The sequence below is a fragment of the Rhipicephalus sanguineus genome, chromosome 3, assembly GCF_013339695.2.
Source record: "Rhipicephalus sanguineus isolate Rsan-2018 chromosome 3, BIME_Rsan_1.4, whole genome shotgun sequence".
Taxonomy (NCBI): Eukaryota; Metazoa; Arthropoda; class Arachnida; order Ixodida; family Ixodidae; genus Rhipicephalus; species Rhipicephalus sanguineus.
In genome coordinates, this window is record NC_051178.1 from 86,170,723 (window position 1) to 86,242,811 (window position 72,089).

At 47.4% G+C, this 72,089-nt stretch overlaps 1 long non-coding RNA gene across 2 annotated transcripts; it reads right to left on the bottom strand.

Annotated features, from left to right (window-relative positions):
- Positions 1–30,927: 30,927 nt before the first annotated feature.
- LOC119385000 (uncharacterized) lies at positions 30,928–39,266 on the bottom strand. Of its 2 annotated transcripts, XR_005182036.2 has the most exons (5): positions 39,184–39,266; positions 34,579–34,742; positions 33,337–33,430; positions 32,925–33,041; positions 30,928–31,078 (listed from the first exon to the last, which is right to left on the bottom strand). It is a non-coding gene; the product is annotated as an uncharacterized LOC119385000 (long non-coding RNA). The 2 variants fall into 2 exon arrangements; XR_005182035.2 differs by lacking the exon at positions 33,337–33,430.
- Between the last annotated feature and the right edge of the window lie 32,823 nt (positions 39,267–72,089).

Sequence of the window (72,089 nt, forward strand, 5' to 3'; positions counted from 1 at the left end):
TCATGTTACCGCAGGGTATTTATGTTAGTCATACAGTAACGTCACGCAATACCGATTTTGGTGCATATCAAGCAAGTGAACCGGCCGCGAGAGCATCAGCCATTATTTTCATGCTACCACCTGTTATTTGTGTTCGTCATACAGTCACTTCAGGCAGTACCAATCTGTAGCAGTCAGTTTTCGTGGCGCGCTGATCATTATATGTGAACCCAAATGCGTCAATTTTACGCCAAACATAATAAAGAGCCGCCCGGCAATGTTATTGTGCATGAACCTCCTGCGACAACCACGCGAAACAAGCTGCACTAGTGCAGGGTAGGCGCAAACGTTCCCCGAAATTCCCCGCGAATAACATTCGCGAATTCTCAATGAAGCGCTTACCTCACAAAGGCGGGTATCAGTCATGGGAACAAAATTTTCCCGCCTTATTCTGTGCAGCCACACAGCCCGTCGCTTGGCATCCTTTTTCCCGCTGGGAATGGCAAAGAGGGCCTTGCCCGTCTCCCGCCGGTTGCTGCACCCAAAAGCGCAGCACCCGGGCATTCCTCGATGCCTCGATAGGCTTTCGATGAAGTTTCAAAACGATACGGGATGTCGAAATGTTCCTGCACGCTTTCCTGCGCCTATAAAAACAATCGCTCTCCAAAGCGCCGTGGGTCTGCGGCCGGGATACACAAGCGAGGCGAGCGAGCTGGACATTTATGTGGCGAAGCCGCCGAAAGGGCGCGGCGGTGAAGAGAAAAGGAACGCGGTACTTTCCCCGTTCCAGTGACTTTACGCCAGCCTCGCCAGCCCAGCGCCAGCCTAAAACCCCTACATGTTGAAAAGTAGCGGCGCTGTTTTATCCACGCCGCCGCACCCTCGGCGCGCCGTCAACCTCCTCTTTTTTCACCCTCTCTTTCGTGGAGCCGGCGCATCCGCAACGCTGAGTGGCTGCGACGCGCGATACCTCCCAGTCAGGTGACCCTGACGTCACGCAAAGCGCGCGCAAGGAAACTTCGCGCGCTTTTAGTTGCTCGCGCACTCCATGAACCCTCCAGGCGTGTGTGTGCAGGTGCATGGGTGTTTGTATGTGCGAATATGTGCGCTTGCGTGCGTAGGTGCGTGTGCGCACGTGTTTCTGCGTGTGTGCGAGTGCATATGCGCGCCTGCGTGTGCGTAAGTTTGTGTATGTGTGCGCCATGGTGTGTGTGCGCTTGTGTATGTCTCTTCACGCCTGTGCGTGCGTGCGCGCGCGTACGTGTGTGTGCATGTCTGTATTGGCGCATGCGTATGTGCGTGTGCGCGCACGTATGTATGTGTGCATGTCTGTATTGGCGCATGCGTATGTGCGTGTGCGCGCTATTTGTGCGCCTGTGCGTGCTTGCGCTTCTGTATATTCACGCGTGTGTATGTGCGTGCGTGTCTATCGCGACTGTACCCGCGTGTGGATGTATGTGGGTGCGTGTGTCGCGTGTGCATGCATTTACGGGCGTGCGTGCGTGCCTGTATCGCGAGCGTATGTATGTATGTGCGTGTCAGTATCGCGTGTGCATGTATATGCGTGCGTGTCTATCACTTGTATATGCGCGTGTGTATGTATGTGCGTCCGTGTATGTATAGCGCGTGTGTGTGAATGTGCGTTTGTTCATGTCTATATCGCGCGTGTATGCTCGTGTGTATATGCGTGCGTGTCTGTATCGCGTGTGCACGTGCGTGGATATATGTATTTGCGTGCGTGTCTGTATCGCGTGTGTGCGCGTGTGCATATGTGCATGTGTGTGTGTATCATGTGTGTATGCGCGTGCGTGCGTGCCTGTATTGCGTGTCTACGCGTATGTGTAGATATGTACGTGCGTACGTGTCTGACAGCGGCATTGGCACAAAAAATCACAGCATATCATAGCGTAGTTCAGCGCAAAAAACAGGTAACAGACGAGTGAGAGGACTACGCTACGACTGACTCGTTCCAACTCGCCCAACAAGCAACGTTGCTAAGTCACAGCATATCCACGGAGTGAATGATGATGAGTGGGCGAAGCTGCGGAGGTTCATCGGTAAACCGTGAATCTTCCGTGAATTCTGCCCAGTACATCATCACCGACGTGAGATCGGGCGCGTTTATACTAAAGGTTCAATGAGAGTTATGACGACTTGCAGCTCACTTTAATTTTACATGTACGCTGTGAATTTTCATTGTTTAGAAAACCATTGCTTTAGAAAACATCTGGCGTCTTTTCGTTTTGCTTTAGAAACATCTGGCCTCTTTTCGTTTTGCTTTTAGAAAACATCTGGCGTCTTTCGTTGGTTTATTTCATCAATCAACGGCGTTTTGAACAAAAGTTTTATTGTTTAACCACGCACAGGAGAAATCTCACCAGACACTACCTTGGAGGTAAACAATGGCTGCTAATGGGAATGAGAGACAGAAGAAGTCAGCTTTTAGCTAACACTTACACTTCTACTTCTACTAACGTTTCCTACTGGAACATGCCAATGGCTGCTAATGGGGAATGAGAGACAGAAGAATTCGGCTTTTAGTTAACGCGCACGCTGCGAATTTTTTATTGTTCAACAACGCACAGGAGAAATCTCCCACCGGCACCACCTTGGAGGTCAAGATCTGGTACTAGCGTTACGACTGGTTACGCACTACAAGGGACGAACGGGTGCCGCTTTAAGGAGCTTCGCCCCTAAAAGGCTTCCGGCCCACTCATTGCGACCAATTCAAGTAAACCACCACATTTCTTCTTGGCTACCTTCTTTAAGCTCATCAAGCTAGATAACAATTAGGAATGAAATTCCTAATTACAATACTTTATGCTGCATACATTACATGCGCTTAATACAACTCCGCGTTACGGACAGCCGAAGCGCACTGTGCGCCCAAGGTGGGCTCAGAAGTCGTGATTCCCATATGCAGCGTTTTTTTTTTTATACAGTTTTGAACAGATGGCTGTATTTTACGAAATGCACGAGCGTGCGCTGGCGGCATGCCAGCCCGTGCGGGGCTTGGCGCCGACAAGCGTTACGTCACGTTTCGACGCGATAGCGTTAAAGTGCTCGTCTCGCAGGAATTGCGGTGTCGGCGTCAGTGTCAACGTCTTGATTGTGAGCGAAATATCAGCGTTGTCCGCGAGAAAAAATTCGAGATTGATGGAAATAAATAAATAAAGTACTTCGGCTCGACTCCTACCACCGAGCCGCGCCATTGCATTTCGTTTTCTTCCAAGGGATTTATTACAAATGCGCGTAATGTACATACATTGTCAACAAAATGCTAAAGGCCGCCTCTACAAGCGTACAGCAAGCGTTGCACAGAAAGAAGTTTTAAATAACAGTGCGTTCTAAAAGGGTATTAGAGTAGTACACACGTGAACAGTAGATACCAGACAGGCTGAAACAGCACTTCTTGATAAAAGTCACGTTATTTCAATTAACTGCTTCAAACAAAAATCCTATACAAATGCCATGTAATTTGAGAGAAGGAAAGAAGATGACTCTTAAGGGCTCGTTTTCTTTGTTAGACACAATATTAATGAGAAATAACAGACAATAACGCCAAGGAAAGTATAGGGGGTGTTATCTGTAGTGTTTAGAATATAAAAGTGAAGAAAGTAAAGTGGACGAAAAGATAACTTGCCGCCGGCAGGGACCGAACCTGCGACCTTCGAATAACGCGTCCGATGCTCTACCACTGAGCTACGGCGGCGGTCATCCTCCCTTCCACTTTATGGGGTATATATGTGCATTTAAACCTTGGAGTGTTAGTCAGCGCCAATCGCAGCCATGGCGGCGAGTGTGGAACACTCTTTTTCTGCCTTTCTGGCGTCACGTAGCACGTGATCTTTTTACGAGCTAGCAGCTGACCAATAATCCCTCGCATACTACCTGAAGGCACCAAGTCTGCCAGAACGAGACCCTTGCTATGAATGAAGGAAAGAAGATGACTCTTAAGGGCTCGTTTTCTTTGTTAGACACAATATTAATGAGAAATAACAGACAATAACGCCAAGGATAGTATATGGGGTGTTATCTGTAGTGTTTACAATATAAATGTGAAGAAAATAAAGTGGACGAAAAGATAACTTGCCGCCGGCAGGGACCGAACCTGCGTGTGTCTTTAACGCATGTAAAGCTGCCTGGCAGAAGCGTAGGATCGCGCCAGGCGTCAAGACGTGTGAAGTGCACAACGAGTGAGTGCTTTATAGCCCCACCCATTACAATCACTCAGATATATTTAATCACCAGTGAAAGCGTCGAACATAATGAGCAGGTTCGCATGTTGAATTACGGATGAGTAGTGGGTACTTCGCCGCTTCGCAGAAGGAAGAATTATGGCACAGTGGGCCCTTCGCAGCTGTACCAGGGGGATCAAACCTCGCGGTTTTTCTGTCCCGTGACCGCAGCGATCCTAACGTTTGGGGGCTGTACTATACCTACGAGCATAAATGAACGTTCTTGGTCCATTTTATATTTATTACCAGTTTACTTATTACTCCGCTGTCTTTAATATGCAAGTGAACCTAAAGGCTGCAGTTCGGGATTGCGAAAATGCGAGCGCCATCCGGAGTGGAAAACGGGAACTGCGCCGTCCTATCTTTCAAGGCGAAAAAGGGGCGTTTCTCGTCACGCGCCCGTGTACGCTGCGGCCTACGGTGTCCCAAAGGCCGCTTTTACCACTGTAAAGTTTGTTTCAGCGAAATTGACAAAACCCTTGCAAGCTTCAGCGAAACAGACGCATGAATATATTCGCGCCGCTATCACAAACCGTGCTGTGCTGAGTGGTGTCGAAATTTTTCACGTCGCACCTGCATAAAATTCTTTCGGATCCGCGACGGACGAAAGGTACGATCTGCATGCTGCTTGTTTTCTTTTTCTACGCTTGCACGGCATATGATACGGTTGCAGCAGTAGCTGTGTAATTTACTTGAGCATACACGTGCATGATTTATTTATTACATTCTGATTGTCTGCTTTTGTTTTTGTGTTGTGTTTTTACTGTATGAATGGTACTCTTAGGCAATAAAAGATTCAAACAAGCTATGCTCTTTATTCTTGTCTAATTTATGTGTACACGTAAACAAAAACACAGTCTTGCTTAGAATAAGTGGTGCAAGAATAGGTGGCTGGGCAGACCTTCATGAATCAGAACGCAACGATTGTCGTTTTGACCATGTGGCGGGTTGCGCAACAGGAAGGCGGTCGCGCGCTCGCCATCTGAATACCTTCCACTCGCTCAATTTGGCTTCCTGGTGCATCCCAATTGAATTTGGCGCTAAATCGCTCCCCCCGCCACTCGGATCCTCAGTCCTCATCAAGATGGCGTCCCCCAGCGCGTGTCTGCAATGCGCCGCCATGTTTTAGTACCGCCCCCAAACACCAGGTGTTCGTCTGGCGCTGCGAGCAAATATCACGTTCCATGGACGGTATAGGAAGTTTCACTCCCCTGGCTGTACTTGCAGTATGCATTGTAGGTTATTGGCGGAGAGATCGAGCAGAGACGGCACCTAGCGGCGAGCGGACGAAACCCCGCGGTGTGGATGGCTCCTTGCGTCGTCTGCTAACCACACGTGTTCGCATGTGTGCGTACGCCATGCGCGTCCTCAGATTACAGCTTATTTCGTTGTGCTAGCACAGTATCAAATGCTTGTACGTATGCCCACACGATATGCATAAGCATTTCGCCTTACGAGACTTGTATGCACTCTAATAAGTGAGTACACGCCCGTGTCGGTATGGCGTTAGGTCTAACCATCGTACCGCCCATTCGCCAAAGTCATTTCAATGTGGCTACTGCTTTCTCGTTCAAGCACGTCACATAGTTCATTCTGTGTCGTCCTAAACGAAAAATAAAGTACTAAATGTCGAGCTGTGAATGCAGAATTTTAGCGACACCATCTCGTGATGTGTTGGCGATTTGTAAATCCTTGTGATACCACAAACCATGAACTAGCGTCTGCAGAGGATGGTAAGCGGTAAAAAAGACATGAAGCCACGCATGTCTACAGCAATACGCGTATTCATGCAAACAGAAAAGCAGAGTGCACAGAGTTCTACTTCATTTAATTACGCAGAATACACGTTCTCTTTCTTTGTAGCCGCTAGAGCAAGAAGCAAATACATCAATGGCTCAGTCGCGCAACACAGTTTATATTGTGGTATATGCAAACCACAATTTAAACACGTGCAAATAAAGCAAAAAAAACATCGAGCACAGGGCAAAAACGCCAGGCCTGCGCTGAAACCGCAGCACAGTCACAGCGAAAGCTGGAAGAGCGGCGTTTCTAGAGCCCGTTAAGCTCTCTTGGGGCTACAATACAAATACACTAGAAAGGTACCCACTACGCCATAAATCACAATTTTTGTGAAGTTAGGAAGCACCTACTAAGCCATTATTCGTCATTCTGCGGAGAAGCGAGGCACCAGCTACACGTCTGTGAGGCATTATGTGCACTTTGTTGACGCGACGACTGATGACGATAAAGAATAATGGCTCAGCACTTTGTAATGGGTTGGAATCTTTAAACGGCCCACCAGTTATGTTTTTTGCATTGGGTGACGCCCGATCGCTATTTCCCTCTCCCGTCATGCTGTATTACATACGCTGACGTGGGAGAGAGACGGGGGGGGGGCGGCGAAGAACTTTACTGAGACCCCGAGGAAATGGATCATGCGCTTATGGGCTTCCTTGGCAACCAATACAAGTGCACTTGCGTGGAAACCACTACGCTATAAATCATTGTAATTTTACTGAGACCCCGAGGAAGTGGATCATGCGCTTATGGGCTTCCTTGGCAACCAATACAAGTGCACTTGCGAGGAACCCACTACGCTATAAATCATTGTAGTTTTTGAGAAGTAGGGCAGCAGGCACTGTGCCATTTTAGGGGCGAAGCTCCTAAAGCCGTGGGTCTGTACATGCATGTCTTTCGTGGTACGTGACCACCTAGTTCTACGAAGTGCACTTGCGAGCAACCCACTACGCTATAAATCATCATAATTTTAGGGGCGAAGTGCACTTGCGAGGAACCCACTACGCTATAAATCATCATAATTTTAAGTGCACTTGCAGGAACCTACTGCGCTCTACTTACTAAAGCCGTGGGTCTGTACATGCATGTCTTTCGTGGTACGTGACCGCCTAGTTCTATGAAGTGCACTTGCGAGTCTTACGAGTTGCGAGTTCTATGATGTGAACTTGCGAGTCTTACGTCTTTCTTAATGATGTAATGGGGAACTTACACGCGAGAGTTACGGTTTTACCGATGATCTCCCCTCTCGAGCTTCGCCCCACTCATCATCATTCATTCCGTGAATATGGCGTGATTTTTTCATTCTACGGAGAGCGTTGGTACCTGCTAAACCCATGTGAGGCATTTTGCGCACTTTGTTGATGCTGTGCCTGATGACGATGAAGAATTATGGCAGAGTCCTTTGTAATGGGTTGGAAGCATTCAACAACCTACTCGTTGCGCAATTCGCATTGTGTGACGCCTGGTTACAGAATTCGCGTTGTGCGACGCTTGGTGCTTATTTTACTCTTCTACCACGCTATATTGCATATGCTAATGTGGTTCCTTCCCGACATGAAGCCTGTAAAACAGTTTCAAGCACCGGCATGGCTCAAAGGTTGAATGCTGGGCTCCCACGCAGAGGGCCCAGGTTCGAGCCTCGTTCCATCCTGGAATTTTTTTCTTATTTCGTTTTTTTTTCTTATTTCGAGCGACACTGGTTACGGACACCGGCGGCGGCGGCGGACAACTACGGCGCCAAAAACGGCCGGTGAAATGATCTCATAACAGCTTTCGCTGTAAAACACGAATGTGGGTGAAGGCCAGTACCTTATTGATTTGCAGATTGCACTTCTATCACAATTAATAGGTACGTTAGGACAGTTGCGTCCATTAATGTGGCAATGGAGGGCACATACATCACCATTAGGCTGCCGTCAGCGCACTTTACTCGCCAACAATCGACTCAAACCGCATACGGCAAAGCGCCACTGCGTACATTTGTATGCGCGCCGCCAACCGCCTATCCACATAATCGCGGCGACGGTGCTGCCACCTATAGCCCGATCTCGCGGCGAATAGCTTGAAACGGCCAATGCTACGTGCACACGCGTTCCTTTCCTTGCGGCGCGGTTGAGGTGTCGACCGAGAAGCGAAGCTAGGCTAGGCTATTGAGAAGGCGATGCGAACGGTGCTCGATTACGATATCGCGTCCTACTCTTGATGCGAAGCTCAAGCATCCTCCAACTTTTAAAGGCGATTGTCTTTCTTGGGATACTTAAACGCAGAAATTTTAGTCTGTGTGCCTGTCTGTCTGCCACACGATTCAGCCACCCGGCGAAAGTTTAAGCACTTGCTCAACGCCAAGCCCTCTAGAACTGGTAGCTGCGTTCATACTTGTGAACATTGTCGATCAAAAAGTAAGTGTCACGCATATCTGAGGCGCAACATCAATACGTAAGTATAAGGCGGTGTGTTCCTTTACTATAATATACATAGATACGTAATTCTAAAGACTCTAGTGTTTCTTAGGCTGCGCTGGAAATGCGACGCTATGAAGGAAAAAGCCCTCTGCCGAGGATATGGTGCTGCCACCTGGCAGTGGCCCTGGGTTCTGCACAAGCTCATGTTTCCCTACGCCACTGCCAGACGGCGCCTATATCTCACGCAGCGCCTGCTCTATTTTAACGCGATTGCGTTAAAGAGCTCGTATCGCAGAAATTCCGCCGTCGGCGTCGGTGTCGGCGCCGTTGGTTGTGAGCGAAAAATCATCATCGTGTCCGTGACCGAAAAATCGAAAAAGCTGCAAATAAAATAAATAATAAAAATGTTGGGTCCGAGTGAGAATCGATCCCAGGTCGTCTGCCTGGCAAGGAGGTACTCTACGACACACCCATGCCTCTGCTTGGAGTTGCATTGAAAGCAACTTTCATGCTTCCCAAAAATACGCGTCCTGTATACAGGTGTCACAGTACGAGATGTAATATCGCAGCAGTATTGCGTGGTACAAGCGTACATTGCCATCGGGCGTCACACCATGTCAATATCATAACGACTTGGTGGTTTAAAGACAGCCACCCATTACAAGAGGCACACACATTACTGCGCGTATTCCCTTCAGACCACGTAGTGGGTGCATCGCAACTTCGAAAAAGTTTCTCGCGCATAATTGCTCCTGCTTTAAAGCATGCTACCCATTACATAAGGCACACACCTTAATGCGCGCATTTTCTTAAACACTCGCAGTGTTCGAAGTGTGCACTAGGGGCAGGATATCGCTACCGCGTTTAACTCTTAAAGGCGAAGCTTAAGTGTCCCCCAATTTTTTTAAATGCGAAGCATTTCTTAGCGAAGCTCTGGCACTTTGAGCGTTTCTATCTACGTATCTATCTATCTATCTATCTAGCCACCTACGTCTGGGTGCTCTCATGATCGCCTTCTTAATTTGGTGTAGACCAAAATTTGCATGGGAGGGTAAGAGGATTTGACGAATATGACTGCCGGGTCATGACATAAATAACGTTAAAATCCTGTCGCGGACATCGTCAAACGCTTTCCACTAGACATGTGTGGCACATACCCGTTTACCACGGGCCGCGGTGTACGGGTATGCGCCACAGCTGATTGACAGTTTATGTCTACCCAGGAACGGCGAAAACAGACATTGCTAACTTAAATGCTAGAGAGTTAAGTAAAACCAACATCGGCAGCGTTGACTCAACGAATGGAAATAATGAACATTAGGATCCCAGCAGGAATCGAACCCAAGCATTCTGCATGGCAATCAGGTATTCTACCACTGAGCCACGCCAGGTCTATAAATTGGTTTGGAAAAACAGCCTACGCAGGCGTATAGTGGTGCAACGCCACTTGTGGTTGTGGTGCTGGCTATCTAATTTTACAAGAAAGCAATAAACACTACATGATACTCCTACGATATGTACTCCTACGATACGGGCATCATATCAGATTGACGTCTGTAGTTCCAGTGTTGGCTCCGCTTTTATAGCAGTCTAATAAACATTACGTTTGTATTCCTATGATTCAGCAAGCTATATTGAAGCATTGCTCGACCCCGGAGGAATACAATAACGAAAGTTACATATGATATCCACATCACCGCATCGTAAAGTGCACTTCGTCCACCAGAACGACAAAGTGTCCTCTTCATTTCTTAAGAGGCTGGGCGATGGCCTCATGCTGACCGAGGATGATGTCAGATTGATTGACAGCCATTTGTAGACTAGGCTACGTAGGCCACATAGGCCCAGGTAGTCTACGAATAGGACAAACACCATCCACTAATGTTGGTCTACGTAGCACTATCCAGGCCTACCAGCCTCGACGGCCTATGCCTCAACAACGCGAAAGGTGGCTTCAGGTTCCGACATGTCGCCGTCTCTGTCGACCGACAATTTGTCGACGAAATGACCTAGGCATCCACGAATTCCAACAGCTCTACTATACCACATACTTCAATACACATGGACCCCTCTTCACCACGATCACAACCGGATCCTTTAACAAGTCATGACCAGCTGCTGGTGCTCACTGATCACGGTGTTGATGCCCTTGTTCAAGAACTGTCAAGAACTTCTTGCACGCATGCACAGGGGTTCGTGAAACCCGCGTGCGTTCTCGGGACACGTATAAGCACTACATATCAGCTTACCGCCTCTGGTGTTGGTAATACCCACGTTGTCATTGGCAGCGTTACCCAACCGTAAACAACTGCTTATATAACACATATGCAGCTCTTCAACATATATATGTGTGCGTATAAAATATATACAAATCTTTAGCGTCATTTTGTAACGTGTCGCTCAGTAAAAAAAAGTTATGCCACAGTCACCTACCCGCCGCATGCTTCGCATAACATCGACTCCCACGGTACGTGGGATCTGCCGAATTTTTTTTTCCCTTCGGCTGCAAATACAGACGGACGGTACAGATGAGGGGACAGCCTCCCGAAGGCATAGTTATTTCGGGGACTGGCCCGGGCATTGCAGCAAGGAGGACTCGTCTAAGTTTTCCGAAAAGGCAAAGTAACAAATTCAAGGCACACTTTTGTCCGCGATGGTTTCACAACACCCACTTCCTCGCCCTACTGTGCCAAGCCCTTTATTTCCCGCAGCAATATCAGCCTTCAGCGTTGTGCCAGATGGTTGGAAAACACATTCCGAAGCCGCAGAACTTGTGTGGGTGCAAGGTGTGTGTATTGCCCTTCTGACCCGTAGTGGGTACCTCGTTACTTCGCAAAATAAATAATTATGTCGTAGTGCGTACTTCCCTACTTCGCGAAGTGATTATGATTGTGATATAGTGGTGCTTCGCAAATGTACTTGGGGTAGTCGCCCTGTAACAGTCTACAGCGGGCTCTATGAAGGCCACTCCTCCAGCTTATGCTGTAACTGTGCTGCGTCTTCCGCGCTGGCCTGGCATTTTTCAAACCAGTTTCTTAAGCGCAACTGCTTTTCATCGCGAATGTCTTGTCCATCCTTTCTTCTTCATGTATATACTATTTTACGGATGGCCCCGCCACAGTGGTCTAGTGGTTATGGCGCTCGACTGCTGACCCGAAGGTCGCGGGATCGAATCCCGGCCACGACAGCTGCATTTTCGATGGAGACGAAAATGTTTGAGGCCCGTGTACTTAGATTTACGTGCACGCTAAAGAGCCCCAGGTGGTCGAAATTTCCGGAGCCCTTCCACTACGGCGTCTCTCATAATCATATGGTGGTTTTGGGACGTTAAACCTCAGATATTATTATTATTTTACGGATGCATTAGGGTGCCGCCATATAGGGCTCTAGTGTAGCCGTTTTGGACTTTAGCAACTAAACCAACAGCGCTACAGCAGACGCATACGCATGAAAACGGTTGAGTTGGAAATAAGGAAAAATGAAAGAAGAATAAAATTCCTAAGATCAAATGGGATTCGAACCCGGGCCCTCTGCGTGGCAGTCGAGTATTCTTCTACCACCGAGCCACGCCTGTGCTTGAAACTCCTTCGCAAAAAAACCCGATACAGACGTCATGTCGGACAAGGAATCGCGTTAACATTTGAAATGTAGCGTAGTAGACGAGTAAAATAACAACCAGGCGTCCCACAATGCGAATCGCGCAACGATTGAGTTATTGAATGCTTCCAACCCGTTACAGAGGGCTCAGCCATAATTCTTCATCGTCATCAGAGACAGCACAAACAAAGTGCCCATAATGCCTTACAGATGTGAGCAGATACACGCTTCTCCGCAGAATGACATCTAATGACATATTGCGTGCTTCCATACTTCATCAAAATTACAATTATTTATGGCGTATTGGGTACCTTGCATGTGTACTTGTATTAGTTACCCCAACAGGCTCCAGAAAGGCTGCTTGCTCTCCCAGCTTTCACTGCGACTTTGCTGCGCGGTCCGCGCAAGCCTGGAAATTTTTGGAAACATTTCACGCAACTTCCTTTGTGAAACTGGTGACGCGGTGCTGTTCTATGTGTGGTGGTACCCAAAAACGAAAGAAAAATGATGACATTCTCGTAATATATGCCGTAAAACGGATTAGTACTTGTAATTATTAGCAAGCACTTGGGGTGGATTAAAATCTTACCGGCAGGATTTTTATTCACGTTCCGTTTAGACCACAACTCGGCACTTATACTCAATAAAGATGCTATTGGCAACAAATATTTTTCAATAATTCGTAGAAAAAGAACGCGATTTGTGCTTGAGGTTTGGCTGCGAACGTACACTACGTGTTATAAAAATTCGTGACCACGCCTAATGAATAATTTTGCGCTATCAGCCGAACAAAAAGTTAACTAAAGCTCATTTGCAGAATCTTCCATCATGCAACGGGAGTAAAATGGAGCAATCAATATTTATGACACTATACTGAGTCTTCAAGAACGCTGGCTCTGTCATTCTGAAAGATGCGCTAGTTTTCAACGCGTGACGAAAAAGAAGCGCCGAAGAATACAAAACGATATTGTTTTGTATTCTTGCAAACTAGAGCATCCGATTGTGGTGCAATGCGCCACAATTTGGAACTACACACCTATAAACGTATTTATAGGTGTGTAGTTCCACACTGTGGCGCAGTCACCACAATCAGACGCTCTGCGCATCGAGCACGACGAGTGAAAGGCGCGTGGTGGACAGAACACTGCGAATAACAATAGCAAAAACAAAATAGTTTTGGTGTCCTGACTTCTTTCTTGTGTCCGTGTTTGCACGCCCTGTCTTTTTAGAATGAATACTTACCAACTAGCTCAGCTCTCTGTTATTCAAAGATATCGTGTTGGACAACAAACCGCGTCACTAGGACCAACCTACTGCTGAACGAAGGTACCCACTTCGAAAAAAATGTTCTGATGCTGTAAAAGGCAATGCGGACAATTTTCTAGTTTCAGCGCACATCAGTGATAATTGTGCCCCGCACGTCTGTTCTAAGGGATTTCAAAAATAAGAAAGTCGGAAAACGTATTCGTTATGAACTGCACGCTTCCACATTAGAAGCTTACCTTGCTGCTTCTATTCCACCTAAAGGTCTCCATCTTTCTCTACGCCCTGCCACGTCTAAATTGTCTAAAAATGATGCAAAAAGGTGGCAAAAGACCTTACAGAAGGCTTCGCTAGAACTAGTACGTATTACTGTCCATCACTGCCGCTCTGGTTTGAAGTCCCTAATGAACGAGGAAAAAAGCAGCTGTGTAATCTATTCGTGCTTGCTGCCCCAGAGGTTAATTCGCTGTGCACATTCGAGGAAAAGAAAGGGAATGAAATATGCACTGTCAAATGTAGGAAGTTACTCCGGGACTGCGTGATGTCTGCACACTCGTGCAACTCCTGAAAAATTTTAGTTGGGCGCCCTTCCGTTTACAAAGCACGGCATGTTCCAGCGATGTCTCGAACGTTGATAACATATCGAGCTGCGTTCTGTCCAATGCTGAAGTGCCTGTATTATCGCGCGGTTTAAATTTTTGCCCTTCCACGGGCCATTGCGACGAGTGCCAGCTACTTACCGACTTAGATAATTTTGAGCGCAACCTGAGGTTGAGGGAGTTCTTTCATGATAGAGCTGCTACTGGCGATAGTTCCTTGGAACTGCCGTCATCTAAACGCTGGACACCACCCTCGCAACTTGACAAATATCTTGACATATATTGACGCTGTTCAGCGCAACGTCATTCAAGCATTCAAGCAGAAAACTTCGTTCCATCGAAATTTGCGCCAAGAAGAACTGAAGGTTGTCGAAACACTAAGGAAGCGTGGGGACATCCCTATCATGCCAGCTGATAAGGGTGTTGCCTTTGTGGTTATGAACACAGCAGACTATATTGGGGAGGCTCTTAGACAGCTTAATGATCGTTCATTTTGTTGGCACTTTATGCAGACCCCACAAAGCACTTTAAAATAATTTTCAAAGAAATGATAAATGTACTATTGAGACAGAGAAAAAAATATGTGATAATGCGGCCACAACACTAGTCCCTCTAAGTCCATCTGCAGGCCGATTTAATATGCTGCCAAAAATTCATAAGCCCAACAATCCCAGCCGCCCCATTGTTCCAGCTAACGGAAAGGTGACAGCAAACCTGTTTTGTTATGGGGACTCGCTAATTCGTACCATTCCAGTCACATTTCAGTCTTTCGTGAGGGACACAAACAACGTTTTGTCGGCAGTGAGTGATATTACCGTGTCTAATGGTTCCTTCCTTGTAACGCTGGACGTAGCGTCCCCTACAAAAATATGCCTTATTCGGATAGTATCATGGCGGTTTTTGAAGCGTATGACAAATTTTCCGGTGATAAGCAGTAGACAGCCTTACCACAGCGACACTACTTGAAATGATTCGCCATGTGAACAATTTCGTGTTTAACTAAGTCCACTACGTACAGGTTAGCGGCACCTCTATAAGATCTAAGATTGGCCCGACCTATGCAAACATATTTATAAGGACGCTTGAAGAACAATTTTTACGCAGTCGCCATTTAAAACCGCTATGCTACAAAAGATTCATTGAAGACATCTTCTTTATTTGGCCTAATGGTGAATCTCAACTTCTCGCGTTTATCTCAGATTTTAATAACGTTCACCCATCCATATCCTTCGCGCACCCCTACTCAGCGGAAACTATTAACTTCCTGGACGTCGCTATATGCCTAAGAAACGGTAACTTATTTGCCAAGCTTTATCAGAAGCCTCCTGACCGACAGCAATACCTTCATTTCAATAGTAGTCCCATTCAACATTGAAAATCAAGCATCTTATACCGTCAAGCCAGTCCATTTTAAACGCATTTGCTCAGAGCAAGCAGACTTCAGCGCCAGCTGCGATAAACTACGTATTTCCCGTCTAAAACAGAAGTACCCCGCTGAGATTGTCGGTAACGCAGTGGCAAGCGCAGACGAGCTTGACCGTAAAAGCCTTATCAACGCAGAGAAACGTCCCCGTAGCCCCAATAGCGCTAACCTTGTACTCACGCATAGCGCGTCAGGGCCTAATGTAGCAGCAATTCTGAAGAAACAATACAGCATGTTGACGCAAAGCGAGCACCTAAAGACAGTTATTTCAGTGCCACTCCGCGCCGCGTATCGGCGTTGTAGTAATTTGCGGGGTATTGTTACATCCTATATAGTTCCAACTAACTATATTCTAAACGCTGGTTGCCATCCGTGTCGCAAACCTCGGTGCAAAGTATGCACTCAGATGACGACCACCACTGCTGTTAAAAACACCGCCAATGACTTTAACTTGAAAATCCTTGGCAATTTTAAATGTGAGACAGATAATGCAGTTTATTTGCTTGAGTGCTCCATCTGCAATTTGCAGTATATCGGTAAAACCGAAAATGTATTTCTGTACCGTTTTAACAACCACAAGGCGCATGTGCACTCCATGCTTCATTTGCCAATATCTAGACATGTGGCCAGCACCGGGCACACCTTTGAATCATTTAGGGTGACTATATCGGCATTCGGATTCACGTCACATTATAGGCGCGAAATGCGCGAATCAGTTTTAATTCACATGTTCAAGACGGCTTCTAGTGGCTTACACGAAAACGCGGGTAAGCTGGCTAGCGTTCTTGCATGGTATGCAGTGCATGCTTTCATGCTGCTACAAACTTGTCTTTGTTTGTTTTGGACGTTCATTCTTTCGAAAAAGTTTCTTGTTTCTTTTTTGTTTTTGTTTGCCAGATTCTTTTCCCAGAGAGCGCCACTTTGCTATGTATGCCTTGCACGGCGCCAATGAATCTTTTATGACTTTGTTCGTGTCTCGGGGTATCTCATTGGCCAGTGACGCAGTTTTCTTGTCTAACGCGCTATCTTTATTTCTGCTATTGTTATTCGCGGTGTTATGTGCACCATGCGCCTATCACTTGTTTTCGATGCGCAGAGCGTCTGATTGTGGTGCACTGCGCCACAGTGTGAAACTACACACCAATAAATATTGCCTGCAACATGTACTGCATTCACTCTGACGACGGCTGGCCCATCAGCCGAAACGTTATTAAAACCACATTTCGTACATGAATCCTTCTCTTAAGTCATCTATCGTACCGGACCCATAAATCGTCATACCCAAAATACTATATATTATTTTCTTTTTTTTTAACGAGTTCCAGCTGTTCAAATAATTACTGTGACATTTTTGACAATACTTCCAGACGCACGCGCTTGTCTCGTACAGACGGAATCAGACGTGTCTAGAGCAGTCGAGCGGCCGGCTGCGGACTGCACAAGCGCCGCGTACCGGCAGTCGCTGGGTTCGAGATATGTTGGATACAAGCGCCAAAAGCCCGCATGTGGCATGTATAATTGCGGCCTAAATGCGATGTCAGCCTGTAACTTGTGACGTAAGAGATAGTCAGTTATCTGGGTTACTTTCTATTCCTTTTTTTTTTGCGTGCTGTCGCTTGTGGAACCAACGCTGTTCGTGATAAGCGTGGATGCGCACCGGAATGCCTGCGCTAGCTTTGACAACCGCGCGTGATTTAACATAAAAAATGGCAATGATTTATCGGCGTTGCGGTGAGCGGTGACGTCAACGCCTATTAGCCACATGAAGTGACAGACGCAAACGACGACTGACACGAAGTAAGACGCTTTTTTTTTGCGATGGCTGCACGGCTAACTAAGGAAGAGCGGCGAGCGATCGCCATAATGGGGCGCACAATGACCCATATTGCTATTTGTGATGCTTTGTGAGTTTTGTGTAATGTTAAGCATCTTGCTGCATCATTACACACATCTTTGTTTCGCAAAATGCGTATTTTAGAGCATCTCAAGAGGACAAATTTTACTGAAACAATGAATAGCCTATTTGAAATTGTTGCAGAGCTTAGTAGTATTATCCCAAAGTTATATTCTGAAATTAGTGTTGTAATTCAGATGTCCGTACGGTAAAATATCATTCTCTTTGTCTGTGCTCTAATTCTAAAAAAAAAAACTGCATGCTTTGTTGTTGACATCTGCTTCCTAACTTATGGATTTTACAATTTAATTCACAAAACCGCATGAACATCGGAACGGTAAACACCAGATAAACAGTTTCAGGCTTTTAATCTGCGTCCCCGAAAGTTATGCTTACCTTACTGATTCTGGCGTTTCATATTTTGGTCTATATGTTGCGTTAAGCGTCGTCAAGTTGATGTGCTGTTTTGGTATGCTAGAAAGCAAGAAAAAAGAAAAGAAATTACATGAACGCTACCGATTGTTCGACTTCAATCAGATAGGAATGCATGAGAGGAAGCGTGTTTCATTTATCAGCTGCGGCGACGGCTACACACACCGAAGCAGGCAAAGAATAAGCGCCGTTTCCGTCCACCTTCGCTCGTTAAAGATCGACAGGCCGATAACAGAAATGGTTCCGAGCACTGATGCTGCATGCGGGCTTTTGGCGCTTGTATCCAACATATATCGAACCCAGCGACTGCCGGTATGCGGCGCTTGTGCAGTCAGCAGCCGGCCGCTCGACTGCTCTAGACATTCCGTCTGTACTCCTTTTTCTCTTGAGTTGGGATACATGCCGCCTCGGTCGCATTTCGATGGAAGAAAATTGCTAGAGGCCTATGTGCTCTGACGTGTCGGTGCCCGTTGAAAAAACCTCGCGTAGCACAAATTCTCCGAAGCCTTCGGCTATGCGATGAATAATAACCATATCGTGGTTTTTGCGCGTAAAACCCCAGAAATTAAAAACTTGCACTGGCTTGAAACTGCTTCGCAAAAAGACCCTATACAGGTTTCATATCGGGAAGAAACCACATTAAGATTGGTCATGTGGTGTGGTACGAGAGTAAAATAACAACCAGGCGTCACACAACGCGAATTCTGTAACCAGGCGTCACACAATGCGAATTCCGCAACGAGTGGGTCGTTGAATGCTTCCAACCCATTACAAAAGCTCTGCCATAATTCTTCATCGTCATCAGCCACAGCATCAACAAAGTACACATAACTCCTTACAAGTGTTTAGCGTGTACCACGGTTCTCCGCAGAATGACGAAAAATTGCGTGGTGGCTGCTCCCCTACTTCACAAAAATTATGATGATTTATAGCGTAGTGGGTTCCTCCCAAATGCACTTCTATTTGGTTCCCAAGGAAGCCCATATGGCTCCCCATGATTCATTTCCTCAAGGTCTCAATAAATTTATTTCTATCTCTCTCTTTCTCGCGTTAACGTATGTTATTAAGCGTGGTGGGAGAGTTAAATAACCACCACGCGTCACACAATGCGAATTACGTAACCAGTGGGTCGTTTAAAGCTTCCAACCCATTACAAAGGGCTCAGCCATAATTCTTCATCGTCATCAACAGTTGCATCAACAAATACACATAATGCCTTACAAAGGGTACCTCGCTTCTCCGCAGAATGACGAATAATGTCGCGGTGGATGCTTCCCAACTTCACAAAAATTGTGATTTGTGGCTTAGTGGGTACGTTGCTAGTGCACGTGTATTAGCAGCCACAAGAGCGCCTATAGCAGGGTCTAGAAAGGTGCTGCGCTTTACGCGCAGGCCTGGCGTTTTTTTATTAACATTCTGTAAAGTGACAACTTCGATGTAGTCTATGGCGGACGCTTTCCCGTTTTCTTCTCTTTTATTCAGCGCTCACGCGAAATGTCTGATGGCAGCTTCTTCTTTGCACCGCGAAAAGGAAATAATCTCCATCCTCCGCGCACCGCAAAAGCGCACACTTTGAGTTCATTACAGCGAAGAAAGTTCCATCGGGTACAAAAGCTCGACGGGCCACCGTATTACAGAGCCATCTGGAACACAATGTACTTCTTGGATTCATCCTATCTTGAAAAGCTGACGTTTGGCCCTTTATTCATAAGAAAGCACGCTATCACTAGCTTTTAGATTGTTCGAAGCTTGAACATTTGCGCAGTGCACTGAGCGCAGGATAAGCAGGTACTCTCTCCTCCATCGTCTCTAAAAATGATCCAATAACTGTTGACGATGAAGCCACTCTCTCGTTACCGTAGATCTTGACCCTGAAGTGTCGACATCTCCGTTGTTGTAAGGGAGGCTTTTGAGCTCATCAAAAGTTGCGTGAGCTATTTTGATGAGTTTCATTAAAATAATGCTAAAATAGAACTTTTTTTTTCAGTCACTGGGCACAGCGGCAAGTGTTATTGGACTTGCGCAAAATGAACGCTTCACTATTTCCAACAGTAGTCGCACGGTACTACAGCATGATTCAAGGCCAAACCCCATATGCGCGAAAATGCACGCGACAGCGACGAGCGACGCGATCGCCTTCGCGCAAGCGGTCGCTTGATGGGCGAACCCCATTCACGCGACGGCTTCGGCTAGCGACCTACACTGTTGCTGGCATGAGGGCGTTTACTCGTACCAAAAGTGACCCGTTATCAGCGGTACAAACGTACAATACGATGTTTTGTTGCATAATAGTACATAAAATGTTTATCAATGCCTTTCAGTGTTTTTTTTTTATCCCATCACTGCTGCTACATGCCGCCAAGCCGTGTCACAGACATTGCGGGACTTGTAGATCCTGTCCCTTAGGTCCCATAACGCATGTTCGCGTTCAACGACGTCAACGTTGCGCTCGTCTCCGTTGGCCATGTTGATGAACGTTGTTGTTGGTGCATGTCGATAAGCAAGTGGCGACAACCAGCAGTACGCCACTGAAGTACATCCTGTTCTGGTGTTTTGCTATTGGCTGCTTGAGCACAGCACTTCCGGGCGACGGGCGACGGATTCCAAAACTGAAAAACCGAGCGATCGCGCGATATCGACCACGCGACACGTCGCGCGAACGGCCCGTTTCGTTGCTCATAGCGTCGCTTGTCGCTGTCGCGTGCATTTTCGCGCATATGGGGTTTGCCCTTTAGTCGACTAACTTGCAGTAGTTATGCAGTCACTTGACACTCCAGTGTATGCCATTTGACCCACTTAGCGGAGTCACCGGTAAGAGTCGTCTGACTTCCTCAGTAGGGGTAGTGTGATACTTCAGAGAAGAGTCCTTGCACTCTTCCTAAGAGACTCAAGGTACATCGCTAGAGCGCACACACTGTCAGCCAAAAAGAGAGTTCACGTATCTCTTCAAAGAGAGTCGTATGCGTGGCAAGTCGGGACTCACCGAAAAGAGTCACTCATACTTTTTTTTCTGATAGTACATGACGTGAGCCCTCCACGAAGCTGGCTAAGGTAATTTGGTAGAGAGTGTGTATATTGCGTTTATTTCACAGCATTATGTACATTACCTGATGTAGCTTAGTGGCTAAGGCGTTGAGCTGCAAAGCTAGCTTTGGTTGCATTCGCCGCCATGGTGGCTACATTTAGATAAGAATAAATAGCAAAACCACAACTGTAGTTAGATTTATGTGCATGAAAAGAAACTCAGCTGGTTGTAATTAACGTCGAGTCGCTTACTACGGCGTCTCTAATAATCATTTCCCAGTTTTGGCACATGAAACCCCGATGTTCTATATTAATCAGCTTCTGCCGTATCAGGAATACTGAATAACAAGGTTTGATATTTTTGCATGGCAGGACTTTATTGAAATGAGGCCTAACTACAGAGTGCGGAAGCACTAGGTAGTACAATAATGCTGCAGCCGCTGCCGGCACTTTTCTTCTATATCTTGTAAACGCAGCAGCAACGAAAATTGCGGATGATTTATAGCAGTGAATAGACACCTAAAATGTTAGAAGGCACTGAGATCGGGCTAGTTGGTACTGATCCATATTTTCTGTAAGTTTCTGTTCTGTAAGTTATAGTTGGAAGAAGCGCTTGTCCTGTGTCCTTCGATTGATCTACGTGTCCTTCGCGCTTACAGAAAATATGGAAAAATATACTAAAATGTTAAACATAAAAAAGATTGATTTTATGGCGTTCCTGTGACGCATACGATAAAATACAAAGTTCTCAAGTATGTTTTTGTTCTCGATTACCTCGTCAGGGCCCATGGATGGCATATGTTCAGAAAAACAAACACCCCTTAGAGGAAGTTCGGTCCTCGACAAAGCCATGAAGAATTACTTGACGCTTGAATATATCAGGAACATGACTATCCCTGGCTTCAACCTCACCCAACGAGTAGGCTGGGTGAAATATGGCGAGTTCTACAATGTAACTATACCGGGCTTGAATGTTATAAGAAGAGAGGGCAGCAACTACATTGAAGCAAATCAGAACCAAAGCATGCGAATTCGCATGGGTTTGAGAGTGGAGAGACTGAACCTTTCTATTGCCTTCCGCCTGAAGAATGTAATACCGTTGATGGGACACACAAAGGGGGAGATTCAAGCATTCGCTTCAGTCATAACATTCATCCTGGAAGTAAAAGAGTAAGTTTGCCACCATTAACACTCAGCACTAATTGTTCACTCGCTGCCGTTCACGAAATAGGTTTGCTTGGCTTAGCTAAGCTCTTCTATGATGCCAATGAAAGCATAAATTTGTATGAAAAAAGGTCCCGCCGCAGGAAGAAATGTCCGGTATTTCAAAAAATAGACCAGCATCCTTTATCTCCCACGGAATCCTTGACTTTTGTGACAGCGCCATGTAGTATCATTTTGTTAACTATTTGAAGCGCCAAAACCGAATAGGAATTACGGCTACTTCTGGCTGTGTTCAGATGAGAACGTAGGTGCATGTCCGCCAACCTTCTTTAATCTCGCTGACAACAATCTATTTTTCTGTCCGAAACCAATCTTAGTTTTACGAAAAAAAATGTTTTCTCAGTCAAAGAAATTCTGAAGTCTCCACTCAACCGAAACGCTTTCTCCGAACTGCGCGAAAATGGGATTTTGACAAGATCCTACAAAGAGACTGTTGTAGCTGTAAGTCTCAAAAATTTTTCTCTTGGGTACTATGAGTAACGTGCGTTTACAAAATGTTGTTATCTTGCAGTGTTCTGCCCACATTTGATTTTAAACGATCGGAAGCACGGCACATTGCTCAATAATGCTCTGATTTCAATTTTTTTTTTTGCTCCGCGTCAATAATACTCGTAATTTCAGAAATTCCACGCTCTGTTGCCACATTAGTTTAACAAGTGTTCTAAATATGATTGCCGAGAATGATGTAAAACGCAAACGAAAAATCCATAGGTGAAGGCATGTCCCTAAAAATGCAATATTTTCAAATAAAAATTTTAACCATTCTCATTTTCTATGTTCTTTCAACTCGCCATAAAAAAAATCCAAGCGCGTGCTCTAACTTAATCTGTAAAAACATGTTGCATTATTTGTGAGGTCGGAGTTACAAAGCCACCAAAGTGTCCAAATTGACGTTCACGCACGACCACTTAGATGAGCGAGTATGTAGCTATAGTTGCCCATTTTCATGATTTTATATCTTCAGTATTTTGTCTCGCATTGACGAAACATGAAATTGACGCAAAGAAGACGAAAGGTTGCCTTACAATGCAAATTTTGTACGTATATGCGTCTTTGTACTCGTCGTACTATGGTTCCTGGCGAAAGCAATTGTCCGGAAAAGTTCTTGAACCACACTCCAACTCGGCTTTTCGCATGCAGCAGTTTCTTCAGCCCTAATGCATACAGGACCCGAGAGAGGCATTGAAGGAAGACAGGGTTCACGCAGAAAGTGCCCTTAAGACGGCCCTCACGATATCCGCCTTCTTGCGCCTGGCGTAGGACGTCTGACAATGACGTTCGCCCTCCACCGCCATCTTCAGAGGAGAAATTTGTGTTGAATAAATGCCTAAGTTTAGCTCCTCAGCAGAATTTGGCTCAGAAACAAATTCTTTGACAAACACAGACGCATCTCTACATTTCACACCGATCTGTTTAAAAATGCCGAAGCAGTTTTCAAGACGGAGAGAGTCTCTTGTGAGATAAAGCTACACACTAAACAAAATTAATCAAAAAAGGGTGTGAACTGCTTGTCCTCTAGCGCACTACCTTTTGTTGTTGTTTTTTACTTCGTACCAGTCGAGGTAAAAATTTACCGTCATGCTAATTGAGTTTTTGAACGCAGAAACGGTAGCAATTATTTACCCCGCTGAGGTTTTCCGCGAGTATAGTAAGAGCAATTTTTTACTGCCTTTACAATGTTTTTCCGGTGATTTCTGATAGTTATCTCTCGGTCGATAGTTTCTTGTGGCTGATGTAGTAGTATTTGTTTACTCCCCTAACTCAGTTCTCGCGGCTACTTCTGGTGGTTAAAAAGATTAAGGGGTGCACCATGATCCATCAAAATTCGAATTTAATCAACGTAGAAAGCACAGTATCCATGACATATACAGAGATAAACACAAACACACACACACACAAACACACACACACACACACACACACACACACACACACAACCAATGCAGAATAAAACACCACATCAACCGACTGCTCGCGCTGCACAACCGTACACCAATAAGTTGTGTTTTTGCGCTTGTATGTCGTCTTTCCTCACGCCCTTGTCGTTTCCGCGCTGGAAATCCGAGTGGGGTGATTCTCGTACATAGGTTAATAAGGCGCCACACAAAGACAGTGTGGGCCCAAGGTATCGCAGATATATATTTACGCCGAGGATGCCCGGTAGTCAGCAGCACGCCATCTACATTCAAATAATTACAGCCACTCATATACATGAACATGCTGGCGCACAAAACGGTTCAGTCCGCTTCAATGTGATTCGCCTTGCTCATTATTATACATCAGAATGCATTACGCGATGCAAGCAGTAATCCAGCAGTCCGAATCAGTCGTACGACTGAATCTTCGAAGGGAGTAACCGCGACCGCGCCCACGAAATTAAAATGGGGTAGCGGAGGACACATGAGTGTCCTAGCATTGCGAGTGAGAATAGCAACCGCGGGATGCAATCTTCCCTTGGCAAAACTGCATGTCACAGGAAGTTAGATGCAGTCCTTCCTGCCTTTGTGACATCGTATTATAATTACGCTACTGTACGCACCACCGGCTTTTCTCCCTTTTACTATGTATATAGCCGCTCACCAAGTTTCGTCCTGGATACCACGAGCGTTTCGGCTCCTGCACCCTCAGGAGTTTCTTTCTCCGAACAAGTTTTGCCTGGCCTCACGGAATGCCGTCATCTAGCATGCATTAACACTGGCATCTTCCAAGAAGCTCCGATGGCTTACTGGAATTCCACGCACCAGGCTGTGACTTCTCCCCTAGAAAAGTTTCTTTGAACCCCTGTGTGTACTCCCGGACTACCCGAAAAAATTATCAGCCGTGTTGTTGGTTCTTACATTATGTGGGAAATGACCATTTATCCCCTGTGAGGCGCGCCAGCTCCTGCCTTCGCACTTACTCCTCATCTGCTTTCTGGGGGAGGCTGACTTTCACCAGAGGAATTGGCTGGTGTATTCGCCTAGGGAACTGACGTCGGCTGCAGCTGCTGAAATCAAACGCTCGATGCAGGCGGCGGAGGAGAGGCGGCCGGGACAGCATCGGCAACGGAAGCCATGGAGGAAGCAGCGACCGCGAATTCAAGGTCACTGGTAAATGCCTTAGCTCCGATCGTTCCTTGCGTGTATCTTGTCCCCCGCTACGTTCGCCGTTCAGGCACCGAGACCACCTTTGCCGGGGCGTAAGTCAACCTTTTGGGAAAGCCGAGTAAAAGTTGTTTGTTTTGGTATTACTGTGTGCCTGTGTCGTATTCTGCGCCGTCGCACCAGTGTGCTTTCGAAGTCGGCCGAGTACCCAAGTGTAGGAACGCACCGGGAAGCTAGTCAGCATCCGTACCACCTGAATAGGAGTTAGACCAGGCAGAATCCGCTTACAGTGGTTATCGATAAGACATGCCCAGCCAATTACCGTGTCTCCCCCTTTAGAACACCATCCGATCACCGTTGCTGCTGGAAAGAAATAGTGCGTGTCTCTAATTTAAAACCATATATTGTGACGCAGAGAACAACGATGCAGCGTTCTTTCAGTAAACAAGATTTACTGGAGCGAACTTCTGTTCCGGAAGAGGCTGAAGCAAATTGCAAAGCGGTGAAGAAGCAGTCAACAGAGCGACATAACAGGCGAGCGTCGGCGGAAAACGAATGCCGAGGCGTTTTTCCTCCGAGAATACATACACTCTGAAAATTGGTTGCAGGAGTGAAAAAGTCGAGTTACTCTTAACAGCGTTCTTTTACTCTCGCAAAGCATCGGAAGGAGTGAATTGCATAGTTCACTCTCTATTGAAGGAGACAGTGAAATGTGCTTTATACCCCACCTTTCTCTGAGAGAGTGGAATGCCCGTATATTTTCTGACATGAGAGAGTAAAACTCAGTTATACTCCTGCTCCTGATCTATATCAATGTGCCGGCATAACGCGAGCGATGACCAGGCATGATTAAGCACACGTAGGCAGTAAAGACTGCATTTGTTTGTTACGGCGCTCGAGACGGCTAATAAAAATTACACCATTTCCCGCTAAAGGGGACCATGAGGCGATGCGAAGCCGGAGCACTTGCACGATCGCCTTCCGTTGGCGTTCGTTGGGCATGCTACCGACCTCGCCTCGTGGAACGCGAAGAGGAACGCTACGCGCGTCTTGTCTTCCCTCTAGCCTGGCCGTTAATTATCACAGGGCGATCGGGGAACGCGGTCGACAGGCGTGCGAGAGGGGGCAGCGTAGGAAAGGAGAGAGAGGGGGAAGGGACTCGCATGCGCTGGTGCTCATCGCGGCGTTGCGCAGGAGAGAATTTCGGCATGTCTAGCCCGCGTTTCAGAGGAAGAGTGGAAAGGGGGGAGGGGAGAGGGGAAGGCGAGGGGGAGTGGGAGAGGGCTAGGGGAGATGGGAATTGGAGAGAGAGAAAGGGGGAGAGGGAAAGGGGAAGTGGAAAGGGCGAGGGGAGAGCGTGAGTGGAGAGGGGAAAGGGGAAGAGGACAGGAGGAATGGTGAGAGGGAGTGGAGAGGAGGTGCGTGGAGAGGGTATGTGCATGCGCACATACCACAAGGTGCGTGGTCACGCCGCACATACCACCACCACCACCACCGGATTGAACTCCGCCATAAGATACTTCGCATCTAAAAAATTACACCATCATCATCATCATCAGCCTGTCTACGCCCACTGCAGGGCAAAGGCCTCTCCCATGTTCCGCCAATCAACTCTGTCCTGTGCTTTCTGCTGCCACGTTATACCTGCAAACTTCTTAATCTCATCTACCCACCTAATTTTTTGTCTCCCCCTCACGCGTTTGCCATCTCTTGGAATCCAGTCAGTTACCCTTAATGACCACCGGTTATCCTGCCGACGTGCTACGTGGCCGGCCCATATCCATTTCTTCTTCTTAATTTCAACTATGATATCCTTAACCCCCGTTTGTTCCCTGACCCACTCTGCTCTCTTCCTGTCTCTTAAGGTTACACCTATCATTTCCTTTCCATCGCTCGCTGCGTCGTCCTCAATTTAAGTTGAACCCTCTTTGTAAGTCTCCAGGTTTCTGCTCCGTAGGTAAGTACCGGTAAGATGCAGCTGTTATATACCTTCCTCTTGAGAGATAGTGGTAGACTACCATTCATGATTTGATAGTGCTTGCCGAATGAGCCCCATCCCATCCTTATTCTCCTAGTTATTTCACTCTCATGGTTCGGCTCCGCGGTTACTACCTGTCCTAAGTAGACGTACTCCTTTACAACTTCCAGCGTCTCGCCACCTATCGCAAAGCGCTGTTCTCTGCCAAGATTATTCCACATTACTTTAGTTTTATGCATATTAATTTTCAGACCTACTCTTCTACTTTCCGTATCCAGTTCAGTAATCATGAGCTGTAATTCGTCTCCCGCGTTACTCATTAATGCAATGTCATCAGCGAATCGCAGGTTACTGAGATACTCTCCATTAACTCTTATCCCTAATTCTTCCCAATCTAGGGCCCTGAAAACCTCCTGTAAACACGCGGTGAATAGCATTGGAGAGATCGTGTCTCCCTGTCGTACGCCCTTCTTTATTGGGATTCTGTCGCTTTCTTTATGAAGGACTATAGTGGCTGTGGATGCGCTGTAGATGTCTTCCATTATGTTTATATAGGCTTCGTCGATGCCCTGATTCCGCAGTGCTTGCATGACTGCTGATGTCTCCACCGAATCAAATGCCTTCTCGTAATCTATGAAGGCTATGTATAGGGGTTGGTTGTATTCCGCGCATTTCTCTATGACCTGATTGATAGTATGAATATGGTCTATTGTTGAGAAGCCTGTACGAAATCCTGCCTGGTCCCTTGGTTGATTAAACTCTAATGTCCTATTAATTCTGTTAGCAATTCATCGAGCCATGATGATCAACTGGTTGAACGCTTCTACGAAAACGTAGAATCAGCAATGAGTAGGGTAAAGACACAGTATACTGTACTGATGGGCGACTTTAATGCAAAAGTAGGCAAGAAGCAGGCTGGAGATCATGCAGTTGGGGAATATGGCATCGGCTCTAGAAATGCCAGAGGGGAGTTACTAGTAGAGTTCGCAGAACGCAATAATTTACGGATCTTGAATACCTTCTACAGAAAACGGACTACTCGTAAGTGGACGTGGAGGAGTCCTAATGGCGAAAATAAAAATGAAATAGACTTCATAATGTGCGACCACCCGGGCATTACACAGGATGTGGAAGTAGTTAACAAGATCCGATGCAGTGACCATAGAATGGTAAGATCTAGAATTCAACTAGACGTGAGGAAGGAACGGCAGAAACTGATACGCAAGAAGAAGCCGATTAATGAACTAGCTCTGCGAGGGAAAGTACAAGAATTCAGAGTTTCACTTCAGAATAGGTACGCGGCTTTAACCGAGGAAACCGACCTTAGCGTTGACGCAATGAATGATAATCTGACTAGTATCATTAAGGAGTGTGCAGTGGAAGTCGGGGGTACAGTCGTTAGACAGGACACTGGTAAGCTATCCCAAGAGACGAAAAACCTCATTAAGAAACGTCAAGCTATGAAAGCCTCAAATGCAACAGACAAAATAGAGCTGGCGGAGCTTTCGAAGTTGATCAATAGGCGTAAAGTAGCCGACATAAGAAAGTATAATATGGAGAGAATTGAGCATGCTCTAAAGAACGGAAGAAGCCTCAAAGCTACGAAGACAAAACTGTGCATAGGCAAAAATCAGATGTATGCATTAAGGGACAAGGATGGCAAGGTCACAACCAATATGGATAGAATAGTTGAGGTAGCGGAAGAGTTCTACAGAGATCTGTACAGCAGCCGAGACAGTCAGGATGATAATGTAAGAAGCAGTAATATCCCAGAGGAATCTGACATCCCACCAGTATTAACAGGAGAAGTAAAGAAAGCCCTAAAGGGAATGCAAAGAGGCAAAGCCGCTGGTGAGGATCAGATAACATCAGACCTGTTGAAAAACGGTTGAGAGATTATGTTGGAAAAACTGGCCACCTTGTATGCGAAGTGTCTCTCGACGGGGAGAATACCAGAATCTTGGAAGAATACCAACATCATCTTGATCCATAAGAAAGGGGACGTCAAGGACCTGAAAAATTACAGGCCCATCAGCTTACTGTCCGTTGTCTACAAGCTATTCACAAAAAATTACACCATCTCCCGCTAAATGAGCCCATGAGGCGGTGCGAAGCAGTGTTTCGGCATGTCAAGCCCGCGTTTCAGACGGGCAGAGGAGAGGGGGAGTGGAGAGGAGGGGAGTGGAGAGGAGGTGTGTGGAGAGGGCTTGGGCATGCGCAGTAAGGGTGGTCGAGCCGCACACCACCACCACCGTATTGAACTCCGCCACAAGATGCTTCGCATCTGAAAGAGAGAACAGCGGTTCCAGCGCATCCCAGTGCCTTTCAGCGCACTGGGAACGTCTATATCCGAGTTTTCAGCGCCAGATTTCTGTAGATATACAACCGACACGCAGGCAACACGGCCGCTCACACGCAAGCCCGAACACTTGCCAACCGGGCTCAAAGTGACCTGTCTTCAAGGGCTCCGGAAGCCGGGGTGCAGGGTGGTCTAGAGCCCCTCCCCCCCCCCCCTCAGTCAGCAGAAGCAAGGGTCTGAGCCCCCCCCCCCCCCCGGTGAAACCCTATCACGGAATTTTTTCTTTGTTTTTGCGCGGCATTTTGGAAGTTTTTTAGCGACTGAGAACATTCCGGAATGCATGGGGATACTTTAGCGCTCCGCGCACCTGCGGCGTCTCTTCTCAGACACCATGCAAGTCTCCTCACCAGTACGGCCTTAACCCGCCCAGGTGCGACTGAGTGGCGTCAACGAGCCGCCAATTTCCCAAAAATGGTCATCCGAAGTGTCACTCTTCAACCTCTAAGCCCTACGTCGTCAAGTGAACGTTGACTTGTGAAGTGCGGGTGTGCTCTTCATTATGCACCTGCCAGTGCTAGAGTCAGTGGAATGGAAGTCGCTTACGAGTAAAGATTACGAAAGCTACGAAGAACTTCACGTCCGCTGTGCATACAAACCGTTCTCCAACTGACGCGGCGGCTGTTCTTCTTCGCCTTATATAGTTGGTATATATATCATTGAAAAGCTTTATCTTTGTGCATTTGAATATATATTGAAAGGGTTTGAGACGCGAAACGTGCACAACCTCTGTGCCGCGGGAGCGTTCGTCAGTGGAGGCATGAACAGGTGTAACACGGTAGTTCACCGGCGAGGTCTGCTCTATAACTGTGTAGGGGCCACACTGTAAAAAGTTCACCGTAGTTTTTACGGTGAAAGCAGTGGCAGCTGATGCTTCCAGACTTTTACCGTAAAAAAAACTGCGACCCATATTTCAAGTTTACGGCATGCATGCCGTGTATATAATGATATCGTGTAGAAAAAATCTGGCCACTGTTTTTTCACTCCACAATACTTTTCCAGTAAAAATAACCACAGCCCGTAAAATCTACGTTGCACCAATTTCGTGTTATCTAGTGTTTAAGCCGTTAAATGTACGGTGGTTACACGGTATATTCATCGTTACACGGTGGCGTGTAAAACACGGTGGTGTGTAAATTCATCGTTAGATAATGCTGTGTGAAACCCCAGCAGCAACATTTTCTCGTGTTGTAGCAGACTGTAAAATATGGAATGCACTGTGAAACATGCATACCAACATTTTCTGACTTTCTAACCTCTAGGCCGTAATATATGACGTGCCCTGTGAAATGAGCACAACGACATTTTGCTGGTTTTCTTGGTTTTCAGTGCAAAATGAAGACTAACATCCCTTTTGCGTATAGGCAACTGTCTACCCATACTACTGGAACGTAGCTCATGCAGATTTGTCAACTTAGGTGATTTGTAATGTACACAAAAGATATTCTCGATCTTCCATGCCCACGCTATTTCATGGTGTGAAAGTCATTCGACCTGATTAACACAGTTGTAGCGCTGCGGTTTTTCTACTATGCAGCCACGTATGGCACTCTGACTAAGCCTAAAAACTGCATGCTTGGATTGGGACACTGCTGTAATATGGGAAGTGTAACTATGCTGTGCAGGAAGACAATGCAGTGGAAATGGGCAATACTGCTATTTATTAAAGTTCTCCACACACCTGGATTCTGCATTTGGCATATGTCCATTCCAGGCACAATAAATAACTTTATCATAATCTCTTTGTAGCAGTTTGATCCATCTTGTACTTTTTTAGGTGTTCAAAAATCTGCAAAAAACAAAAAGAGCGTAAGACAATACAATATACTGCTCTTCGTGGAGAGACTCTATATAACACTACCTACGATGTGACTTTTAGGCTATGGAGGTTTAAATTACAGTACTCAGGCTGTTAGCATATAATGAGCGGCCACAGCAGAATGCAGCATTGAAATAGTGGAGTGATTTCAGACATAGATCTTCTCACGGCACCTTTATATGAAAAAAGAAATCGGTTATAAAGGGACAGTTGTCTTAGTACCTCAGTCCTTGCTTTACTTCTATCATCAGCTTAAACATGTCTACTCTGAACAAGGCATCTCGAACTTTCCTTCTATTAACCCTTACCTAGTAGTTGCACCAGCCTCAGCGTCCTAGATTTATTAATTTCAGCCTCCCATGTCCTTTTTGTCACCACTACAGCACTTGCTATTGCTTCAAATCCACAGATTCATCCAAAGTGACGATTTGTTTCTTTTTTTACACTTGATGCACTGCCAATTCATATATTCTATTTAGTTTCAGCAACAACATCATTACTAGTATTTATTTCATAGTTTATTCTGTTCTCTTCCGGCCCTTTCATGTTAATCTTTCATTTAATCTCAACCTCATCTATTATTCTGTCCTATATGGGTGAGTAGTGGCAAGCTTTCGTCCTGACAGATACTGGAAAGCCGCGACTATGAGTACCAGCGAAGTGTATTTCACGCGATTCTTAGCTTCTCAATTGCTTCCCTCTTATTGCTTGAGTTAATGGTAACTCCATGGCCAAGCAAATGAATTTATTTATCACTTCTATTCTTTCCCGTCTTATGGTTAACTGATGTTCTGTTCCTTACCAGTTGAACATTACGTTTTCTTCCAACTCCTTGTTAGGTCCCCCCTAGTGCTTCACTTTTTTTGTTTTACCATCATCCTCTGAAGTTGTCTCGTGATTCAGAAAATAAAACGTTATCATCACAAAATTTCAAATCGCTAAATATTTCACTACAAATTTTTACTTAAAAAACTCTCCAATTCCATTTCTCTGATGCCTCCTTTAAGCACACAATGAATACCATTGCATAGGTAGTCGCTCTATACTCGACACTTTTTTCAAGGAGAACTTAGCTTGCGGCACAGTCAGAATAGATATTTGACATACGCTTCATCTGCAGTCTAGTAGCAAAACGATGACCCCCTATTTACATTGCATGGACCACAAAGCATTTTACCTCCTAAACAGGTAGCGCAGCTGCTCTCAGGTCACTCCGCATCAACTACTGTCAACTTTTGATGCGTGTAATGAAATGGAAGTAGGTGGACTGACGCTAACAAGACTGTGTGAAATTAAATTTATCAATAAGAGGTAAAAAACTAATGAAGCTAGGGAAGCTACCCAGATGACAAAGTAATCGATGCGCCCATCAGTAATCTGACAGTATAAAAGCCATAAGGAGAATGTCCGAGAACAAAATGGCACAGGCTTACTTAGTTTATCCCTCACGGTTTCTATGTTCCTCTAAGCCAGCATTTCCCTCGCTTTGACTGGAGGTGTCTTCATAGCAACATTGACGAGCAAAATAGTTTTAGGCAAGGTTGCATTTGCAACATTGTGCATCCATACAGAACTCCTTGAAAATGCACAGTGGCATCTCCAGCGGAAGCTACTCGGGCATAGAGCGAACCAAGCTGCCCAAAAATTGTGTTTAGATTGTTGGCTTTATTTTTGTGCACTTATAAAGCTAGACTTTAGCCAGAAGTTTGAACATCTGAAGTTCATTTGCTGTAGTAGTAGGATGGACAACTGCTATGGTCCGTTGTATTCAATACTTCAACCTCAAGAAAATGCAGTCAGGAATTGGGCTACTCACGTAAACATTCCATTCAGAATCCATGATTTTTTCGTCAAACTGAATGTTTTTGGGTTCTCTTTCCTTGCTTTTTTTCTCAGCCTTGCTTCCATGGTCTGGGTTAATACCAAAAGTGCCCTGTGCAAAAGCAGGAAAAAAACAATGCTAAATATTGCAGTAATGAAGCTGCTCATGAGCTTGTAGCCAGATTTGTAGTAATTTCCAAAATATATTAAAAAGTTATGCAGGTCCTAAATGTTGAAATTCGGTGTCTCAAGGCTATCCATAAATGTTGTTTATACAGATATTTCTCCTTCTTAGAAATCACCCAATCTAACATAAATGTTAACCACTGATACGCAGCAAAGTTTCACTGCACTAGTATTGATTTTATGCTGCAGCACTGACTTAGTGATTTAAGCATCTGCCTCACATGCGGATGGTGCGAGGTTCGATCCCCAGTGCGGCTGGGCGTCCGCCAGTGATGCAATGGGTACAAGCTTCCATTGGCCTGCTGCTCGGCATATCTGCGGTATATTTGGGAACACTTGGAAAATAGGTCTTATATGTCACATTGAGTTCAGAAACATATCATGAGCCATGGTCCTCTTTGGTCAAGGTTGCCTTTGCACCAATAAATTCTTCGTCATCCGCGGCAGCATTATACTCTTGCCACGTCGCTGACTAGTTGCACGCACGCTCACTCGCACCATCTGCCAACTTGAATTTGAGGATGAAAAGACCTTCAGAAGAAGTGCTACAGGATGGTAGGACGTCACATTTGGGCGTTAAACATCCGACACCCCTCAATAAAGGCATAATCATTAATATTAAAAAAAAAGTCGTCTCTTTACTGCAACAGCCTATGAGATAGCATTCAGGGCACGTAGTACATATTTATACACTAATACAACCCTGAGTATGTGGATTATGCGACTATTACAAAGACCTCATTTTTGTTTCAGCCCACGCTGAGAATATGCATCGAGGATGAACGAGAAAGTACCGAAGTTGGGTGCTTTAACTATGGAACACTGATTATATCTGGGAGCTTAAAAAAGGCACTCAGGGCAGACAGTTGTCGTTCAATGGCAAATTAATGCGCCCTGAGGTCGTTCTGTTACTAAAAATTGAGTTTTTGTAAGCTATAAAAGACAAACGTTTAGTCGAAACGTCACTATTACCGGCCATCTCACAGGTGGACTGCAATAAATGTGAATGTGGATCACAGACGGTTGCCAGGCTTTTACTGCCACTTATTTCAAAACAAAAGACACGGCAACCATCCCCTCATATAAGTAATGTGTTTGAATCAAATCGGAGAGTTTAAATCAAATAGCAGGACAATGTTTTTGAACAATTCTCACAGTAAACACGTATTTTGCGTTCATACAAACGTCGTCAAAGTCAGAAAGAGACATAGGTGATTTTCACTGACAATGACCATGTGTCCTTAGAGCGGCGTTCAAGTTCCATCACCATAGGTACAGCAGGCTGCTATTGGGAGGTGTTTTCAAGAGAAAATCTGTAGGATGCTTGCAGATACAACAGCAAGGACGAGATACCATCTTTGCAGATCTCTTGACGCCACATTAAAGAAACAATGCTTATGTTAGCAGCTTTTTTTCTACAAAAAGGAGATGAAAATGCTCTCCAGAATGATTTAAATACACACCTTTGAACGAATTCCAAAGTAGACTACAATCTTTCAGCATAACAGACGTGAAAAGAAAAATAACTGGTGAATAACATGCAGAATACTGTAGTGACGTTCTCTAGCCGCTCCCAACACGTGGCGATCAGCAAGAAGGTACTCCTCTGGGTTCCACAGGTCACCACCTAGGGTTAAGAGCACTGACAATGAAATGGCATTCTTAATAGTTCAAGTAGTTCCAGTTTTCATTTCAGCATGTATTGCGCAACTAAATGTCAGAAAAAAAATGAGACTAGTGCTAATGAATTGGGCGTACTGACACAGCTCCTGTATCATATGCTGATGCAACTGCCATAAAATGATGCTAAGTGGCTTCAAGTATGATTAGTTTTTATTTCAAGAATTTTCGTCACATTTTGGAACTTTGAAGAAACGCAACGTGTATTTCTCTGCTTAGTGTGCTAACAGAGGAGGTCACATTTTGCAATTATACAACCATCCAGTGCTAAAATACAAATATATTTTGATAATCTAGGTTAAGTACAAAATAAATGAATTATTCAAGTCACAGCTTACAGTTGCAACCATTTTATTTGCTCTGCATGACTTCAACAAACATCTCATCCAATCGACAAGCATCCAACAGTTAGGCATACGGGCATGCAGTTCGGAAAAATCGCCCTGCGAGCTGTCACATTAAAAAGCGTACATTCAAGGCGCAATACATGTAAAAAAAACGACGCTAATGTCGCAGTTAACAGAATATGTACTAAGCGAAAGATACCATTTGACCTCTCTTTCACGGCAGCCTCGGAGGAAAGTCAACGCGAACCAAGACAGTTCAGAACTCGAAGCCGTAGCGCAGCAAAACGCGCACACGTGGAAACTCAAACCTCCTTCAGCTGCTGCTCCAGAAAAAGCTATTAAACATAACTATACAGCATGAGGCAACAAATATTACAGCACTTCAACGAAGAAAAAAAATGCTTCCGCAACTATCACCGTTTCATTCTGCTTTTCGTGATGGAAAGAGCGCGAACTCGACGAAACTGCAGCCTACCAAAAGTGCGCATATGTGGGAACTTCAAAACATCTTACATTGCTGGCACGCAACACGCCGTTCACAATAACTACATACCTCTTGAATGTAGCGAATATTGACGGCGTGCTGTGTGTGGCCACCTTATAACTGTAAAGGCTCTGTTACACTCCGACGTGCGTTCGCGTCAGCCCGCGGCTGCGGGAGTTGGCGACGTCAGGTTCGTCACGTTACGTTGACGCAAAAACAGAGCACTCTATACTCCCACTTCCGCGACGCAGTACGTCGCCTTGACGCATGCGCATTTGAGTGCACTCGGCGTCCCTTCTTCACGAAGAGACGTAGACGGAGTGCAGTCTGGGTATATTCTAGGCACTATAGTCTGGGTAACGTTGCCTGCGCGGAATGCCGCATGTCGCATCTCGCGCCGGCTGCAGCCGGGGCGCGCTGACGGACGCCGGACGCGTCGGTAGCGCCGCGCGTCGGACTATAAAGTGCTGCGCGTTTGTTAGCGTAGCGTCGCTGTGCCGAGCGTGCGCGCGCGTCGACGTTACGCTGGAGTATATCAGCCCCTTAAGCCTCTGTTATACTCCGACGTCCGACGCGAGCGCCAGCGAGGACGTTGCGTTTCGTCACGCCGAGCCGGCGACGCTACGCCAGGCGCAAAATGGTCTCCGCTACAGTCGAGCCGGCTCCAACGCGCCGGTGCGATCGCGTCTAGTGGAGCGCATGCGCAGTAAAGCGAAGAACGCCCGCGCCACCTGTCGGGAACCGAGGAAACAACCCGCGAAGCAGGTTCCTGTACATGCGAGTCCGGCGCGGCCGGCGCGAAATGCAGCAGGATCTATTCGGCGCCGAGCGACGCCCTAGCGCGCCAGCGCCGTCGGCCGCGTCGGCGGTCAGCCGACGCCGGACTATAGAGGGCAGTTTTTTGCTGACGTAACGTCACCGTGACGCGCGCTCGCGCTCGTCGACGTTACGCTGGAGTATTGGCCTCGAGGCCCACCACTGGAAACGTTGGCGCCACCGTCGGCGTGACGTGCTTGGCAGGATCACGTGGTCTTAGCGGCCGCGTCGGCTGCTTGTGGCGCACTGCCGCGTGCTTTGAAAACGAGTTTCAAGTCCCACATGCGCTGCGGTCTGTTCAAATTCGGAAGTTTTCTCTCATTTTCTACTCAATTGAAACCACTGTAATAGAGTGGCTGCCTCCGAAGGCGACGAACATGGGGCTCTACTGCTCGGTGCCGCAGTGCCGCGCTTACGCAAAGGAGCCCAGTGTCAGCCTGCACCGGTAACCTCGGGACAAGAAACAGCGTGAAGCATGGGTTGTAAAGCTAAGAACCGGCAAGTAGCCATCCGCTACGAAGACTTTTGTTACTGCGTCGGGCCTGTGATGCTCGGTGAGTAGCAGACAGCGCGCACTGAGACGATCGCTCGCGCACGCTTCCCGCCGGCAAATGATGCCTATCTGCCACAGGATGGTAAAAGCGCCACCTTTTACCACGTGCGATGCCATCTCAGAACCCTCCAATGCGACCTCTTGATTGTCGGCCCCGTGCTCAGCGTCCACAAGACCGGATGCAGATGCGCAAGTCATTGTTTAGATACGTTGAATTAAAAAACGCACAGGGTCCCTCATGCAATCGTTACAGATGACTAGAAGGCGAAAGCCATCTTCTTCTTGTCAGTCGATGTACTGATTCTCCCGCGCCCCCCTCCAAGAGCGTTCTGCACCTAACGCGGTTTTGCACGGCCTCCGTGACCGATCACGGAGGTAATGCAAAGCGACCATGACGTGTGAATACGTCATCAAGTGACGTCACATTATGTGACGTCATAATGACGCTACATATTTTGGCGATTTGTGACGTCATGATGACGTCATATGGTGACACCGTCACGTGGCGATCATTTCTTGCATCACTCGTGTTGACGCCGCCGACGCGGGACGCCGACGGGCAACCTTCCCATTTGATGAGGCATACATTGCTTCATAAGCTACATAACTTTTGCATTGCCTCCGTGATCGGCCCACCGGCCCACCCCATGTATTTTTTTGGAGCCTCATTTATTTACGTGGGAAAGATGCCACCCTGTTGGTGTTAGACACGACACTGCTGCCAAAATTGCTGGGGTACACGCCAAATAATTACTATCCTGTTTTGCGGCTGCTGGTTGCTGCAATACCTTCTATTTTATTCACCGCTATTTCAAGTTAATGTGGGCCCTAGTTCACAGCCGACGTTTCCAGAACAAGTCCGGCAAACGTTACTGTATGTTCTTTTTTTTTTTCCTAGGCGTCGCATGCTACTATGCATGCCCGGTCTCGTAGACTGGTTCTCCTTCCACCAGCAATCTCGAAGTGGTGAAGCTTTGGTCTATGAATTTCTTGATGACAGAGAGCGGCAAGTTCACTGGAATGCAAACGGAACGACAATTAAGGAGCATTAAAAAAAAAGGCGTCGCATTTGCTCACGTTTTGTGTGAGCACTTAACGAAACGAATGCGCTGAATAAAGAAACACTAGCAGCGGCATTTGCCCGCTGAGAAGACCGATGAATACGCAGTGCCAGACAACTTGTCAAATGACATTGGAACGTACCCGAATATAGACCGAAAAAGAAAAAAAGAAACACTGAATCGCCGGGACGGCAGATCACAAAGTTGCCATGCGCACCGAAGTCACAGTTGTAAGGAAATTGCTTTTGAACTGCTCTGATAGCGTCCGCGCAACAGTAGTTGTTTCTTTACTCACAAATTCTCATATTTTGCGGCCTAAAGTTCACAGCGCGGTGCCAAAACGCGCTCGTAGCAAAAGCGAAACCATCAGTACGAACATACATGCAGACGCTCATACATGCAGAGGCACCGTCAGTCGTCGCGAACCCGTGCGATCGCTGGCTTGAAGCTTCTTTCTGTTATGCTCCGTTTGGTTATACAGGCAGTCTACTCTAACGAGATATTTCACATAGTTTGCACTCAGCGAGTGACTACCTTTCACGCAAGAAGCCGGTTCAGGGGTCTCCAACGCGGTGACAGCGTGAAGCGGGAGCTCGGTTTTCTGCAAAGAGACAGCGACTGTAGACTATCTTGTGCTTTCCGTTCGTCGGAAATGATTATTTTGACAATAAAGAACACAGTTCATTTCGAAAGTACTTAGAGAAATGTCCTGGAGGGCTTCCGCGAGGTGTTTTTGTAGAGCACCGACAGCAAAACCTATGGGGAGCGCGCCGGCGGTATCCTGCCTAGCACGCAATCGCGGCGCGTCCGATAGAGGGCGACTCCGTAACTCCTCGAGGCCAATATGGGAGCCTTTAACTCTCGAAGGTTCATATTCATGCTTTCTTGCACTGGCACATACAAGGAAAATAATCGCGCACTAAGTCGGCGCGTACCCATGCAAGGCGAAGTATACAGCAGTGCATGCGGTGCAAACACAAAGCAAGCCGTCTATTCAAGAAAGTCATGAGAGCAAGTGCACAAAATCCAGCCAGTGAAGTCAAATGGCTTTCTGATACTTCCAAAGCACACACATGATTCGCATGCATCACTGCGCGATTAAGTTTTGAGAAAAGATTGCGACGTACCTGCAGCGGGAGTACAATACGTGGCCCAACAGATTCCAAACCAGCGCCGATAGCAGAGCCTTCGAAAATGGCGAGACTGGTGATGCTGGTGACGCATCGGGCGCCCCGCCGGCTGTTCCTTGCCGTATCTGCGCCGCTCTGCGCATGCCCGGTTTCTCGCGAGTACCCTAACACAAGGTGCGCCGGCGCGCCAAGCAGTCGTCGCAGCGTCCACGCGCGTGCATGAGCGGCGGGGAACGAAAGGCGAGCGCATGACGCCGCTCCTCCTCTTTACTCTTTCCTTTCTTCTCTCCTAAAAGTCAATGCGCATGCGCGCGGCATGGTATACGGTGAGAATACCGTAGTTTACGTTTACGATGGCGACACCGCCTTTTTTACGCAGTATTGGGCGTAAAAATAACGGTCTCTTTTTACAGTGCAATATAGCGAGACTCAAGCTTTTCGCATAAATCAGGTGTCCGTGCAGGCGTCCATAGGAGTACAGCGTCGCCAGGGTGATAGAAAACGTCGCGGTGAGTGGCATCGTAGCGATTTTTGCGATCCTCTTGGCTAGCTTCGGTGTTTATACGGGCGCGACGACGGCATTGGGCAACCCGGTACAGAAACTGGTCGCAAATGAATGGTGAAGAGTTGGTGGGTCCAGAGAAGAAAGAAACGTCGAGTGATGAGATTGGCTGGCGTCCGTATACTAAGAAAAACGGAGAGTAGCCTGTGGTCCGTTAAACAGACGTATTATACGCAAATGTTACAAATGGGAGAACCGCATCTCAGTTGCGATGGTCAGGTTGGATATGCATGGACAACATGTCGTACAGCTTGCGATGAGATCTCTCCGTCAAACCATTTGTTTGTGGGTGGTAGCTAGACGTTGTCTTGTGTATTGTATTTGACGCTTGGAGAACTTCACTGAGCGTGCTCGAGAGAAACGCCTTGCCTCGGTCGCTCAAAAGAACGTGAGGGGCTCCGTGCCGTAGGTAGCTTTCAAGAAGAAGGTTGCTACTTCGGAAGCAGTTCCTGTAGTGATCGAGGCCGTCTCAGCGTACCGGGTCAAGTGATCAACAGCGGTGATGATCCATCTCGTGCCGTCTGCGGTAGTTGGGAGGGGCCCGAATAGGTCAGTTCCGACGACAGATCTACAATATCTATTAAAAACAAGTCAGCCGTTAGTACTTGGGGATGGATAGCCAAGAATACGCGCTAGTTACACGGTTTGGACTGATGTAAAAATGCCACAGTTACAGCATTATTCCTTGCACAGCACTTTCAAGACATATTTATCTATTAGCTCAACGTAGAAAATTAATGTCTGACTTATACTTTATTGCTGCTTAGCTTTTGAAAACAGCCAAATTTAGTAACTTTCGTTACAGAGCGCCCGGTAACTATTCGCCAGAGAAACTTCATTTTAGGGTCGTATATAGAGGACAAGAGATTCCGTCTGATTGCCCAATTTCATTAATGTGCAAGCGCTCCCTTTTTAATTATGTTGATCTAAACTGGGCGATTTTCTCAACACATGGACCTACCTTGGCCCATTTTTGTGGAAAGGTACTGAAGTTCTGTGGCTGAATTTGCACGTAAAGAAACTAGAGCCCCTTTTTGTTTCCTCAACGTAGCGTAGCAAGCATAAATGCCAAACGAAGCTCGTAAACTGTCTTAGCTTATCTTGCCACAAACGTCAACAAAACCTCTGTAATCTTCAAATAGCGCTGAAATCTGATCATGCGTAGCCTGAAATATAGCAGATGCAGTCTCCTGATATAATTATAGACACGAATCACACTCAAATACTGCAGGAATATCCAGCAACCTACACTATTCCTATCACTACAACGAAAATCTTTCCTCGCCACCTACACGGAAAAAACCAAAGCGCTGAATTTGAAAGCTCCCCGTCTCTCCGACTGTGTCGTGCGAAAACATTTGGTCTCAGGGGAAAATGGCTTTCATACCTTCAAACCATGCGCCACCATCTGTAAATCTTTTTTTTTTTTTTTTTGTCTCAGCTCAGCGTGTCTCATCAGCGCGGGACAGCGTGAAAGCAGGTGTATGGTGGCATAATAGGTATGCAATCCTCCGAGAGGATGGTGTGAGTCGGGTGAATGAAAAGGAAAGAAAAGGCCGAATTCTCGGAACGTCCTTCTTGGGGTTTGCGCGTGTTCATCCACCCGCATGGGCTACCACGAAAAAAAGCGAGGGATGTGCAATGACAGACAAAAGAAAGCAGACAGACGGACAGTGCACGAGCGAACTGAGCAGACGTACGTGGGTGAGGCATTTGTGACTATCCCCTTTTTGTCTTCTTTTTTACAAGAAAATGTAGTTTTTCAGAAGTGCTGCGCTTGTTGGTATACGTCCATCGCAAAAAACAGCGCAAACACGAGACGAGGCACACATAAATGACGCGAAAACTATTTTGTACTTGCGGCGTGTTTATTTCTGTCATTGCTAACAAACTGAACACTATAACGCCTACCTCTATCCGAAAGAGTAGGCAGGCGTTGTGCACCTCCACGTGGCAGTTGCCAGCTTGCTCTCTCCCTCTTTTCTCCGTGTCCTTGGGTATCTGTGTATGCAAATCAAATAATAATAATACACTTCCTTTCTTCGTCTTCAGCATTTGCCCCGGGCAAAACTAGTGCGGCAGGAGTGTGTGTCGCGAAGGTAACCCATCACTTTCAACCGCACTTGCTGTGCTCTAAAATTGTGCTAGATTAGGCTACAAGTAGAAATCCGGCAGGATGCGTCCGACTGTTTAGCTTAAGGACGCGCGTTCGATTTCCGCCTACGACAAGCGCGCATTTTTTTTGCGCGCTTTCCGCCTACGAGAAGCGCGCATTTTTTAAGCGCGCATTATATACGCATGTATATATTTCCGTGCACCCCAAGCGGTGTGGAATACCCCATGACGGCGTTCCTCATAATTCCATCAAGCTCGCTCTAAGGGGACGCGGGCGTTTGCGAATTCTTCACACGGAGTAGGCTGTGAATATCCGTCATTAGTTTCAATAAACCACCACAAAGCTGAACAATATTTGTTCCCTTGCTGACTGCATTAACACAGGGTTCTTGTACATTTCAGCCAGCAACAAAGAAGCGAATTGGCATGAAATTTTGCTGATTGCAGCGCATGGTCTAATAAATAAAAATTACAGCATATCCACGGGTGAATGATGAAGAGCTTGGGCGAAGCTCCTGAAGCAATCATGGTCTCGGGATCGGCTTCTCGTTGCGCCCGTTTCGCAGCGGCGTCCTTGGCGCGCACCGTCTCGGGATCCGGCTGGCTGCCGCCAAGCGAGCGCCCGCCGCTGCGCATCATTCATGCTCCACCAACGATCCGACACGTACGGCGACGATCCAGGAGAATGAGAGAGGCGCTCGCTCCCCGCGCATCCCCGCGCAGCAGCCAGTCGGAGAGCAGCGGCACTTCTAGCGCCATCTAGTGTCGATTCACACAAGCGCCATATTGCATACATGGATGGATGGATGGATGCTATGAGCGTCCCCTTTAAAACGGGGCGGTGACATGTCTGCCACCAGGCTCGAAGAAAAAAAAAAAAAGAAAGAAAAAAAAGCTTCCTTGTTTCTATTCTATTCTATTGGACCAACGCCATCTAGGAAATGAGACGAGAAATGGTGATGACGACACGGATAGGGTGCCTTGATTCCCGCGCGCTCCGCTGAGGGTGAGGACAGGCGCGTCGTCTGCTACGACGGCCGCCATTGCGAATCCCGCCGCAGCTCGGCAGCATGCGAAACGCGCTGCACAGAGCGCTTGCGATGCGCGGATACGTCCGGAAATAAGTGCACGCTAGTGAGCTTTCTCTTTTTCTTTTCTTTTTTGAAGCTTGGGCAGCTTTTATTGCTGTTGTTGCCTAAATGTTTATTAAGGAATCCTGTAATTCATGTAAGCTTACGGCCTGTGCAAGTGTTATGCGCTATAGGTAGACGTACACTCTGTTATGTTGAAAACGAATCCTCTTCCTTACGCCGGAAACGACAAAGTCTAAAGCCTTACTTAATTTTCTCGTAAGCTCTGCATTCCATATACACAAATAATCGTTTAAAGTATTTGTATACATGTCAGCAGCAGCAGTATATGTATCTGAACACACACAATTTAGTGTTGCGAAGCTACCTAAGCGCGATTAAGGTGGCTCATTTTGCTAAGTTTGCAAACAATTTACTCGTTTATTATAAATGGCATCATACATATTGTACACAAAATAAAGGGCCGAGGGGCAGTACGGTGCGAATATCCTGCTAAAATGAAACGAAAGCTTATTTATCATTATTATTGCTGACATTTCTTGCTCACAATCTGTAGCCGCTACTGTATCGGCACTCGAGTTGCACCTTGAGTCCTTATCAAAACGATGAATACGTTGTTGAGTAGTGTGCCGTAAAACTTTGCATGCGCGCAGTATCAGTGCGTTTTTCTTTCTTTTTGTGTCTGCAGTTTCTTTTTCTTATCTGCAGGTTTTCTCGCATGCCCAATTGCATGCACATTTTATTGAGTGTTTCCAATATTGTTTTACACTTTGCGCGGCAGATGCACGGCATCGTTTATTCTCTGTTTTATTGTTAATAATGTCGGCGTTTTTACGTGCCAGAACCATATGATTATGATGCACGCCGTAGTGGAGGGCTCCATGAATAGTGACCATCTGGTGTTTTTTAACCTGCACTGACATCGCACAGTACACGGGCATCTAGCATTTCGCCTCGACCTAAATGCGACCGCCGCGACCGGGATCGAACCCGTGATTTTCGGGTCAGCAGCTGAGCTCCGTCACCACTATACCACCGTGGCGGACGTATTTTTTTAAAGGCGAAAGCCTAAAATGCCTCATGAAACGCGAAATTTGACCGTCGGCGTCCCGCGTCTACGGCGTCAGCGTACCACGACGTCGGGAACGAGGGATGCAAGAAGTCATCGTCACGTGATGACGTCACCATATGACGTCATCATGGCTTCACAAATTTTGGCGTGACGTCATATGATGCCGTTATCACATGACATCGTAGCTTGGTCAAAAGTGGGCAGATCACGGAGGCAGTGCAAAACCAGATGAGATGCCTCCGATCTTGGAGGCAATGCAAAACCGCGCTAGCTGCGCAAAAAACTAAGAAGATGGCTTTCGCTTTCGAACCGTCTTAAGCGAACCCATAAGGGACCCTGTGAGTTTTTATTTCATTAACTGGCTTTTCATGACGTACTCATTGTACATCTTCACTTTGTTTCTTGTATTTTTTTACTCACATAGCGTACCTACTGTACACAATGCTTCCCCGTCTTCTTGTTGTTTTCATGCGTCTTCTTTGTATAGACGCTTCGCGAGAACTATTTGTATGCGCATTCATGTATGAGCCTTCAGGGCTTACATTATTAATAAATAAATAAATTATGCTTGCTCAAAGAAATAAAATACTGAATGTGTGTGCGTGTGTGTGCGCGCGTTCATATCCAGTTACAGGCCATTTATTTGTGCGCATTAATACTGCGCTGACAGAAGCAATTACACAAATAAAATGCAAGTTTGCACAATGAAACACAACTGCCGCTAGTCGATTCACAGTGATCGTAAATGATTAAGAAAACAGGAACTGCATAATTATTTAAGAGAAGACGAAAATGTAACCTTGAAACACAGAAACAGGGAAGGATAAACAACATTTAACTGCCCACATGCATACATGGGCATCAGACCAGCACAGAAGGCGTACTTGAAACACGGAAAGGAATATAAAAAACAAGAACCCGCCGTGGATTTAGTTATGGTGCTTGACTGGTGACCTGAAGGTTGCGGGATAGAATCCCGGCCGCAGCGGCCCCATTTCGATGGAGGTGAAATGAAAGAGGCCCGCGTACTTAAATTTAGGTGTACGTTAAAGAACAACAGATGGTCAAAATTTTGGGAGCCTTCCACTATATACGGCGCCTTTCATAATCATATCGGATTCTTGGGACGTAAATTCTCACAAATAATTATTATTAGGGAAAAAGAAGGATTTGATATGCAGACAAACACGCATAATATATTTCATGATACATTTCAAATCACAAAAATAGCGAAAGCAAAAACCGAAGGCAGATACAGGACCAACCAAATGCAGTAAAGAATGTTTGAGAAGAAAAATGCAGGATCCATGCACTCGTGAACCAAAGCATTTTAAGCATGTAGTTTATATCAGTGTGTCCATTTATTACGCAAGGTTAACACCGGCAGAAGTTTTCCTTGCATGTTCATTCGAAATACCGGCCGGAAACGTACGCTGCAAGCGCATAATGTGTTCTTCGGATGCCGCTTGTCACGTTTGATTTTTACTCTCCAAAGAAACCTCACCTCGTATCTTCTAAAACGATACATCTCCCAGCGTTTCTGGAATGATTGGTGCACTGCGGCACGCAACACCCGGCCATAGTGACGGTAGCGAGCGCATAGAACTGGAGGGAAACGAGCGCCGACCTAAAAACAGCACGCGCGCCACGCACAAGAGACCGGGCGGGGGATTCAAAATGGAGGCCACGCTGCCGCCAAGGCCGGGGAGGCGGCACCTGCCCTTTCAAAAGCTGACACCACTCTAAGCGGGGGCGCGCGCATCGAGGCACTCTAGACACGGATTGTGTACAGCGCCATCTAGAATATCGTCCCTGTACTGCAGTTTGTATGTACTTCTATGAGACAGCGCCATCTGCCGTTTACGCCGGACAACGGAGACGTGACAAGGTTAGACTAAGAGGAGCTACGCCCCTAAAATACTTTGCTGCAGGGATAGCACTGCGGCCCCAGGTGTCTTCTTTTTCTTACATTTTTTTTACTGGGGAACACCCGCGACGAGTCAGTTCTTTCAGGGGGGCAGCAAGGCGGAGAAACTATGCGTTGTGCTTTGACTATGCTCTCTTCAGCAAGGGGGGGAGGGGGGCAAAGGGGAGCAGGCAAACATTTTGGGGGGAAGGAAGTCTGCCACCCCCCCCCCCTGAGGGATAGATGAAATGGTAGACAACAGAGGATTTTAGTCTGTCCGGCACACCGCTATACGCAAAATGCTTTGCGTGTACCGGAATACCGGGTGTGAACTGCGCATGCGCACGCCCGGTAAACGTGGCCGCGCCGCTGACAGCGATTGTCGTCCACTTCGAATCTATCAAGGGGCCGTCGCGCGCTCTGTTGCTCATTATTTCCGAACTGATGCTTTTATTTTTGCTTTAGATTCACATCCTTACGCTTCGACAGCAAAGTATTCGTGCCGATTCGGCACCGTTTTCGAGAGCCATACTCAAATTATCAATGTGTAGGCTTAGCGAGTGATAATCCCGGAACCTCGGAGGACATACATTATGTGTTTCTTAGTTGTTTTTATCCTCCACAGCTGGCGCCACTTGACGTGGCGGCAGCTACGGCGCACGCTATCCGGTATTACGCTATGCCCTCGCGTTACCGGAATACCGGACAGACTAAAATCTTCTAACAAACATGCCGGAAACGCCAAGTCGAAGCAACCGTCAGTCGTGAAGCCCATCCATATTTCCTGTGCACTGAAGGTTTACTCCACTCAATCTGAGTATCGCTGCGTCAGGTCTGCACACCTGCGGACTATCAGAGCGGTGTCATCAACAAGGTCTAAGACGGAGCTGGTTGAACACTGCTAGACGATAGGAGGCACAGCTGCGACCTGAACATTGCGACGACGCTGGCTCGTGAATGAACGTGGGAGAAAATACTCCAAGAATCGTGGTTCATTCGCCGCGACGCATCGGTCTGCAACAACCGCGGCCCCCTACCGGACATGTGTCACTGGTGAACTGGACAAGGACATGTGTCACTAGTGAACTGAACTACCTAGGGTCATTTTCTTTTTTTTTGCCAGTGTATACTGCGGATGCTACCTGCATAAGAGGCGAAACGTCTAAGCCATTTTCTTAAAATTGTTGAGTGAAGTCGGAGTAAGTCCTTGACAACCAGTTCCGAATAAGTTTCAAAAGATCGAGTCCTTGTTTACGGTATTTCTGGCTATTTCTGGCTCTCAGCCATTTCGCGCTCTACTGCTTTATAGCCGCCTGTCAAACGAGATTAGCTCGAAGCCTCAGACGAAGGAAACTGCAAACGTGCAGTACACCACATCAAGTGACGAAAAAGAGGCTGACTTGTCTCCTACTGCCCTCGCGTGCGCGACGACGCGGCGTCTCGCCAGGACAACGACATCTCCCGAACGTGTGCTACGCGCCTAGTGTCCCCGGGGACTGGAGAGGAGGGTCCTGTTGCTTGTGGGGTTACTTCACCGTGTCTGAATTAGGTCAAGCCAAGTTACCGTTGGCTCTTGCGCTGGCTTTCCCTTGCTTCGCACGTTTAGTCGGTGCTCTGCGTAATCCGAGCTTCAGTGAGTGGTTTCTTCTCATTCCTTTTTTCTGTCTAAGTGACTGTCAAATCGTTCTCGTGTGTACAGTATATCCAGACTTATGCGTAAAGACATTTTATTTATAACTGTACTGTACTAGCAACATCGCCGTCATGACCTGTGAAGGCGGCTGACCAGCGAAGCTGTGTTGGGAACCCCGTTTATGCCGACCGAGAGCGCTCTGATGGTTGCGATTCCAGGCAGAAAACCTGTGATGTTGCGTGCAGGAAATTTTCAACCGTTGTTTTGGAAGAGAGGAAAAGGGGGAATCTGAGCGCAGGCGGTAGTCATGGTTTTAATAGCCGTAAACATGCAGGGAAATATGCTGTGACTGTTTGAACTATGCAGAAAACAATGCCTGAAATAAAGAATTTTCATGTCCCGGGTTGGGAATTCTTGAGCGTAGTGCGGAACATCACTGCAGAAAACACTATCATGCGGAACAGAACAGGCGACGCGGAACGTAATCGCCGTTTTCGCTCTAAGAAAGCAACAAAAAAAAAAGAACGCACGAAAGATTGATTGCAAGAATAAGTGCGCTTGCGCACATGTTTGTGTGCGCGCACATTAGAATATGGTTGTAAACGTTATCCTGGGACCAGTCGGAAATCGTGGGTTAGCGGGTACCTCGAGCCTCCCCTGCCGCGAAAGTCGTCCCGAGCATCTGCCTGTCTTCGCTACGCAATGCCAGGGATCCACTCCTCAGTCAGCACGATGTAACATTGTTTTACCTAAATTTCCCCCTAACGCACCCCCCCCCCCCCGCATAAATATCTTTCCAGAAGAGACACTAGGTCTTGCGGTGCAGACTTCTAACGGCCACAGTCACGACTGCTTACTTTCTCTCCCTTATAACGCATGGCCAAACCTCTCCTGACGGCTCCTTGTGTCCTAGCAGCAGAGCCGACTTAAATCAGGTCTTTCTAAATTGCCCGAACAAACCCACACCCCCGTGGCAAGGGTCAGAACACTAGAAGTGATGGGAGGCTGGTCCGCACAGCTCGGAACAGGAGCTACAGCTTCGGACAGTGGGCTGGGACAGAGGGGTCGCTGAAACACAAAAGTGTCCCGCTGTCTAACCAGCCGAGATCCCATCGTCGTCCTGCTTCCTTTCCTCCCTTCCCCCCTCACGTGATTCTTTTCGGAATCAAGCACGTTGTTTACCTACCTAAATAAGCGAATATGAGTTCATGGAGAAGGTCATGATCGAAACTACATTCGAATGGTCATTATGGTCTTGGTGTTTCAATATTCACATTTTTCGCTACGAACATCGCGCACAGAGTATGCTGCCCTAAGCCTATTGGTCGGTACGGCTAGATTGAGCTGTTACGGATGTAGTCGCGGAACGTGAAAAATAATGACCGAAAATATGTCCAAGGGGGTGAAGAAAACTTAAGTGTTCAGTGTGCAGTTCAGAAGTACGATGTTTTCTACACAGAAATGACTAACTGAAGAAAATAGGCAGATTGGGCCAGTTGGTGAGTTTCGATGATAAACAAAATTTCCGTAGATCCCACGCCTTGTGTGAATCGGTGTCATGCGAAGCAGTGAGCGAGTTGTTTTATGCTGCATTTTTTTTTTGGCTTTGAGCCAAGCGCTACGAGGTGGCTCTATGTGTTTTTGTACGTGTAGAGCTGTGTGTACATTGTGGGCTCGCCAGGCACGTCAACAGCAATGGCGTCTAAAGGGTAAATTATTATCTCACGTAACGTCAGCACTCGCGTTAGTGCACATCCGTCAGTATTATCGAAACGAAGTGCAATTTACGGTGCGACGATGTGAATATCATACGTAACTTTCGTTACCGTTTTCCTCCGGGGTTGAACAACGATTGAATATGGCTTGCTCAATCATAGGAATAAAAATGGTATTTTATGAGACTGCTACGAATGCGGAGCCAACACTGGAACCACGGACATTAAGCTGACATGACGACTGTATCGGAGGAGCACATATGTAGTGTTTACTGCTTTGTTATAACATTATACAGCCAGCACCACAACCACAATCGAAGCTGCGCCGTCATAACGCCTGCATAGGGTGTTTTTCCCAAGCATTTTTTAGACCTGGCGTGGCTCTGTGGGAGAGTACCTGACTGCCACGCAGAATGTTTGGGTTCGATTCCTGTTGGGATCCTAATTTTTATTCTTTGCATTTGTCGGGTCAACGCTGCCGATGTCGGTTGTTCTTAACGCTCTCGCATTTAAATTACCTGTGTCTGTTCTCGCTGTTTCTGGATAGATATAAACTGTCAATCACCTGTGGCGCATAGGACTGCACCGCGGCCCCTGGTAAACGGGTATGTCCCACACGTGTCTGGAGGAAATGGTTTGACGACGTATGCGACAGAATTGTCATGTTATTCATGTCATGACCAGACAGTCATATTCGTCGAATACTCTTACCCTCCCATGCCAATTTTGGTCTACTCCAAGTTAAGGAGGCGATCACGAGAGCACCGAGACGTAGGCGGATAGATAGATAGATAGATAGATAGATAGATAGATAGATAGATAGATAGATAGATAGATAGATAGATAGATAGATAGATAGATAGATAGATAGATAGATAGATAGATAGATAGATAGATAGATAGATAGATAGATAGATAGATAGATAGATAGAAAGAAATGCTCAAAGTGCCTTGGGTTCGCTAAGAAATGCTTCGCATTTAAAATATAAAACAGCGCTCTATACACAGGACGAAAGACAGAAATGACACACGACACTGAACTTGCAACTGGTTTTAATGAAAAAAGACGTGCTTTTTCACGCAAATGGCTTGAAGCGAGCGCGCGTGCTCACTGTCAAAGACGATACACTTGTGAATCCGTGAGGCACCGCCTCGTCTGACCTCCCTAGTCAGCTCTGATTTACAGGCCCATTTCCTTTGATGATAAGGCCAGGGAAGGTTGGCTAACGCAACCACTTGCATTTTTTGATATGTGAATGCCTCAGCCACTTCTCTTGTGTAGCTGTGATTATGCAAAAACAAGATTTTAGTGTCAACAACAAACAGCCAAGTGAGTTGATTTCTTTTGTAATGAATTATTGTGCTCCAAAAGCCTCACATTAAGGCACCGGCCTATTTGCCCTATATATTTACGGCCGCATATTAACGCACCGGCTTGATTGCCCTATATATTTTCGGCCTGTTAAGGTGAATCCGCCCCTGGCAAAACGAGAGTCAGTGGCGTTGCTGTTAGAATCAAATTTGGAAGGCTCAGCGAAGAAGGTGAAAAGTTCTGAGCTATCCCTACTCGAGGTCTTTGCGGCCAAGACTCACAAACCTGATGTTCAATACAGCGCAATTGTGTCCGAACATAACACGTGACAATTGGTTGTTTTCACGTACCTGACCAAACGTTCGCCTACACTAAATATGACAGATCCGCATATAGTTTGTATTACTCAGATAAAATCACTAGGTACCTATTTATTGATAATCGAGGAACCTGTTCCCGGTTCAGCTTTGATGAAGAAGATTTGTTTGTTCTTCTTCTCCATGGTGCACTCATGCAGTATGTTCAGGAATGCATCAAAAATGACAATGACGAGCGCTTTTCCCAAAATGAATCCGGCATCTCGACTGGGTCATTTCTTGAGCTCCTGTCTTTCTACCTACACAATACCTACATTGTCTCAGAAGGCCACACATTTATGCAAAATAAAGGCGCATTTATAAATGCGAAGGTGACTTCTGTGCTGAGTAACATTTCTCTTAGTCAATTTGAAAAGAGAGGAGAGGATGATTTGGCTGGTGATTGTATCCGCATCTTTTGGTACATTGATGACTTTCTTGTTATAGTCAAATCCCTCGAGCCAGAAATTGTGCAACATGTTCTTGATGCCTTCAGTAAAAATGGTTCCGGACTCTATTTCACGCATGAAATATTGAAGCATAACAGATTGCGTTATTTAGATTTAGAATTCAGTTTTAACCAGATGATCTGTGCTGGCAATATGCCCCCAGTAGCGCGAAGCCACTGCTGAACTACAAGACTTGTCCCTGAAAACTTGTAAAAAACGGCGTGGTCGCCGGATGCCTGGGATTGGCGATAAAAAGGTCTTGTACTCACAAGACCTTGTCAGCACTAATCTCGAGGCCCAGGTGCATCGCTGCAGGGAAGCAAGTTTCAAGGACTCGGTCCCTGTAGAATCTGTGGGTAGAATACTGAAAAGATTAAAACCCTCAAAACGTGACCTAGAACAGCGCAGTAATACGGATGACCATTATACAGATGACCGGAACCGAGTGGTAATAGTAATAGTTGTTGTGGTTTAACGTCCCAAAACCACAATACGATTATGAGAGGCGCCGTAGTGGAGGGCTCCGGAAATTTCGACCACCTGGGGGTCATTAACGTTCACCTAAATCTAAGTACACGGGCCTCAAGCATTTTCGCCTCCATCTAAAATGCGGCCGCCGTGGCCGGGATTCGATCCCGCGACCTGCGGGACAGCAGTCGAGCGCCATGATCACTAGACCACCGCGGTTGATAAGGTAGCGGTAATGCCCTATGTGCATTCTCTTTCCCACACGTTTCGGAAAATATGGGCCAGGTATGGCGTTAATGTGTTGTTTTCTGCTCCTAATGAAGGGGGAAAGGTTGGAGCCGCATTCACAAGGAAGATACAGGCATTGGCAAGAAGCACAGGCTGCCGAATAAAACATGTGACCAATACCCCTGTCACACGGTAAATCTAATGTCATTTACCGCTAATGTCATTCGTTTGTAATGCAATTTGTTTGCTGTCACACGGGGAAACTAATGCCATTCGATGAAAATGACATTTCCTGTCGAATGAGTTCTTGAAATGCATTCGCATTCGATTTCGGACCGAATGCGTAGTCTCGACGCCAGGGACCTTTTAGGGAAATGACTGCGGACTTATGTATACGTAACTTTTGTAATTCGTAATTATCCCATTCTTTACTAGATTAACTTATTACTGGTTTGATGACGTAACATCCGGCGCGAAAGTTTGTAAAAGAAAACTACTCTCAACTACAGCGGCTGGACGCCGGTCATGTTTCATATGTGCTCTCTTGTTCTTGCCTGTATCGCGGGTGTTGATTGTCCGATTGCATGTGTTTTGGTGATCAAGGGGGTAACTACCCGAATTAGCTACCGCCGTCTCATTACTGCCGCCGGAGTGTCAGACATGTTCCCACGCTTCAGTTTACTGCACCCACGCCCGGTCATACGTATGCGGTCATATCGTCGGCCATGTTGCTTTTCGCTTGGTTCTTGACTTGACTTCGTTTGTGTCGTTCAGCTGTGGCAAATTGTGTAAAACGGCTGCGTTTATATTCTTTGAGCAGCTTTTTAGTGACAGAAAATTATTTTCGAGGCTACACACGTTAGATGTAAGTTTTAGTAGATTTTTATTTCTCCCGAAGTCACGGCTCAGAAGGGCTAAGGTCATGGTCATGATTTTAAAATGATTTGTTTTCGTCATGTGACAGCAGGCAGGTAAAATGACATTAAGTTCACCTAATGTCATTCGTTGTAAATGACGTTAGATCTGCCGTGTTACGGGGGTATTACCAAGTTTGTCCCGTGTAAAATTGCTGCTGTGTACCAGATACCTTTCTCCCGTTGTCGTACATATATACAGCAAACAGGCCGGTGCGTAAATGTGAGGCTTTTGGAGCACAATAATTCATAGCAAAGAAATCAACTAACTTGTCCAAGTGCTCTTTTGAGTGTCAATATGTACCGTTGTTTGTTGACACAAATTTTCATTGTGCATAACGACAGCTACACAAGAGAAGTGGCTGAGGCATTCCACATATCAAGAAAAGCAAGTGTTTACGTTAGACAACCTCCCAGACGTTATCATCAACAGAAATGGGCCTGTTAATCAGCGGTGACTAGGGTGTTCACACTAGGCGGTGCCTCACAGAATGACAAGTGTATCGTTTCTCACAATGAGCATGCGCGCTCTCTTTAGACCTTTTGCTTGAAAAAGCACTGTCTTTTTTTCATTAAAACCGGTTGCAAGTTCAGCACCGTGTGTGTCACTTCTTTCTTTCATCCCCTGTGTAAAGCGCTGTATTATATTTTTATCATGGAAATGACTAACTGCTTAGCGAGCCATCATCATCATCATTTATTTACCCTTAAGGGCCCCTCATGGGGCATTACATAAGGGGGGGGGGTAACAATAGGTAACCACGGGTCACAAGGTTACATCGCATAAGTACTGTGGAAAAACAAGAAAAATACAGTAAGAAAAGAAAACAAGAAAAACAAGAAAACAAAACATGAAAATGAGAAGGCGGGTATAAACGCGCAAAGAACAGGGCTACTGCTCGGCCTCCTTACAGTGCTGCTGTAACAATATATCTTGAAAGGGACACTAAAGCGAAGTAGCAATTTATGTCAGAGTGAAAGCTCAATGTATGACAACTTCTAAAACTGCAATATTATCAACAGCAGTATCCTACTTACCGAGGAATTAAGCTAAATGTATCAAATGATGAGCACCACGAGTGGGACATTTTCGAAGCGATCCCGATGACGTATGAGAGTCTGCCTACAATAAATCACTAGTAATCGAACTAGCAGCAATAAAAAAAGAACCTTCCGTGCATCCAAAGACGTAATAAAATGCTGTTTGTTCGTTTCCGTTTGATTCATGGAAAAAAGAGCCTCTGTGGCGTTGCCATGGGAAACGGCGCGCGTGGTTCAAAGGTTCCGTTTTCGCCGAACCGCGCTTCGCCCGGCGCCCTGCTTCGCTCACGTGGTCGCGTCTCAGTGGTAGTTTCGTGATCGCGTACTGCCGCCTGTGTTTTGCGCGCTCGTGAAAGTCGCTCTGACAGAAAGTTCGACAAAATGCCGCATGCAACGACGCCGGTACTACGAGCCCATACCGCGCAGCATACCGCGTTCATCGGGGCTTAAGTCGCTGAATTGGAGCCCAGCGTCGCGAGCCAATGTCTCGTTGTCAAGTTCTCCGTCCACATCCATTGCGGCGATTGCGACACGCTTCGATGGCCGTTGTTGTTGCTGTGGGTCCCGCTACTTTCGCTCTGCTGCTACTGGTGTCGGCGGCCGCGCAGTAAAGGTGGGCAGCGTTGGGCGCGGAAGCAGTGACGTATGAAAGTCAAATTTCAGGCGGGTGATTTGAAGTGCGCTAACGCGATGCGGACCACTAAAACGTAATTTTATTTCAAAATAAGCACTTCCTTGGCATAAAAGTAGCACTACGAAGATTCTGGACCGCTATTTCAACAATCAACGTCGACTTAATATTTGTCTTTAGTGTCTCTTTAAATTTAACGCAGTTTACCTCACTAACAATACCGTCAGGAAGTACATTCCTATCCGATATGGCAGTCGGTAGAAATGATTCGTTGAAGGCGTTAGTTCAGCCATGAATGCGTTGAACACTGTGACAATTAAACAGACGTCGCGATGATCTAAGGGCTGCAGGATTAGGCTCTCGCGTAAATGGGGAGAGTTATAATACAGCTTATCGAAAAGGCAAAGACTTGCTATTTTGCAACGGGATGCCAAAGGGTTTAGACCAATCGACCTTTTGATGTTAGTGACGCTCAAACTAGAATGATATTTGGAAGTTATAAAACGAGCAGCTCGATTTTGTATTACCTCCAACGCCTCGATTAGGTACTCTTGATGGGCGTTACAGATAGTGGATGCGTATTCAAGTTTGGTGCGCATAAAAGTTTGGTATGCCACTAAACTGTGGGCGAAGCAAATGTAAATGATCGTTTGATGAAACCTAGTGATCTAGAAACGCTTGCAGAAAGTGACGTGATGTGCTTGAACCAATTTAGATTATCTGTTATTTCTACACCGAGATACCTGTAGCGACAGAGAAGAGACCGACACCCGTGTTGCCCTGGTTCAACACTTCTTCCTTCCTTTTTATTGCATGCTCACGCGGAGCCCCGCCATACGCCCGCTTCTTCGCGCGTCTTGTGCGCGGCATGGCGTTTCCCGCCAACCTTTTGCCACGGTAGATTCAACATCCTCCCGGGGCCGCGCTGTGGTCGTTTGCTTGCGAGAGGTACAGCCGACTAGCAGTGCGCCGGACCTGCCGGTGGTTTGGGTGGGCGTTTTCGAAATACCTGTTGATGCCGTCCCTGCCTGGAAACGCCTCGACCACTCTGACGAATTCCCACTGCAGCGCTGACACGCTGTCGTCATTGGCATTGACGAAGACACAAACGCGCAGTCGCGACGAAGACGATGGCTCGCAGCGATCGGAGTGCTCGAGGCGCAAGCCTTCTTTCTTTGTTTCCACATTCGGAAAAGCTCCTTGTGGTTCACACGCCTTTGCGAGTCCTGCATAGTGGAACCATGCCAACAGTCGCAAGTTCTTGCTGGTAGCCCCTCGACGTGCTTGCTGGTTGGGAGGTGCGATCGTGTCAGCGCCCATGCTTCTTCGGGTTCCACGCAGAGTTGCGTTACAGCGTGGTCATCTACTGTCACGCCTCCCTGATCTTGAGATGTCAGTGAGAGGCAACGTGCAATGCGAAGGCCAGAAAGCTGAGGATGTTCCGATGCCGTCTTCTTCCACAAGTCCTCGACGTCACGTAGTAGAGGCTCCTCCCAATCGATGCTTTTATCGAGCATGTCGTCGAAAGACGGTTCACCGTATTCGTGGGATGAAGCATCGAACACGGCGCGGACCTTTGTAGGCACGGCCTCACGTCGGACTACCGCATGATGAGGGAGGTAGTAGACGGTCTGTCCAAGGGGTGCAGACGGCACTACTCGCTCTGCATGGCCTTCACCAAAGCACTCGCTGGTAGTGGCATGGTACTCCTTCAGAACTTCTGGGTCATGTTCAAACCGCTGAAACTGACGCTTGAGTCTGGTTTCAGCCACACTTCGGTTACTACAAGACGTGAGACCTTGCGTCTTGGTCATGAGCGGTATTACGTAGCGTCCTGAGTTCTTGTGTACCGCGCTGCGAAAGTGGAAGAGCGCTGGGTGCTTGTTGACGTCGTCTTCTTGTCCGTCAGTTATACCGATGGCGTCCAAGCGCCACATCTCTGATGGGTCTCCAGGTCGGAATTCAGTGCGCCAGTCGTCGGAACAAGCCTGGAACAAGGCGGTTGCACAGATGTTTCGCTGTGATGAAGGTAAATAGGCGTTAGCGCACATTCCTTGAACGATCCAACCAAATATGGTCTCAACTGCACACAGATTGTCGGTGAAGCGCTCGACGCGTCCGGTCACTACTCTCCAGTAGTGGTCTGAACCGATCAAAACGCTTATCGTAGAGTCTTGAGATTGGTCCCCTTGAGGTTCATGAGCAAAGACCAGATTGCGGTCACGCATCATATTGATAACGTTTTGCTCTAAAGCGGGACCCTTTTCTGTGCAGACCTCTGGCACCTCCAAAGCTCCAAGATCGACGACGATCGGCCCAGTACGTCCACAGAGCGTGACGTTCACCCTTCGGCACTGGTAATGTCGTGGGTGTTCTGACGCGCCGAACGTACAGACATTCATCTCTTCATATCCAGTGGAAGGCAGGCAAAGCTGCTGCGACAAGTCTTTTCGGATGAACGTTCGTTGGCTGCCGGTGTCAAGCAGCAGCCGCACTGGCACACAGCCACGGGTTCCGGATGCCCACACTGTGGCTGTTTGTAGCAACACCGACGACCAACGCGTGCTACTAGCAGGAGCCGTTGTTACGTACTTTTCTCGCTGTGTGGCCGCCTCTCGGTTTTCAGCTCCAGCCGATTGTGGACTCTCGGATCCTCGTCGGCCCCAGATGTCGCACAGAGCAGAAATATGGCGTCCTGAGCATCGGTCGCACTTAAGCCAGGCTGCGGTTCGGCAACTGCGAGCAATGTGCCCTTGCTTCCCGCACCTGAAACAGCAGCTATTGCTGGAAAGGCGCTGGTGCTTTTCTTCTGCGGATAGCGTGGCCCGGCAATCGCGCGTCAGGTGGCCTGAGATGCCGCAGAGGGGACATATTGTCTGTGCAGGCCTTGAAGTGACACCTGGCGATGATGACCGTGCTGTCAGGGCTAGAGCGGACGGTAGATGTGGCGGTGATGAGATGTCCGCAGCCTTGCGGTTCGTCGACGGTATCCCTGAAGTGGCCTTCTCGCGTGACGCTCGACTCTCCTCTCTACTTTCGACTTCCACTTGAAGGAACTTCAAGATTGCCTTGACTTGCTCGTCTCTCGATTGGACTGCAGAGTCCGCGGCGTCTGCGCCGGTCTTAGTGCGCTTTCGGCACTGGATCGCCAGGTCCTCTGGCAATGAGCGCATCAGCACCCGGTGCAAAACTACCGCGTACTCTGAAGACGGCGTGCCAAGACTTTCCAAACAGTCGGTCCTGAACTGTATTTGCTCGTACAGGTCACGCATCCTTGCTACTTGCGACGATGTCTCGATTGGTTCGATGGCAAGGAGGCTGTCGATGTGCTCGTCGATGAGAAGATCCTTTCGCCCGAACCTTTCGGTGAGCACCTTGACGGCGATGTTGTAATTCGCTTCTGTAAGGCTTATTCCTTCAATGGCCCGCTTTGCAGCGCCGGCCAAGTACGTCTTCAAGTACTTGAACTTGTCGATACCGGTGAGATCGGGGTGCGTGTGAATGGTCGCCTCGTAGTGCTCCCTGAACCCCTGCCACTCACGGTTCTCGCCGCTGAAGACGGGAACTTGAAGTTTCGGCAAGGCGACTCGCAAACCCGGTGCTCGTGGTCTAGTGTGATCGGCGAGGTCTTGGCCGATTGCCTCCGAGTAGGCAGCTCCCATGGAGCTGCTGGCTCCGTCAGTTGTACCCGCATGCCTCGGCTGGTTGGTTTCGGTGACGGTAGAACCAACCGCTGCACGCGCGTTCATCGCGGACCGAAGCCTGCTGATGGATTTCACGATCTTCTCATGGTAATCCAGAGCGCCCAGAATTTCCTCGTCGCATTCCTCACCGTCAAGGGCGTCGGCGATCTGCTTGTCCAGTTCGGCAAGAGCTGTTTCTTTGTCACGAAGCCCGTCGATGAGCTCCTGCAAGTCGGCGGAAGACGGTACTGTGCCTTGCAGGAGGATCTCGGTGGCCTCAAACAGGGGTCGGGTAGTGGCACCGCGAAGGGCGCCTCGATGCCTACGTAGCTTGTCCATCCTCGGTACGGTACGTAGGATGTCGGCCTTCTCCCGGGTTTTCGGCACCAATAATGTAGCGACAGAGAAGAGACCGACACCCGTGTTGCCCTGCTTCAACGCTTCTTCCTTTTCTTTATTGCCTGCTCACGCGGAGCCCCGCCATACGCCCGCTTCTTCGTGCGTCTTGTGCGCGGCATGGCATTTCCCGCCAACCTTTTGCCACGGTAGATTCAACAATACCTACAATATTCCACCTGTTGTAGCGCGGTATTGTTTATCCTGTATGGGAATTGTAGATGAGATTGTTTACGGGACACGTGCATAAACTTACATTTTAACTGCATGAGCCAGGTCGAGCACCAGTTATGGATTAAGGTTAAGTCAATCTGCAGCAATGCCTGATCGTTAGTAGTAGAGATACGTCGATAGAGAACGCAGTCATCCGCGAACAAACAAATGGTTGAAGAAATTTGAGCAGGAAGGTCATTGATGAAGATTAGAAGATTAGGAACAGAAGCGGGCCAAAAAACAGAGCCCTGTGGGACTCCGGAGATAACGTTAGTAGCGGCAGATGGATGACCTTCGATGACGGTGTACTGGGAGCGATCAGTTAAAAAGCAGTGAATCCATGACAATATCAGCGGATCGATTGAAAGGCAAGATAGTTTAGTCATGAGACGCTGGTGAGGAACGCAGTCAAAAGCCTTAGAAAAATCGAGGTAAATGACATCGGCTGCAAAGGATAAGTCTAGGTTTAAGTGCAAGTGAGTCGAGAATTCAACAAGTTGATAATAATAATATCTCGGCTTTAACGTTTCAAAACCACGATATGTTTATGAGAGACGCCGTAGTGGAGGGCTCCGGAAATTTTGACCACCTAGGGTTCTTTAACGTGCACCTAAATCTAAGTACACGGTCCTCAAACATTCAACAAGTTGATATTCACACGAAACCCCGGACTGAAATCCGTATTGGTTGGGTATTTTGCCAGGTGGGAGTAAATTATATGTTCAATAAATTTGCATGCAATACACGTTAACGAGATAGGACGGTAATTAGGTGTACTGGAGCCGCTTCCTGCCTTGAAAACGGGTACAACTCTGCTAACCTTCCACTCAGACAGGATTAGGCCGCTGGAAATATACTGCGTGAAAATGATTTGTAGGACGCAACTAGATATTACTTTTCTGCCTTTAAGAATTTTAGCAGATATGTTGTCAGGCCCAGGGGCACTAGATATCTTTAAGTTATCAATCATCCTGCAGATTCCTTCTGCCGAAATATTAACCGGTAGCATTCGAGGAAAATTGGGATTGAGCGGAACAAGAATATTTGCAACCGGTTCGTGGGTGAAAACTGAGGTGAAGTAGTCATTCATAACGTCAGAACGAGACTCCTTCGGAACGACAGAGCCATCTTGATTTAATAAAGAGATGTTATGCGAGCCACTGTGGTTAGGAGGTAATATAGTCAAAATTTCTTTTTGGATTAGTTCAGATGATGTCCAGTATGTCTCTGTTGTAGAAGTACCGTTTAGTGCTCCTCAGCAATTTACCATAATTACTCAGACATTCGAAATGCTTTTCCCAATTTAATGCTGAAAAGGTCAATGCAAATGCCGCACATAGCTTCGGTTACGCTAATCTTGTTTACTGCAGAACAAGTTGAATTGACGCTCTGATCCCAGGAAGCACAAAACAAAGAAATAACCTGCCTTCTCTTCAGTTGTATGCACGGAGACACTCATTTCTCCGCTTCTAAACAAGGAAATGAAGAAACATCATCGACATTATTTATAACATACAACGCACTTGCAGTCTTCGAGTGTGGTCTTGCGCCCACAGGCATTAAACCGGGGTACACGACAATTACGACCAATGTGTCCCTTACCTTGGTATCGCAGACCCAGTGGCGCTTGCCCACGACCAGGGTTGCCAATGGTGGCTACTTTTCGCCAAATTGGAGAATTTGAGAGGCCCGTGGCGACCTAAAATTATGAATGACGACATGGCGAATTTTTGGCGATTTTCAGCTTAGGTCTCCACTGAGTTATGCATCCTAAGCTCAGTGCCTTCCCAACGAATGAGCGGCACTATTCTCTGTACTTTTTTTTCTGGGTTTTGAGGTGCACATTACGCGCCGTTCTGTGTGTCCGCCCTGTAACTCGTGCGTATCTCCTCAATTCATCTAGATGCTTCTAACTCAATTCATCTAGATTCATCTAGATGCTTCAGAGCTTCGCTAAAGTTTGGCTTCTGAAAGGGCTAGATGACGGGTTGGTCGTGTGTTCCGGCCATTTGTTCCGCCAAAGCTCCAACTATTCTGAATAGCTTGGCGACCTATTCACCGCTGCAGTATCCCCTAATCGAGCTCGTATAGCGAAGATGGGCGGATACGCGGGTGTTCGTGCAATAAAAAATTATTTATTCAGGCATTTTCTACTGTTCTCGGTGAGCGTGTGCAATGAAAACAATTGCTATATAACATTTTACAATGTCTACCTGTTCAATTATAACGCACTGGATTGACGCGGGTAGATATAAGTGATTATATATGAAGGAGACAGTGGCGTCCGGTATCATATTAGTTCACACTGAAAGGTATAAGACTCACTAATGAACGATACCTGTAAGAATTCTGTCCTACTACTTTCAATAATCCTGTTAATCCTTTTTTTCATATGAGGGGATGTAAAGCTGTCTACAAACAACGCCTTCGCGGCTTTCGTCTAAGGTTTACCACACTTTTACCTTTGAAACGAGCGGACAGGGATGGAAGGATATCATGAGCGTTTTATCCTTTCATACTTGCTCCTCCGCGCGCATCTTGCGGCTAGTCGGAGAACCGGGTGCACCAAGCACTCCCATGGTGAAGGGGCGATGCGCCTGGCATTGAGAAATGTCAAGATACTTTAAGGGCTTTGAATGGCACTGTATTCTACGGGGCTATACATCAGTGAAAATTTCTATTACTAGGATATCCCGCACACATCTAGAATGGCGACTTTTTTGGCGAAATTTCTAAAAAAATGGCGACTTTTGGCGACTTTCTGCTCGTTGTTTGGCGACATTTACTCGAAAGTCAGTGGCAACCCTGCCCAAGACAACCACGAGAGCCATACCCCTTGAGACGCTCAAGTAGTGTGGAAGATCGTTCAACTTGACGCCCGCCTTCAACTTGAGGGACACGATACGCGTAGTCGAGCGTTTATCAGATAGCCCATGAACTCGCCATCTATCTCTGCAGACGTCGATGACTCGTACATATGGTGCAAAAGCCAGTCGTATATCTTCATCCGGCACGTTGGGGAGAAGCCAATGCAACTTAACATGGATGTCCTGAGTGGCCGGGCCAATAACAAGACAGCGACAGTTTTTGACAGCAATTCCACTAGCTTCGACAATCTTCCTCGTTGCTTCCGTGTTTCTGAAGGTCACCGCCCAAACTTGGCTCATGCGGTAAGCCCCCAATGTGGTAACATAACGAAGCACAGAGAGCCGAGGCAGCGTGTCTCTGAAGTCCTCAAAACGATAAAGCCATGCTTTGGCGAACCGCGTGGAGAAAAACGGTGTTAAGAACGACGCCACCAGAGAGAGTAAGTTGGGAAATGGCAGGGCACATAGCGCGTAGGCAAGATAGCCACTGGTCATTAATAGTGACAGGCTGGATTCCAAGAGAAGGTAAACATGCTAGGGGGAAACAGAAAGATGGGCAGATGAGAATAAGAAGTTCGCGGGTATAACTTGGCCGCAGCAAACACAGGACCGGGTTGATTGGCGGAACTTGGGAGAGGCCTTTGCTTCCCAGTGGGCGCATTGAGGCTGATGATGATGATGATGATGCAGCTGGTGGCGTTCCCCTCCTCCTAACCCTCACTTCTCTTTCCCGCCATTTTGCTATACTATACTGCCACGCGAACTTCTTATATTTTTTTATGTAACCGGTCCGTTGTACGTATAACCACTGCCTTGCCCAAACCGCGTCCGAGTGTCTGGGAACCTTCCAGACTATTTTATAATATTCTGACAAGTCGTTGCACCGCAAGCGAACAGTATAGTTTATTCTGGAACTAACCCGGGCACCAGAGATAACGCTCGAAAGTTCCATAAAACATGTATAAAAGCTCTCACATTTTGCAGACGAGCAGATTAGTCGGCGTACAGTGAGTGTCGCTTGTACTTTTCTTTACCGGGCACGGGTTCGCCCCATTAAAGCATTTCATCTTTACTGACAGCGTCCTGCATTTCTCCACCATCACGACAACGTGACATCTCGTGGAGGTGCTGAGTATGCAGACTTCTAGTCGCAGTGCTGAAGGTACCATGACGAGGTAGTTGGCTCGGGCTGACGAGAATTGATTGAGGTGTTGGATACGGCCGGTGTTGGTCAGGTGTTGGTGCCTCGCCTTGTGGCTTTCGTCGCGTCGGGTCCCTATGTGGGGGTTAGATCGGAGCGTTGGGCAGAGGGCGCATCGTCATCTTGGTCTTTCGTGCTCTGGAGGGCCTACCGCGCGCGAAGTATGCGTCGCTGCGGTGGCTCGTTGATCCGTGTATATGGGGCGACGGTGAACGGTTGAAAAGCGCTGGTCCACGGCTAGTGTGAGACAGGAACCCGTCAATCTCGCTCGGTCGTTGGCCGGGAAAACGGTGCGGTGCGTAGGCGGAGAAACACTGCAGGCCGAGTTGTCTGTAAGGGCAGCGACGGTAGATGTGGCCGGCCTCTCTGCAGCGGTAACACAGCAGATGACGGTCGGGGTCGCGTCACACGTTTGCCGTCCTTGGCGTTGGGTGTTGCACTGTAGAGGGTCGGCGGGCGACGAAGGAAACTGGTACGGACGCTCCTGGCGACAAGGTACTGGCGGGCGAAGGGGGTGAATAGCAGCGGCCTAGGCATTAGCCTGCGGCTCACAGTGTGGTCCAGCGTAGAAGTCCCCAGTTCTTGTTGCACCTCTTCATGGATCGCGTCGCTTAGGGAAGCGACTTGGGGCTGCGGCGCCGTTGGGAGAAGTTTCCGCAGCTCAGTGTATCCGTCGGAATCCGCCTCCTGTCAGTGTAGCTCACATTGGCCGTATCAACAAAATGGCAGTTCTACTGCTCAGCATGCATTTCAAGAGCCTTCTTAATTGTTCAAGTCTCGGACATGAATTTCACGACGGTTTTGGACGGATTAGCGACAGGCCCAGGAAACACTTCTTCCTTTACGCTAGCATTATGAGGCTCAACTCAGGGTCAGCTCACATGAAGGGCCCTTCCATCTCTTCGACGATCGCAACACCACCTTCTTTAGGATGTTGCGTGCGTGTCTACAACAAAACATCGGCGCGCTCCCTACGCACAACCGTAGTGAATGGCCGTTATAAATTGCGTCCTGAATCACTGCCAGGACTCCAGGTAGCTTTCATTATTTTCGAACAATGTCCGAGCTGAATCTGCAAGGTCGAACAACACGTACCTCACTGTATCCTCGTCGTCCCAGCGGTTAAACAGCCTTACCAGCTGCAACTTGCACCAAACAGTCTTCGGGATTCTCCGAGGGTAACCCACGAATCGGTGGCGGCTTCGTGAGTTGCTGAAGAACTACGCGAGTATTGGTAGCATTGGTCATAGTGGCAGCGTTGCTCGCGGTAGAGACCACCGCGTCTTCTTTCTTCACTTTCTCCGGAAGCAGTCCAAACCCCGGCTAAAGGCCATGATGCCGGCGGCAGGTACCGGTTGAAATTGCCTGGCGACTTGCCAGGTGTTTAAGTTTCATGTACTCCGCATCTCCACCAGATGTCACGTAGTCAAGAACGATGTAGGGTTCTTTCAGACAGACAGACAGACAGACAGACAGACAGACAGACAGACAGACAGACAGACAGACAGACAGACAGAGGAACTTTATTGTGTCCTGGGATGAGGGTTCCTAAAAACCCGCGGAGGGCATCGCCCGCGAAGGGGTCGGGAGCCAAAGGCTCCCGATCGCTTCACAGGCTCCCTGGACCACCCGGAGTTGATTCGCAAGATCCGGACTTGCGATGCATTTTAAGAATTCTGTCTTGTTGATGTGATGCTTTCTTGTGCAAACGCGCAAGCGGGGGCACCGCCACGTAAACAGGATTTATTGCAGCGAACTTGGGCGCCGTGCACAGACGACCGTCGGCAGAAAACGAATGCCGCGGCGTTTTTCCTACGAGTATTTATGCATTTCCGCGGCACACAAAAGAGAGGCAAACACGCACTTCGATTCGAACATATATAAGATAACCGGGCGCGGCCTCACGCTGGCAACAAAGCACATAGGGAAAGAAATCAGAAGGCATGGTTCGCGACAATATATGCTCGACGCACACTCCCGCGCGGAGAAACAGCCAGTCACACCACAAATACGAATACGGCCCAGATACGTCATTCGAGCGAGCTGTCAAGCCATCACCGCAGCTGTTGCTGCGCTCGTTGCTGGTCTGCACGTTATCTCCCGTCTGCAGCGAATGTTATCTGGGACGCTGTTTTCTGAGCTCGCTGGCGGCACCGCCACCCGGCCTGCCGCCGGCGGGCAATGCTGTTAGTATTACCCACATCCAAGTTTCGTGCTTTCATGGCCACTTCGGAGTCGTCCATGCTTCCAACTGACGTGCCACTACCCGAGGATATGGACGTATATGCTCCAGACAACCTGACTGCCTCGGTCGTGCAGCCGACTTCAACGAGGAACTCGGCTGCCGTTGTCATGCCTTCAAGGGTGCTGCTGCTACCGGACACCAACCCATTCGCCCCACACCGGGAGCTCGAGGAACAGAATAACATTGAAGGCAAGTATGACAATGCTTCTCATCAAGCTCGCATCACCTCTACCGCACCAAATGGAGAAAAACGCGCGCGAGGTTAGCTCTTACCGACGCCCGAACGAGAGTACAGTACAGGCCCAGGGATTTCTCCCATGCGAGACATGCTCCCGGCTTCCGCTTGTCTCCAGGACGAATATAGCAGTTGAATACCAGTCAGCTATCGACGTAAACAGCAAAACCGTGCGACGGTCGCACCGACGCCGAGCTCAGGCTCCCCGTGCAAATATCAGCGCACTGTCATCCTTCTGCCTAAGTAGCCATGCCGCATCATGGATGAGCAATTCATACGATTAGACAGAATCATAACGCGCCACATTTCGGCTCATCCTGATCTCTCTAAGGAAGACCCACTGCCGGAGTTAACGGTTCGCTGTTTAGGTCATAGCAACTAGCTAGCTGTCGATGCGGATGAACCCGAGGTGCGCAACGCCCTTCTTGTGATAGCATCTCTGCCAGTCAGCGGAAAAAACGTGCCCTTTCACGCGTACGAAGCGGTTAGTGAGAATCAAGTCAGAGGCATTATTCAAAACGCGGGAGACATGACTTCCGAGGAACTAATGAACTCACTCACTGCCGCAAGTGCAAAATCCTGCAGGCACGGCCACTCGGTGACAAAGGCACTGCCATGAAGGTAACAGCTTACTCTATAAGGTCGGCCTGCGGTCATTTACTATCCGTGTTTTTCCGTACCGGGCACAAGTGGCCGTTTGTAATATCTGCCACAAGATTGGGCATCGCAAGGAGCAATGCCCCAATAGTTTGGCAGCAAGATGCTCTACATGTGGTCTGCGCCAACACGAAGAGGGTACACACTGCCCGAACGCAGAACCGAAGTGCCGCAGCTGTGGTGATTCTCACTTAGCCACAGCTACAAACTGTCCAAAAATACGAGAAGTAAATAACAAAATTGAACAGAAACGCAAGCCGGCTGCCAAAAGGCAACGCAAGAAAAGACCGGCGCAGGGGCATCAGCGTCGCAATCCCGAGACAGAACAAGGTTCTCCTAGAACTATCCTCAAGCCAACGCGCCAGGGTTTCTACACCGGGCCACCGGCACCTCTAGCTGCACAGTAAGAGCTCAGCAGGAGAATCACCTTCGGGGACGTAGCCACACAAGCAAACACGCACCTAACCAATGGTTGTAGCATTGGCGCACCGCACCCCTCATGCTCAACACTCGCGTCCTCGTTGTCGCAGCCTGCCTCAGGTGCAGAAGCGAAGCATCCTCGAAGGGTTGCAACTCAGTCAACGAGGCCTCCGCCTCCCAATGACCGCCCACATCTTCCTGCCCCAACGATAGTTCAAGACATAGAGCGGCATCGTGAAAACCGTATGGCACAAATTGAGAAGTCCATCCATGAAAAAAAAAGTTGGACAGCTTATTACCCGGGCCATTGAAAAATGCGTCCCAACTATCATGGAGCGTATCATGCTTTCCGGCATGCTCCCTCTTGGCACAGCGTCGCCGAGAACCTCAGGAGCACGTGTGATGCGTACGCCTGTGGCATCATCAAACTCCATTGCTCCTCATGCAACAAAGCCTTACCATGGCTAGCTTTGCAAAATCAACGCCATGGGCAAATGTCCTGCAGTGGAATTGCCGTTCCTTTTGTAGCAAGAGGGCTGAACTAACCACGCGGTTCGCCAGCAAGCAAGACAACACCAGTCCATTGGTCATTGCCCTTGAAGAAGTCAACGGCTCCTTGCTTAAAATAGTGGGCTATGACGGCTACGCCCCGTCTGAAGACCTAGCTGCACCCACGAACACGGAAAACGAGAAGGCTCATAGATTAGCGCGCGCTCATCTCTCCACCGCGTTAGCAAGAGCCTCTAATACTCAATTTTCTCTTCTGCTACCGCACCCGTGCTAGCGGTCCCATCACAGAAAAGCATATGACTAAACAACGTCGTGCCGCTTACCTCACAGCAGTGGGCAATCCACTCTCGGTACCGTCGCTTCCGTCGAAGGTATTTACACGACGAGAGTCTGTGCTGCTTCGGAGAATTTATACAGGAACACTCCTTACTCCTTTCTTGTTTAACCGATTTCACAGGGGTGGCACACCACCACCCGCAACCGGTTTCCGCTCCACATGCAACTGCCGTTCTGACCTCAACCACCTGTGTTTGGAGCGCCCCCTCTACATCCCACCTAGGGTTCGTGCCCTGGCCACCATAAAGCGGGGAACCTGGCCTTCTTTTTCCTTCCGGACATGGGCATGTCCGGATCTCACGCTTCCGGATCGGGCTGCCGAGCTCTGGCGAGCACTCCTCTTGTTCCTCCAGAACCCGGCAGCACCACCGGTTGGCGATCGGCTCCACGACAGCCACAAGATTCAAGCGGCCCCCACTTAGCTGCCTCCAGAACGTCCTTTAATAAAGCGGAGGCAGGTCTACCACTTTCTTCTACTCTAATACACCCCCCACCCTTTTCCACCGCAATGCCTTCGGCGCATTTGAAAGTGGAATAAACGTAGTTTCATTCATTCATTAACCGCAAATACGTTACCGTATTTTTTCAGAACACTTGCACTTGAGCAGTACTTGTACATATTTCGTATCTGCATGAATCAACTGAATCGGGATGGTATTATAGTTCGAGCTCGGCCGAAGAGCAAAGCTTATTTTGACAGTGGTGCATTGGCTACTGTCATCCTATGTGATTTGTAGAATGTAGGCTTTTATTCACGTTATTCTGTATCGCCGTAATACAAGAGCTTGCACTCATAGAACGTGCGTCTTATGTAGTGGACGATACAAACCACTTGCAAAGCGTGTTTAACCGAATGCATTTCATCGTCAGCCTGACTACGCCTACTGGAGCGCAAAGGCCTCTCATGGTCCGCCAATCAACCCTGTCCTGTGCTTGCGGCTGCCACGTTATACCCACAAACTTCTTAATCTCACCTGCCCACCTGACTTTCTGTCTCTCCCTCGCACGCTTGTCTTCTCTTGGATTCCGGTCAGTTGCTCTTCATTAGCAGCGGTAATCTTACCAACGCGCTACGCGCCCTGCCCATGTCCATTTATTCTTCTTGAATTCGACTAAGCTGTCCTTAACACCCATTTGTTTCCTGACCCACTTTGCTCTCTTCTTGTTCCTTATGGTTAACTCTATCGTTTTCCTTTCCATTGCTTATGCGTCGTCCTCAATTTAAGTTGAACCCTCTTTGCAAGTCTCCAGCTTTCTGCTCCGTAGGTAAGTGCCGGTAAGACGAAGCTGTTATATACCATCCTCTTGAGGGATAGTGGTGAAGTACCATCGTTGACTTGTGGATGCCTGACGAATGCGCTCCACCCCATTCTTCTCCATTTAGCTACTTCAGTCTTATGGTTCGACTCCGCGGTCACTACCTGTCCTAAGTACACTTTATTCCTTTACCTCTTCTAGCGTCTCGCTACCTATCGAAAAGCGCTGTTCTCTTCCGAGACTGTCGCACATTGCTTTAGTTTTGCATATATTAATCTTCAGACCTACCGTTCGGCTTTCCTTGTCCAATTCAGTAATCATGACTTGCAATTCTTCCACTGAGGTACTCATCATTGCAGTGTCATCAGCGAATCACAGGTTACCATGGTACTCTTCATTAACTCGTATACCTAAGTCTTCCCACTCTGGGGCCCTGAAAACCTGTAAGCGCGCGGTGAATAGCATAGGAGAGATCGTGTCTCTCTGCCTTACACCCTTCTTCATAGTTCAATATGGCGGGACCGAAAGGCATCCGTAAAGTAATCTATATATACCATAAATATTTCAGACAGCATATTTGAAAACATCTCAATGACTCATCTTCACGAAGTTGTACCTATTGTGTCTTGAATTTTTTAGCGTGGTTTATTTTATGCTTGATATGTATTGTTATTTTTGGACGTTTTTACTGTAATTAGCTTAGAAAAATTTGGCGTGAACTGATTGCTTGATTCTTGTGTACGGTGTCATTTGTACATTGCTTTAACACATCTTCCTGCCGATAAAAGAGCCTCGACCATGATTTCTCCAATAACGCAATTGTGTGTGCAGCATTTGTGAGAAAGATGTCTAATTTATCCTTCACTGATGTATATTACACAGGATATCCGGGACGCTTAATGTGACGCACTGTAACCTTAGCATTCATGATCTGCAAGTCCGATTTATCTTTCATGGCAGAATATCAAAAGTAGTAAACAAAATGGGGACGTTGCAAAAGTTTATCAGCAGAAAAATAAACGACAGACTGCAAGTTCACTTTTGTTCTGTCATGAGTAAGCAGGTCACCGCACTTGGTCAACGTACGTATAAAGAATGTGAGTATTTCTTTACTTGCGTAGCGACACTCCTTATTATGCGTACTTAACTGCGAAAAAGATTCCGACAGATCGCATGCACTGTATGAAGCTTTGTGGAAGCGGCTGTGTGGGGTTAGTGCTCGCACGATGTATTCAATTATGCTGAACGCTGTACATGTGTGCACAGTGATTTACTATATACTGTATGTTTCTCCGAACACTGGCAAAACTTCCGAAGTTTTAGAAAAATATCATAATTTCGGAGGCTATAGAAGCGAAACAAGATATGATTACGCGGCACGCCACAGTGAGAGACTCCTGATTGGAGCACTGCACGGGCTCGGGCCTACCCAAAAACACGGACCCTGTTCGGGTCTGAAGCTCCGGGCTTAGGGCCGGACCCGAGTTTGAGGTGGCGGGCTCGGATCGGGACGGGCTTGGACTGTGCTCAGTTCTTAAAAGGACACTAAAGTTATACAACGAATCTGTTAAGACTGATAAAGTATACTCTGAGAACTGGAATTTAATTCCAGTGCTCAAGGGCCCGGGCTCCCTCCCCCGAAATGTAGATGAGGGGTGTGTTTTACCGAAAAGAAGTAAGGAAAATAGATGTTATTCTCAAATAATCAAGGCCTTCAGCAAGTGCCCTCCTCCGCCCCCCCCCCCAAGAAAAAATACACATATCTCCCCTTACGAGCAACCATGGTGGGATGCGAAAGCATCGCGGGGGGTGCGCACCGAGTTTCCGTTTCTCTTATGTGACTTATGAGACGATGGTTGTCAAGGCGTTTGAATTACCTCTTGCCGACGCTGACGTTTACTTTCGGCTTCCCGAGCCTTCCTCTGCTCCGCGGCGGTGGCGCTGCCGCTGCAACTAACGCCGACGTGGACGTCGTTCATGGCGCTTCGCACAGCGTTGCACAGAGAGAGAATGACGGAAGCACAGCGAACGCGCGCTTTCGCAGCATCGCAGCTTCGAGATTTGCTTGCCGGTGTTGCCGTTTACGTTCAGCTTCGCGAGCTTCCATAGCGCCGTTGTGAAGGACAGGAGTGAGCGGGAGTGAGCGCGCGCCGCATTATGCAGACAGTTCCAAGATTGCGATAGCGGGACCACGTGCTGTACCCCAAGATAATTCCGGTCATTTCATATTATTGCTCTAGAACACTGAAGCGGAAAGCGCGTTTTTAAGTTTTGTCAGAGTAAGAAAGTACTCTTTTTCCACTTTCACATAAAAGAAAGGCGCTTAAAGTTAAGGACTAACTCTTGTATTGTTGTGTATAGCTTAGAAGAATATTTATTTCAATTAGTTGCTAGACACAGGGAGAAAAGTGTTGAAACCCTACGGGCTACTCGCCGAGGCTTTTGTTCCCCGCCATTTCTGCTAGCCTACGCCAGCGCACGAAACCGGAAGCCGTCCAGGGCCTGTGTTTGTAAACAGCAAAACCGTCTATACGAGCGCACAGCTGTGGTGGAGAGAGGAACGGGAGAGAAGAAACGAAGCGGAGGCAGCGCTCACGCCACCTTCTCCCACCTCCTCGCGCTCACGCGAGGAGAGGGGGGAGGGTTGGCGCATGCGCAGTATGGGTGCGGACGCCGCAGAACTTACACTGCTCCCAGCCTATATTGACAGTAGATACCTTCCACAGTATTGCGCCCATGAAGTGACCTGGACTCTGTTTGGTTTGCTCATGTGTGATCGATAGTAACTTACTGATCTCAAGCAAAGCATCGGTACAGGCGTTTGCTAGATTTCGCCTCCTGGCTAGTATCAACCAAAACCATGCCAGCCGGCTTCACCGGATTCGCCTGGTTGTTGCCTTCGCTCGACGCTACGGTCAACTAATGAGCCGTCGGGACAGTCCGAACTGTGAACACTGCCTACTGTATGAAACGTTAGAACATCTATTGCGTGACTGCCATCTCTACACGTCACAACGGAAGATGCTGTCTTCTAAGCTAGAAAGTATCTGCATCGAAGTGCGAACACTAACTGGAAGTGGTATGTTGTCTGCAATGTCTCACCGAACAGTATCAACAATTCCTATAAGGGCAGTTATAGAGTTTTACAAAAGCGCTGGACTAGATGCCAGATTTTAAAGAAGCAATAGTGTTACGTATTTCTTCTGTAGACGGTTTCGCTGTTTACAAACACAGACCCGGGACGCCTTCCGGTTTTGTGCACTGACGCAGCATTGGCGGGTAACAAAAGCCTTGGCGGGTAGCCCGCAGATCTTCAACACTTCTCACCGTGTGCCTAGCGAAATATTTCAAAAAAGCATGGTTGATCCCTCCATCATAGGAATCGGAATA